The 72,089-nt window shown below is 41.7% G+C and overlaps 1 long non-coding RNA gene across 4 annotated transcripts; it reads right to left on the bottom strand.

Annotated features, from left to right (window-relative positions):
• Nucleotides 1-43,749: 43,749 nt before the first annotated feature.
• Nucleotides 43,750-64,558, bottom strand: LOC139311319 (uncharacterized). 4 transcript variants are annotated; one of them, XR_011599934.1, is made up of 5 exons: nucleotides 64,476-64,558; nucleotides 63,612-63,651; nucleotides 62,284-62,338; nucleotides 52,538-52,609; nucleotides 43,750-44,258 (listed from the first exon to the last, which is right to left on the bottom strand). It is a non-coding gene; the product is annotated as an uncharacterized lncRNA (long non-coding RNA). The 4 variants fall into 4 exon arrangements; XR_011599936.1 differs by lacking the exon at nucleotides 64,476-64,558 and adding an exon at nucleotides 64,214-64,250; XR_011599935.1 differs by lacking the exon at nucleotides 64,476-64,558 and adding an exon at nucleotides 64,103-64,181.
• Between the last annotated feature and the right edge of the window lie 7,531 nt (nucleotides 64,559-72,089).

Genomic DNA, 72,089 nt, shown 5'->3' with positions numbered 1-72,089 from the left:
AATCACCTCCTCACCAATCCATCATGATACTAAGAACTGGTAGCACCTTGAAAGTAATTTCTTTTCAATTCCCAATAAGATTTTATCTAACTCCTGTAGTGACCTATATATTCCCTCCTTTCTTTGGTCCCTTCTGACTCTCGATTGTATTTGGGCATACGCCCACCAGTCTACCTTTTTGCCCTGTTTTGTAAGCTCCTCTTGGGTCTTCAATTCCCCTTGAGGGTCAAGCAAATCCTGATAAGTCAATGGTATTTCCTTATTATATAGTGTTGCATGTGTTACTGCCTCTAATGGGGCAAACCAAATCGGAATCATTGAATAATGCCTGTTCCTAACTCTTTCCCAAGATTCTAATAATATTCTCCGAAGGTAGTGTCTCTTAAACTGTCCACATTTCTTGCCCCTCTCCCTCCATAGAAAATGGTGCCAACCTTGACACAAATCATAACCCTCCAATGTAAGAGTCCTCTTCCTATTTAAAAGCATCCAGTCTCTGATCCAAGTTAAATTAGCCGCTTGGTAGTAAAACTCCCATTTCGGAAGACCAAATCCCCCTCTACATGGAGCCTCTTGGAGCATTTTAAGTTTTATCCGGGGCTTCTTCTGCCACACAGATTTCTTCACATAACTATCTAGCAGTTTAAAAAAACCACTATCTAGTCTCGCGGGGGCAGTCTGAAATAAGTAGTTCCATTTCGGAAGTACGTGGGTTTTAATCGTAGCTATCCTACCAAGTAAGGAGAGTTGCAGGTGCTCCCACTTTTCTAGGTCTGTCTTTGTTTGGGCTAAATTATGGCTTATCTGCCATAATAGACGTATTTTTAGAAGACATCCAAATACCCAAGTATTTTATTATTTTAGTCACTTGAAGGCCCAATTCTCTCTCCAATTCATTCCAACGATTTCATGTCATATTCTTTATTATAATCTTCGTCTTGTCTTTGTTGATTCGGAGACCTGCAACTCTACCATACTTCTCTATCTCCTGAAGCAAGTTTTTACCTGATTCTAATGGATCCTCTACAATAAAAACCAAATCATCCGCGAATGCCTGAGTTTTATATTCTTCAGATCTCACCTTCAGCCCCTTTATTCCCTGATTCTTCCTAATTTCCCATAGCAGAGGTTCTAGTGTAAAGATAGGAATAATTTTAAAGTCCTGAATCTTATTCATAGGAAACCAGAACAACTGTGGTATAAAATCAAATAAGATGTTCATGATTAATGTGAAAAGACACTGCCAAAGATCAGCAAAAAAAGAAAGAAGGAAAGAAAGCTGTCAGAACAAACAGTAGAGATTGACAGAAAGAAATAAAATGCCAAAGCCAAGAAAGGCAAAGATCTCAGAAAGGAACTTTAAAAGTCTTGTTCAGAGATCTGTTGAAGAAACAAGAAGCCTTATTACAATGACATTTGTAAAGACATGGAAGATAGAAATAGATATGAAAAAAAGGAAACTTTTCCAAAAAGATCTTCAAATTCAGAAGAAGGTTCCATCCTCAAATTGGTATAACAGTAACAGAGTTGGAGGGGACCTTGGAGGTCATCTAGTCTAACCCCCTGTTCACACAGGAGACCTGTACTAGGGATTTGAACCACCAACCTTTCTGATCTACCAGCTCAGTGAGTGTCAAAGGACTGATAGCAACTGATTCCAGAAGATCAAACCAAGATCGAAGGAGTATATTGACAGTCTGTTCAACAGAGTTGCCAGCATCCAAGACACTTTAGAAAAGTTTCTCTACTTACAAGAATCTAGTATTCGAAGATGAATTAAGATCAGACTCAGGCATCACCAAGTTAGAGGGTTGCAGCAATTGATGGAATATTTGCAGATTTATGGCACCAATAGAAGAAGAATCTGTAAATGTTCTAAACAAACTCTTCCAGCAAATCTGGATAATGACACAATGGCAATAGTTTGGAAGAAATCAGTCTATATATTCATACCAAAAAAGGAGAGTTAACAGAGTGTATAAACATTTAGAGATATTACAGCACTGGGTGTTTTGATTATACTGTATTGCATCTCTTTCATCTGCATTAATAAGAGCTACTTACACAAACAAACACCTACTACTTGCCAAAGCAAGCCTTATTAATTTCTGGTCCTCACCCATAAATGCAATGAATTAAGAATCAGACTGACAGTTAAACACAATGTTGTTCTTTCTGTTTTGTGAATAATTTTGAGAGTGCTAATTTATACAGATGTATTTTGAAAAGCTTATTAAATGGCCGTTCACACAAAAATACTTATTTTTCCTCAAATTCTACTTTTTATTGGCTATCCTTCATCATTCTTGTTTCATAATTGCTTTAAAATTGTTTTTCCTAGTTTTCTCAAAATGCATTAGACTGGCTGAGGAAAATGGGGCTTCCAATCCAAGAGATCTGGAAGGCATTAGACTCAACAAAGCTGTTTTAAAATTTGTTGATAATATTGCTTATTTCTTTAGCCAAATTTGGTGAATTATTTAACATATACATTTGCATTTTGCAAATATTTTGAGATTTTCTCACATTTTTTTCTTCTTTGCCAAATGCTTTCATTACACTACAAGATCTGCTCACAAGATCTAAACAAATATTCTTTTGAGCAATTGGAGTTTATTGCAGTACTGCTACACCTAATTGCTGGAGAGTAAATTTTGTTGAAATCAGTTAGCTCTTCTAAGTAAATATATTTAGGGAATTATTTTATTTGTGTCTGTTGTTGAATACTCAGTAAACATGGAGTGAAGCCGAAGAAGTGAAGGCTTCACTCAAGTCCGCCGTCCAGGTGGGAAGAATAGTTTAAACTGATTGGTCGAGCCCAGTGGTGGGTTGCTCACGGTTCTGTCCGGTTCTTTAGAACTGGTAGTAAAAGCAGTGGGAGGCTCCACCCACCCACCCGGATATCATAATTGATGATCTGCGCATGCGCAGAAGCTTCTGTTGTGCTCCCGTTGCGAACTGATAGTAAAGGTAAGTAGAACCCACCCCTGGTCGAGCTGTCTGGCAGCCCCTATAAAAGGGCAAGCTTTGCTTGGATTTAACTTGTTCTAATAAAGAGCTGAAGTCACACATTGGTTTCTGCCTCTTCACTCCACCCACTACCCTGTTTCCCCAAAAATAAGACAATCCCTGATAATAAGCTCATTCGGGCTTTTGAGCACATGCGCTAAAATAAGCCTCCCCTGAAAATAAGCCCTCCCCAGAAATATTTAAACGCAGAGCTGGAAATAAGGTAAGATGGCAAGAGGAGCCCCATCTTGCTCCACATACCCCAAAATAATAAGAGCTCCCCAAAAATAAGGCCAAGCGCTTATTTCGGGGTTCAAAAAAATATAAGTCAGGGTCTTGTTTTTGGGGAAACACGGTACTTAACATCTATAATTTACCAAAGAACCTCAGAAAGTATTTAACTTATGGTATGGTACGTTTTCATTTGCAGGATGTGCTTTCCCTAAATCAACTCCATTTTAAATTACTCATTGTGCTCAACATTACTTAACAGTTTCTGTTCTGGGCAAAGTTTCAAATGTATTACTAAGCAGGAATTTCCTGTTCAGTTTCTTTTTCTCAGCACGTCTGACAGCAAGCAGTCATGAAGGATCCTTGGTGCTCTCTGAGCTTGCTTCTTTTATTGCAGACATTTCATTACCCAAATTAAGTAACATCGTCAATGCTAAACTGAGAGGACCCCTCATATCAACCCTGAGCTATAAATGTTCTCCTTTATTAGTAAGCGGTCAGCAGCACCTCCCTCAGTCTGGTGTCCTCCAAGTATGTTTGTCTATATGCCCAGCATGTTTGGAAACTGCAGAACAACTATTTGAAAAAGTACATTTTTATTTTTTTAATTAGTTAGAATTTGCAGCTTATTCATATATTGCTTAAACTGTGGTTCTTCATAAACTTTTTATGCAGTCATGTTTTTTGCACTATAATCATCAAATGGCTGAATTATTTTATCCTGTTCTTTTGTAAGGTTCAGCGATGCGCTTAAGCCAACAATGAGCCAAAAGAAGAACTTAAGCAGAAGCTTGAGAAAGAATCAGTGTTTAATTTGATCAAAGCAAAGAGCTGGGTAAACCGTTCCAAGCATATAAAAAAGAGACATGTAGAGAAGGTATGGTGTCCTTTTTATATTTTTGGAAACATCAGCTTGGTCCCCAATTCCAGCCTCCTGATTTAGGTTTTCATGTTCCTCATAGTCCTGCAAAAGATAGATGGCTCCACATCAACCTTATCTCATCCTTGGGTATTCCTTTGTTCTCTTCTTCCCATTTGCCACTAGGCCCCCTGGTCAGTGATGGGATTCAAATTTTTTTACTACTGGTTCTGTGGGCATGGGCGAGGCATGGGCGAGGCATGGCGTGGCTTGGTAGGTGTGGCAGGGGAAGGATACTGTAAAATCTCCATTCCCTCCCCACTCCAGGAGAAGGTTACTGCAAAATCCCCATTTCCTCCCGATCAGCTGGGACTCGGGAGGCAGAGAATAGATGGGGGCGGGGCCAGTCAGAGGTGGTATTTACCGGTTCTCTGAACTACTCAAAATTTCCGTTACCGGTTCTCCAGAATTGGTCAGAACCTGCTGGATACCACTTCTGTCCCTGGTGCTACAGGGAACAGAACTGGGTGCTAACAACACAGAAGCACCCAGGTGGGCGGAGCCTCCTGCTGCCGCCGCTACCAGTTCATCCGACCCAGGGTGAACTGGTAACAACCCACCACTGCCCCATATGTGTCCACTGCGTAAACCCTGATGATGATGTTTGCAGCTCCAACCCAAGATAGGTGCCAGGCTCCAGATGGTACGAGAAAACCAAGAATAAGATTGATGGGGGTTCAGACTGATGGCAGCAGCATATGTTTGACGGATAACAAATACTTTACAGAGGCCTAATGCAGCATATATGTGTTGCAGGAAACAAATGTTTAGCTGAAACAAATGTTTACAGAATAACAAGTTTCTACTTATTCTATTATTCCTGTATATTATATTCTACTATTAGTTATCATGTCCCTGTTATTATTTCCCTTCACTTCTAATGTTATTCATATGGGTCAAGGAAGCAAGTAGATAATTTGTCAGCTTTTGAAATCAGAAATTGTGCAAGGTTAAATAAATAAAATATATTACTTGCTCTTTAATTTTTTTTAACAACCCCATAACTACTTTATCTGCTCTTCTTAGATCAAACTATTATATTCTCAGTGAGGCCTTTAAGCAAATAAATAGAAAGTAATGCTTCTACAACCAGCAAAAATATCTATAACTCTATTGGAAGAATTTCTCACTATGGTTCATTCCTTGCTCAGATCAAAACACTGCCAAAATTCAGAATTTAAAAGAGATCTCTTGAAATAACAAAAAATAGTCCGAAGTCCACATGTAATCTTTGGACTGTAGATTGCCCAATTTGATGCAGTAAACAGATAATACCTACGTATTGCAGCATGGTGAGATCAGCATAAATAAGTAATATAAACATCACAGATCATTTTTATTGCTGTTTATCTATAAATTACTGGATGATAAACTCATTGATGATGAGATTGAAAATGATAATCCTTTTACTTCTGAATTTAGTACTGTACAATTTATTTCTGAATAACCCTAAACAGTTATTCAGTTATATATATATATGTGTGTGAATATTTTGACAGATTTGTTAGTGCAAAAAAAATGTATAGATTATGCAGTAAACAAGAGAAAGAAATGGACTTGGAAAAAGCTTAACTAGGTTAGCCAGGTAAACAATCTTCAGAACTATGATAGTTATAAACATCTGGGAGGGCAAAGGAACTGAACTCCTCTGATGTGGAAGCTTTTTACAAGTCCACACAATTTGGTCTGCTGCGAAGACCGGCTGTATCATTTGTTCAGTCTTCAAGGCCAATTTTAACACGTGGCAGAAATGTGAGATGCTGTTAAGCTACATATGCCCATAATAGCATAAGTCCTTAAAAAAGGAGCAAGAAGGGGAGTGTGTTCTGCAAGCCATCTTAGTGGGATTTCATATATTATTCTTATTATTATTATTATTATTATTATTATTATTATTATTATTATTATTATTATTAAATTTTTATACCGCCCTTCTCCCGAAGGACTCAGGGCGGTGAACAGTCAGAATAACATACATATAATGTGAAATAAAAACAATTTAAAATAATTAAACCAATTTGGCTCATCCTCAGCATAGAATTTAGACAATTTGAAAATTTATGCCAGCCCGGCTTGGTGAAACAGAAAGGTCTTCAGGGCACGACGGAAAGTACGGAGATCTGGGCTCATTCGTATCCCTGGGGGTATCCTGTTCCAAAGGGCAGGTGCCCCCACAGAGAAAGCTCTCCCCCAGGAACCACCAGTCAACATTGCTTTACTGACGGCACCCTGAGGAGGCCCACTCTTTGGGAGCATACTGGTTGATGGGAGGTTATCGGTTGCAGAAGGTGGTCTCATAGGTACCCAGGTCCTAAGCCATGGCGCACTTTAAAGGTAAGAACCAACACCTTGAAGCCTACTCGGAAGACCACCGGAAGCCAGTGCAGCTCGCGTACGAGAGGTGTTACATGTGAGCGCCATATCGCTCCCATAATCACCCGCGCGGCCACATTCTGGACCAGTTGGAGCCTCTGGGTCCACCTCAAGGGTAGCCCCATGTAGAGAGCATTACAGTAGTCCAGTCGGGAAGTGACGAGGGCATGAGTGACTGTGCATAAGGAGTCCCGATCCAGAAAGGAACGCAACTGGTGAATCAGGTGAACCTGATAGAAAGCTCCCCTGGCCACGGCCGTCATATGCTCTTCTAAAGACACCCAAGTTGTGAGCCTTCTCCGTGGGGGCCAATGACTCGCCCCCAATAGTCAACGATGGTATCAGCTGGCTATATCGGGACGCCGGCAGCCACAGCCACAAGGTCTTGGAAGGATTGAGTCGGAGCCTATTTCTCCCCATCCAGATCCTCACAGCCTCAAGGCACCGGGACATCACTGCAAGGGCATCATTGGGGTGGTCTGGGGTGGAGATATACAGCTGAGTATCATCAGCGTAAAGATGGCACTGCACCCCAAAACCACGGATGAGCTCACCCAGCGGCTTCACATAAATGTTGAACAGAAGAGGTGAAAGGACCGACCCTTGTGGCACCCCACAAATAAGGTGTCTTGAAGTCGACCTCTGCCCTCCTGCCAACACAGACTGCAACCGGTCGGAGAGATAGGAGGAGAACCACCATAGAACAGTGCCTCCCACTCCCAGCCCCTCCACTCGGTGCAGCAAGATACCATGGTCAATGGTGTCAAAAGCCACTGAGAGATCTAATAGGACCAGGATAGAGGAGCAACCCCTGTCCCGAGCTCTCCAGAGATCATCAACCAATGCGACCAATGCGGTTTCAGTGCTGTAACCAGGCCTGAAGCCAGACTGGAATGGATCTAGGTAAACAGTTTCATCCAGGTACTGCGGGAGTTGCTGTGCCACCACACTCTCAACAACCTTTGCTACAAAGTGAAGGTTGGAGACTGGACGGTAGTTTGCTAAAACAGCCGGGTCCAGAGAGGGCTTCTTGAGGAGGAGCCTCACCAGCGCCTCTTTCAAGATGGAAGGCAAGAAACCCTCACTCAAAGAAGCATTTATAATCCTCTGGAGCCAGCCTCGTGTAACCTCTCGGGAAGCCAGTACCAACCAGGAGGGGCACGGGTCCAATAAACATGTGGTCGCATTCAACTTCCCCAGTAACCTGTCCACATCTTTAGGGGTCACAGGGTCAAACCCATCCCAAATAACATCCTCAAGACCCGCCTCCATCACCCCATCCGAACCCATCCAGTCAGAGTCCAAGCTTTCCTGAATTTGAGCAATTTTATCGTGTAGATATTGTGCAAAATCCTCAACTCGACCTTGCAAGGGGTCTTCCCGTGCTATCAGGTGGAGGAGGGAGCGGGTCACCCTAAACAAGGCGGCTGGGTGATTTTCTGCCGATGCAATAAGAGCGGAAAAATAGTTATATTTTGCCGCTGCCATCGCCACTAAGTAGGTCTTAATATGAGACCTCACCAGTGTTCAGTTAGATTCGGAACGACTGGCTCTCCAACTACTCTCCAGGCGTCTTTTCCGGCGCTTCATTTCCCTCAGCTCCTCGGAAAACCAAGGAGCTGGGCGACTTCGATGCTGGGTCAGAGGCCGCAAAGGCACAACCCGATCCAAAGCGCCAGCGGCCATCCTATCCCAAGCTGCCACCAGGTCTTCAATCGAGTTGTGAGCTAGAGTCTCAGGAAATGGCCCAAGCTCCATCTGGAACCTATCAGGATCTATCAGGTGCCTCAGGCGGAACCTGAGAATCGGTTCTGCCTCCCTGCAGTGGGGTATAGCAGACAGAAAGTCAAGCCTAAGGAGAGAATGGTCTGACCATGACAAGGGTTCGATGACTATATCCCCTATATCTAGGCCATTCAACCACTGGTCAGATACAAAGACCAAGTCCAGAGTGTGTCCCCCCGTGTGAGTAGGGCCATGAACTAACTGGGTCAGGTCCATGGCCGTCATGGAAGCCATGAACTCCCAAGCTACCTCAGACATTTCACCGATGGACGGCAGATTGAAATCTCCCATGACCAGAAGCCTAGGAGTCTCAACCGCCAGCCCGGCTATTACATTGAGGAGCTCAGGCAGGGCTGCTGCCACATGGCAGGGAGCCAGGTACGTAATCAGCAGGCCCATCTGTAACCCATGACCCCTCTTCATGAGAAGGGACTCACATCCGGTTGTCCAAGGAACAGTGGCCGCCCTAGGATCAAGACCCTCCTTTATAATAACCGCCACCCCTCCACCCCTACCCTGTGCTCTTGGCTGATGGAATGCGCGGAAACCTGGTGGGCACATCTCTACGAGGGGACCCCCCCTTCATGGCCCAACCAGGTCTCTGTAATACCCGCCAGGTCCACTTTCCCCTCCTGAATTAGTTCACAAATGAGGGGGGGGTTTAACCATGGACCTGACGTTGCATAACATCAGCCTAAGGCTCGGGCCCTGAGATTCTGAGCAACCCAGGGAACGAGAAGAGCCTTGGGGGTCGGAGCGTGCCACCGCTTGAAGACAGCAGGTGCGTACCCCCCTAACATGATGTGGCCCCCTGCTCCCACCATATCTGCCCCTCCCAACCATGACCTTGATGGAACAGCCCCCTTCCATACAAGTATTAAGCCCCTCCATTCCCAGCTCCGCACCTCCTATGATGTAACTCTGTGCCGGATCTGGCCTCCCCTTTAAAAAGTCATCCTCTAACCCCTCCCTCTGTGGATTGCCCCCCCAAATCCACATGACCCACCCCGCTCCCACCTACCCCCCTTTTAGAAACCTTTAAAATTTTGGATAAGAAATTAGATAAAAAGACCCTCAACCCCCTCTTTGCAACATGCCACCTCTCAGGATTCCAAAATCCATCATCAAAGTAGGCCCTCAATAATGTGGAGGGCCAGGTCTGCGAGAGGGGGGAGTCTTGCAGAGCAAGAAGCTCAGCCGCTGAGTACATCCGGTGGCCAAAGGGTGATATTAGAATGGCCAAGAAGATGACATAAATTCTGAAGGTCCTGGAGAGAAAGAAGATGTAGATCTAGGTGTTGGTAGAGTAAGCTCCATAGTCCTCTCACAACAGTAGGAGGAGTCTTATGCCATTTATGAACACCAGGGAAATAATGTCCAAGGCCACCCTCTCACGGTGGCTGGCTAAAGTATAACTGGCCATGGAATCTGATCTGCTGATCTTTCTGGTGGTGAATAGGGCAATGTACCGACTCATGCAATATCCGCATCCTAGCTGTTAACTCTCCGCCCAACTGAAAGAGTTGATAGAGTATAGGGCCGGTCTATGGAATCCTGCTGGTGGTGATCTTATGAGAAGATGAGATGGATTAGCAATGGAATACAAGGAAGATGTTATTTGCTGTGGGATAATCAGTTAGATGGTCAGTGATCAATGTATGTTCTGGGACCAGACCCGGGAGGGGGGGTGTAACATGAGGCAGCCATTCCACAATCATCCACTCGCCTTTCCAAGCCCTCAGGGTTGTGTTTTTTTTTTTTATCCCCAACCTCAACTGGTCTTTATATGGATCACAGGTCGTTATGAGAACCGCCCCTTCAAGTAAGATTAAGTATCCCATAGCAGTCCAGGGGGTTCTGTGATGGTGAATTATAAAAGATATCCCTGCAGCATTTGTTATGGACTGCCAAGGCTGCTACTGGCTTTCATAATGTCGCCCAACGGTCAGCGCAGCACTCTTCCGCCACCACGGCCGCTGTCCTTAGTGCTGCAGTCTCGCCATGGAGGCTCCAAAAGTATCCGGAGACTCCCAGGGCCCCGACAAGGACCGACCCCGCCACCGACATATATTTCATGTAAATATATGATTTACACAGAGGGGATAGATTATTTAATTATTTGATTTTAGAATAGAATAGAACAGAATAGAATTTTATTGGCCAAGTATAATTGGACACACAAGGAATTTGTCTTGGTGCATATACTCTCAGTGTACATAAAAGAAAAGATACTTTCATCAAGAATCATAAGGTACAACACTTAATGATAGTCATAGGAAACAAATAAGCAATCAAATCATATTAGGAAACAGTCAATATAAATTGTAAGGATGCCAGCAACAAGGTTACAGTCATATAAGTGGGAGGAGATGGGTAATAGGAACGATGACAAGATTAATAGTAGGGCAGACTTAGTAAATAGTTTGAGAGTGTTGAGGGAATTATTTGTTTAGCAGAGTGATGGTGTTCGGGAAAAAACTGTTCTTGTGTCTAGTTGTTCTGGTGTGCAGTGCTCTATAGCGTCGTTTTGAGGGTAGGGGTTGAAATAGTTTATGTCCAGGATGCGAGGGGTCTGTAAATATTTTCACAGCCCTCTTTTTGACTCGTGCAGTATACAGGTCCTCAACGGAAGGCAGGTTGGTAGCAATTGTTTTTTCTGCAGTTCTAATTATCCTCTGAAGTCTGTGTCTGTCTTGTTGGGTTGCAGAACCAAACCAGACAGTTATAGAGGTGCAGATGACAGACTCAGTAATTCCTCTGTAGAACTGTATCAGCAGCTCCTTGGGCAGTTTGAGCTTTCTGAGTTGGCGCAGAAAGAACATTCTTTGTTGTGCTTTTTTTGATGCCGTTTTTGATGTTAGGTGTCCATTTTAGATCTTACAATATGGTAGAACCTAGAAATTTGAAGGTCTCTACTGTTGATACTATGTTGTCTACAGGGGTGGGTTCTAAAAAGTTTTACTACCAATTCTGTGGGCATGGCTTATTTTGTGGGCATGGCTTGATGGTCATGTGACAATTATTTAGGATTTAGCAGAGGTACTGGTCTACCAGGCTTTTAACTGCTTGCAGAGCTGTACCGATCTACCCATTTATTTTTGCAGGCACCGGTCTACTCATTTGTTTTCTTTTAACACTGATCAGCTGTAGGGCGACCCTTTGAAGCCCCACAGCAAGAGTTTAAACAGTTTTTTTCCCTCTAGCCATCAGCTGGGACTCAGGAGGCAGCAATACATTGGGGGTGGGGCCAAATAAAAGGTAAGAATAATGCGGGGGGTGGGGGACGGGGGGGGTGGGGGGGGGCAGAACCAGTTCGGTGACATCATATCGTCACCGCTACCAGCTCGGCAGAACCGGGCAAAACCGGGAGGAACCCACCACTGGTTGTCTAGTATTGTAAGAGGTGGAAGTATGGAAGGGTTTCTCCTAAAATCTACCATCTTTTTTTTATCCTACATTTACTGTAGTTTGGGATGTCAAACCCGCGTTGTCATGGAGTCATCACATGACATATCACGACTTTTTTCCCCTTCAGTAAACTGGATATGGGCATTTCCAGAGCGTGACTGGCTGGCCCGCAGGCTGCAAGTTTGACACCCCTCTTGTAATTTATAAATAATTCAGCTAATATTCCTTCCTCCACCAGTTTCCCCAAATAACCCTATGAGGTGAATTTGGCTGAGAGAAAGAGTGACTGGCCCAAAGTCAACCACTTGGTTTTTCATGCCTACAGCAGAACTAGGACTCACAGTCACCTGGTATTTATGCCTGATGCCTTAATCACTGGGCCAAACTGACTCTCTGGTTCTGCTTTGGGAGACACAAGATGCTAATGCAATGAATATAGGAATTTGTGTGTGAAAAGTATAGCATAACTTTTGGGGCTCAATAAGGAAGAGTATTTGGGATCTGCTTCCAGGCAGGAAATCAACCACAATAAGCAATGTGAGCCAGTGGGTCCAACAATAAATCCCTTGGCATCCCTTGGATTCTTTTACCATTTTGCTTTTAAAGGTTCCTTTACTTAAGAATATAAGTGAGAAGTCAGTGTTCTGCAACATCAGCTTTAAGAATATATTTTATTTCCAAGAAAGTTTTTGGACCTCCTGTAAATTCCAGAGGTCCTGTCAGAAATGAAAATAGAAAACAGCTGCAGTCTAGTTCTTTGTTTGAAAAAGTGCTGGAGGAGTGGAGGGAGTTAGGAAAGAGCATCCTAAGAGGCTTGAGGGGGTGGTGGGGAACAACCTCATTGGTCTTCCTTCGATAGATAGGTGTTTTGTCATTGGCTGTGGGAGCCTTTTTGAATATTTATTAAATGCTGTCAAAATTCCAAATATGACCATCAGTCAGAAAACATGGAAACTTCAGATACAGACTCTACATTTTAGGACTAAGCAAGCTTTGAAAATTATTCACAAGTGCTTCAGATCTTATAGGAGCACATGTCTCTTTGTTGTCATTAAATACATCTATTGTTTTACTTAAGTTAACATTTTAAATTATGTCTGAAAACAAAATAGCATCTTAAGCATAATAGTTTAATTATATCTGATAGCTGATTAATACAGAATGGAATAAAAATGTTCCATTCAGAATCTAATTTAGCCTGGTGTGATTTGATGGCTCATGTGACTCAGACAGGTAGCCATATAAGTTTCATAAAGAACAAACAATCCCCTATGACCTATGTCAACCAACTAAGTTTTGTAAAGGCAGATTATTAAAATAGTCTGATAAAACTTGTTTATACAGTACTGTAACAAGCATTAGCATTTCATGATTCAGCATCATAATACTGTATAAGCAGGCTGGTTAACATATTTCTTAAAGTTATATGGAAACTATAGCTGAAGCTTGTTATAAACCATTGGAGGTACATTTGAATTATAGCAGGATAGTTAATAAATAAGTGGGTCAAATAACAGATTTTCTTGTGTTTCAAAATACTTTTGGAAAAGAATTATATTAATAAATTATATAATAATTATTGTAAATTATTTTTACGGGCATTAAATGAAGACACTTTAGGATGAAAGTATTTCTTCCTGAATGACCTATCATTCAACTGTTTTCTTGTCCCCATGTCTTGTTTTGTTCTCCAAGTGGTAAACTCCTTAATTAAGACTCTTTCTGCTGCCTTTTTTCCTATGTCTGTTTCATGTTATTCTTTTTCACTGAATATTTTGTTACATTGTGCTGCCTGTGTTTGTGGGAGCTGTACAAAATGATGAGATACAATATTTTAAGGCAAAAAATATTAAAATTGAAATTTGAGGGGCACTCACAAAAGAGCATGCAATTATCATCAATTAAAGATCCTATTACTGTGAGTGCTACAGATAAACAGAATAATGCTTTTTATAGTTTCCCTCGTTCTGAATAAACAAATTCTCTTTTTACAGAATTTCCTATTCATGTGGATATCAGGGGAATATCCCTTATCAAAGATTAAGCATAGATGTAGCATATTACGTGCCTTCAAGTCAGTCTTGACTCCTGGTGACAGCCTAGACTAGATCATACAGTTTTCTTGGTAATATGTTTCTTTGCCTCCTTCCCAGCATTGAGAGAAAGCGACAGGCCCAAGGTCACCCAGCTGGGACAAGAATTCACAGACTCCCGGGTTCTGGCCTGGGAGTTCTTAATGACTACATTATCAAGATAGGGTCATTGATTATTTTTCCAAAAGGGGTGAGATATATTTTATTATGTGAAAATTGATTTAAGTTTAAGATGAATTGTATAGCTTCTACAGTAGAATAGCAAGAAACAGCAATTAATAAAATCTCACTGTTTAAAAGTAAGGTGAAAATAACTTGGAAAGCCTCTCTGGCTGTTTTTTCTAACTTAATAGAAAATGAAGACCTGGCAAGGAAAATAAAATCATCAAAGCAATTTTTTTTTAAATGGCTGGCTTTTTTCTAAAGTTGCAAAACTCTGATAGCAAAAAGCCCTTTATTCCGGAATTGGCAGAAGAAAGTAGCAAGTTTGAGAAAGGTTGTTTTCTCTACTCCTCCCATTTGGGATATGCAAGGAACTAAATGGTTGACCTGTTTATTTAGCAAAGACAGTGTGGTCAGAAAGCAAAGGAAAATGGTTAAAAGTGCATCAAAGCCTAATCTTAGCATTTAGTTTTACCTACTTTTGTGTCTTCCGATCCAATTGTTCTCTTTGTTTTAGAAAAGAAAAAGAAAAAAAGGCTGCAATATTTTCTTTTTACCAGTAGAGGGAGCAAGAACATCACATAAAAATTTCAGTAGCCTTCTGCCCTCTACCTACAAAAGAAAGGACTGCAGCAAATGTTTTGTGGGAGGATTTTTGCTGCTGTTTTTACTAAAGCGCCTACAAAAATAATAAAAATATTTTTCACAAGTGTTGCAAATAATAGATGCCATACTGATTAGACTTATTGAAGTGAATGGAGAAATGAAAGTGAGTGGAAATGATGAAGCCTAGAACTTCAGTAAAAGAGTTCTTGAATCAGTACTATGTAGAAACTGAATGTGAAGAGTGTTGTAGAAGTATGTGTGTGTGTGTGTGTGTGTATGCGCATGCACATGCACAAGCACATACATATACACATGCACATACACATACATATACATATGTAAAGGTGTTGTGGCTCCATTACCTGAGCCTGTGTCATCAGCAGGAGAGGACTCTGAGAGTGAAGGAGAGGAGTTGGCAAGGCCTCCCTCTCCAGGACCCTCCTCTCTGGCAATGCCTTCGGTGTCTGCCGAAGGGCAAGAGATAGGGCCGGGGCCAAGCACGTCCATGCAGCCACAGGTGGACAGTGACGAGGGTAATGAGTCTTGGCTGGATCCTCGGCAGTGTCGCAGAGATAAGCGCATGCAACAGAAGAAAAGGCGTGCCAGAGATTAGGCTGAGTCACTGGAACACACCCCACAGGGTATAAAAGGGGGTGAGGTGACCATTCAGACTCTGTGACGGACAAAACTAACTACTATCGAGTCACATTGCATCTTTGGAAACAACATTATCAGCCTTGGATTTATTTTACGAACTGGACAAACCTTGACTGTGTGTATTTTGTTTATTGAATAAAAGTTCTTGGCAAGCAGCTACTGGGTTGCTGCCAAGCGTCTTATCGGAAGAATTGGTTGTCTGCCAGTTTATTTAACCCCTGGCTGTCTGTTTGTGTGCGTGTGTGGGACGGGGACAGAACAAAAGGTAAAGGTTCCCCTCGCACATATGTGCCAGTCGTTCTCGACTCTAGTGGGTAGTGCTCATCTCCGTTTCAAAGCCAAAGAGCCAGCGCTGTCCAAAGACGTCTCCATGGTCATGTGGCCGGCATGACTAAATGCCAAAGGCTGTTACCTTCCCATCAAAAGTGGTCCCTATTTTTCTACTTGCATTTTTTACGTGCTTTCGAACTGCTGGGTTGGCAGAAGCTGGAACAAGTAATGAATTCAAATCCTGGTGCTACTGGTTCACTATTGGAGTGCCTGGCACTTCTGTGCATGCACAGAGCGTTTTTTATGACATCTGGGCGAGTGGGCAGACCAGCTGATAGAAGATGAAAATAATTTTCAACATACTTTGTGTTAAGAGATAAATATCATTTATCAGGTATACCCCAAAGGCAATATTTACAATTACAACAATGTTTGTTAATAACATAGTTTGGACTAGCAGCATTTCAGCTTCTGAGATACCTGAGATACTGAATTAACTTGTTAAATCCTTTAAAATTGAAAAAAAATGATTATTAATTTTTATATATATTTGTATATCTGTAAATCAATTTGATATGCACATCTTAAGAAATGGAATAAAGAATGAGAAGATTCTTTATTGTCTAATAAATTGGAGAGTGTCTTAATGTCTACAGCAAGTGTGTCAATAGACCTCAAATTACAATTTAGTCAACAAAAAATAATATTTAGAATGTATTGGACTCCCTTATGCTTGTATAGAAAAGGCCTATGAAAACCAGCAATTTTGTTGGAGATGTAATAAGACAATGCTTCTTTAAAACATGTTTTACAATGTCCTATACTTAACAAGTTTTTGAAGAAAATAGTGGATTATATAAATATGATGTGTAACAAAAGCTAAATTCTCAAGAGGATACTATACTATAGAACTACATGCTTAGAATTTGGAATTTGGCAACTGGACAACGTAAATGTGTTCTCCATGCTGTTACCCTGGCCAAAAGACTGATATTTTAGCATTGGAAAGAGAAGTGAATGGCCCTTTTCAATCAATGGACTGAAGACCCGATTGTACTTACTACCTATGAGCGGATTGTCTATAGACCTAGACTGCCTATGGACAAGTACAATAAAATATGGGACTCCTTAATATAGAATACAGAAATACATGAAAAAAGATAGTTTTATAAATGTACTATAAATAGATAAGCACTTGAATAATATTTGCTTTAGATAAGTACATATAGAATTATAATTGTTTATTGTTATAATAACATGATTTTTTTGGTCATACTTTTTGCTTTTTTATCAGAGCACTTGTTATGTGTCCTTTTCTTCTTCCTTTTGACAATGTATGCATCATTACTGCATTATTCTTTTTATGTTTTGCTCTTTATTTCATTTTGTTATGAATTAAAAAGCAATCAAATAAATAAATAAACTTCTGTTGGAAAGATGATATTGTTCTGCAGGACAGTATCTTTTCTGACCTTAACAAATAAGGTTAAATCTTTGGCTTCCTCGCATGTTAACAATGCCAAATTGGACAACTTCCTATATTACTTTTGCTTTTTGGAAAGTATTGAACTGTTTCTTGGAAAAATGGTCAGAGAGTAGATAGTGTTTATTCTAGGTTTTACAGTATTTCTTGTTACATAAGAAACAAATAAATAAATAGGTAATAGCCTTAAGGCCAAGTCAAACAAAACTGAAATAACAGAGATAATTTCACCATTATATGTAAGAAATGTTTTCTAAATAATATACGTACTTAAGAGATGTCCCATTATTTATTATTACATATGCTGTAAGGGCATAAGAGAACATAGGAACTACTTGAAAAGTTACTGGTTGGTTTTGGTTAAACTGTTAAGGGGTCAGGGTTAACTTTTCTCATTCTGTGACCATTCATGGAACAGGTTACATCTATTTTATAACATTCATATCAGTATTTCAAACAAGGACTAAGTATCTTCTATAGTACCTCAGCAACTGCTTACACCATCTGCTTACACAGTTACACTTAACTGTGTAAGCAGAAACATTAGCTTCCCAATCTGGAATGTGTTCATTTAATTTGGAAATTCTATGGATACTAGATTAATTACATTCAATCAAACAGCAGCTTTCAGAAACCTGGTGCAAAAGGAAAAGGTATTTTGACCATTTTCACACCTGGTTTCAGTTAAATCTGCCACTCATGCATGCATGCATTCATTCATTCATTCATTCATTCATTCATTCATTCATTCATTCATTCATTCTTTGTTTTCATGCAAGCTCTAATGAGTTGGAGAGTCAAATAAATAATTTTAATCTCTTAATTCTTTCCTTCCTTTCTGTATTGATGAAAAAGGATAAATGTTTTTCTTCTTTCATTTACATAAGGATATAAATCTGTTTTGATTTTGATTTTATATAGTATTTCACTGTTTCTTTTATTATTGTTTTAGTTACTTTGATCATTTGGGAGGATAAATGTGGAATAAAAATGAAACAATATAAATATATATAGATTGTATCTGTGTAACTTTTTTAAATAATTTGAATGGCTTTGGAAATATGTAATTTTCAATAATTATGGATTGTATAGAACCGAAAGCATCACTCTGCAGTCTTAGATTTTTTAACAATGCAATCTTTTGAGAGTTTTTTTTATGGGAAATTGACTAGACTAGGTTTAATAATCCTAGTATCAGCAGTGCACACGTAGGATTCTGGTTCAAATCACATTTATCAATCCAGATAGACTGAAAGAAATACATACTACTCAATCCAAATTCTTGGCTTTTCAAGTCCCAAACTGCCATCTTGAGACTAGAGACAAGTCTTGTGAAAGTAGACGCTAGAGTTTGGATGACCATACTTAACTACTGGCTCAAACTATTCCTTTTTTTCTTTGACCTTGCCCCACTAACTATGAGGGATGATTTTCAGTCCACATGGAAAAAGTGATAACTAAAATCTCATCCTTGGGCTTCTCTCCCGGTCTTCTATTCAGCCATGGTGGGCGTGACCAGAGGGTGTGACAGGCAGCATTCGGGCTCCTGCACTCTCCTGGGAGCAAAAACGGGGCACGGCGGGATGTGCCGTTCCCCCATTCCCCGTTTTGGGGCTAGTAGGCTTCCCTGCAGCCTCCTGGGAGTGAAAACAGGGTGCAGGATGGCTGCCCCGCACCCCCTGCACCCTGTTTTGGGCTTAGGAAGCCTCCCTGAAGCCTTCTGGGAGCGAAAATGGACCACGGGGGGGGGGCTGCTGCACTCCCCATGCTCCGTTTTGGGCCTAGTAGGCCTAGTAGGCCTCCCTGCCCTTTACCCCAACCAAAATGGGGTGCATGGGGACTCGGGGGAGGAGAGGGGCCAGCCAGAAATTTAACTAGTGGTTTGCCACAACCATCTGAATCCCACCACTGTAAACAGTGGGTTGTAGACACAGTGTGCCAGTTAGATCTAGCTAGGCCCCCAACCTTTATTGCCAGTGAATCCAGCCAGTACTCAACCTTTCTATGGCACACTTAACTAACTTTGAAGTATCTAACCATCGTAAAGCCTTTACTTTGCAGTCTCATGCCATCCCCTCAGCTGTCCTTGAAGGCCAAAACACGAAGATCCCTACCCAGAGAGACAATGCCTCTGTGACTCTGGACATGAAGAAACTAGAGAACACCTGTACTAGACTAGTCTAGTACTAGTAGATGAGAAGACCTCCAGGGTCCCTTCCAACTCTGTTATTCAGTTATACCTACTTCTCCAGTGCCTATACAAAGACATTCATACTAACCTCATCTCATTATGGCAGAAATAACCAGGACACAAAGGAAAATTTTATACCTCCCTACTGCTCCCTACCAACCCTGCTACATCATAGTGTTGCTTGGTTCTGAACAGCTGCACTTAAAATTCGTCAGAAGACCAATTTTAATGAGAACCTAGTTGTCATTATAGAGTCACTATATTATGAGTTAGTTTTCCATATTCCCCTATGTCCATTTATTTCTTATGCTGGTCTTTGACTATAATAAAGTTTTGATTTGATTTAGCACGATCATATTGAATTTATCTTGATAAAATTCAATTGATAATATTGAATTTATCTTAAAGAAAGGATTGAAGGAGAAATTATAATGTCTATATTTCCCATTTTGCCAACTAGAGTTGACATTTTCTCTAACTAGAAACCAACCTAGAAACCAATCTAATAATCTGTTCCTCACCAATAAATGCATGTATATCACCATTATGTGTGTATATATGTATGTTTGTAAATATATCTGCCAGAAGCCATACTGCAAAAGATGAAGATATAAAAGATAATGTATTATTATTACTATTAAACATTAATTGAATTATTGAGTAAAACTAATTGTCCATAAAATAAGAGGTTGTATTTAGAAACATTATAATTATGTATATATGCCACAGTTCTTTCATACACAAGCCACTCTCCAACAAGAGTGCACACATACATATATTTCCCTCCTTCCTTCCAGAAGAAAAGAAGGAAATGGGAAGGAAAGTAACCTTTTAAGGTAATCCAGACAAGAAATCAAAACCATGAGTACTTATGCTATCTTAATGCAGGGATACAGTTAAGAATCTTGCAAGTCTGAAAGCACCTGTGTCAGATCCACCCTCTTTGGCTTGGCACTTCGCTGGTATCCTACCATCAATGAACCAGGGAAGGGAGGGAGGAACAAATGGGAAATAAAAATATATACCTCTATGGTGGGTAATTGGGAGGGGGGAATGACAGTTGAGGAAGAACGGAGATTTTTGGAATCTGGTTCATGCCAGCATCTTCAAGACCATTTACCATGAGAGTGGAATTTCACCAGTCTAAACACCTCAGCACCTCCCAAAATATCTTGGTGGTGCCAGATTGGCTATACACAAATGGACAATGGTGTGGAGGGGAGAGAGAGACCTGAGGAAACCAAGGGGCTAGTTTTGTATTGAAGCACAGGAACTTCAGATTCCACCTGACTCTACTGCAATCAGCATCTCTTAGTAAAACTACCTTTCGCTTCAATCAAATGGAGTTGAAAGTTTTACTTCCCTGGGGCAATTCCTCTCCACTCCTTTTTCTTTTACTTTCTAAAAAATCTAGCATCCCTTCTGAGATGGTTTTTCCACCCCCAGTCCTTCTGTGGGCTGAGATATCTCTTTTCTGACTGCTGCAGCTCCTCCTCCAGTCTTCCGGGGTCATTCTCACATCCCATTACAGTATCTCAAAGGTACAGAAGGAAAAGAGAAACTATAGCACATGGGAAGAAATTCTATCCCACAATGTACAGATACTAAAGAGTTAAAGGAAAACTTAACATTGACCTATTTATTAAATGTAAGCTATCAATCTAAATAGCAGGCATAGACTCTCAGAGCCAAGCAGAAATAGGATGAGCTCCCTTTTTTGACTAAGGTTTTTTTAAAAAAAAAATAGGAGGGGGCAATTTGGTTTTGTCTTTATGGCACCTTTCTCACAGGACTGCAGCATCTCTTCCTGACTTTAAGCCAGGTAAGCAGAGCCCCAATGCCCCAGGGGTCTGGGTTGGGAGATCAGGAAATACAGAGGAAGTTAAGAACTAATTGAAGCTATAGTGGATGTCAGCTAATATTTTTTCGAATTTGTTGGGAGTTTTAGTATTTTTGTTATCCTTGATTCTTTTTTGTTTTGTCTGTGTTTTTAGTGTGCATGGGTGTGTGTGTATATTCAGTTCTTTGTCTAATTTATTTATTTGTGTAATTTATATAATTGGGGGGGTTGTCCCTTTTTCTTTTGCTTTCAGTTCATTTAGTTTCATAATCTTGATAACATAATGACTTTCTTTTTTTAAAAAAAAATGAATCAGTCTATTCATTCCAAAGGATTTCAAGTTTAGAGCTTGCATCTACCTGCTTGAATTATAATATAGAAAAAGAAGGAAGTGGAGACTGGAGGTTTTCTGCTCCTAAATGAACTCATGTAAAGATGGGGTTTCTCTGGAAGAAAGAGCATGGCAGCAGCATTTAGCGAGATGTTCTTGCTCAGGAATTGTGAGAAGAGGTAGGAAGATAGTGGTCAAAGTAGACCTTGACATCCGGGGGCCCTCTCAACCATATTCCTACAAGACAGTGTTTCTCCGTCTCAGCAACATAAAATGACTGGATTTCAACTCCCAGAATTCCCCAGCCAACATGTTTAGCAACATCCACAACTTTAAAGTTGTTGAGGTTGAGAAGCTTTGTTCAATGATTATATACAAACTTACCCTATTATCAAAGCCCTACAAAGCCCTACATTGCATACAAGTTTAAAATTCAGATGGTAAGTAGCAACTTTCAAGTGACACTACCATTCAGAGTCATCTCCCCCCTCCTTTTCAGCAGTCATGTCTGAAGTCATGTTTATCTCCTGCCCATTCAACCTCAGAACTTCTATATTTCTCAGGGAATGCAAGATGACTCACCACAAATTTATGCAGACAAATGTGGAGAGAAAAATTCTCATCTTCCCATTGGTTACATTATGTAATATGATGAATTACAAACATAATCCCTATCTATTAACTGAGTTTCACAGTTCATTCTTCTGGCTGAAATTCCAAATACAGTTATTGCAATAGTCCATAGTCGCAGCTGCACTCTACACATGAACTGGGTTGAAGATATTGTGCAGAATTTTATAGCTGCACTGTAGCTGCTATATGTTACTTGCACAGTCATTGTTTTATTTTTATTAAACATTTCCATCCAGATCATGATAGCTTACAACAACCACAAATTCAGGTTGTCCTCAACTTGGGAGCAGAATTTCTATCACTAAGTGAAGTGATTGTTAAGTGAGTTGTGCCTGATTTTATAACCTTTTTTGCTGTGTTTGTTAAGCCAATCCGGCTTCCCCTTTCTCAGAAGCCACCCGGTAAGGTCATCAATGCTGATCATGTGATCCCTGGATGCTGTAACCATTGTAAATACATACCAATTGCCAAGCACACAAATTTTGAACATGTGACTGTGGAAACACTGCAATGGTGGTAAATGTAGAGAACTGTCATAAATCACTTTTTCAGCATCACTGTAACTTCAAATGGATGCTAAATGGATGGTTGTAAATTGAGGAGTACCTGTATACAAATAGAAATAATGATCTAAAAATAGCTCCCAAATCAAAACAAATCCTGAAAAATAGATCCAAAAGGTTTCATAGATTCAAGATTCTTAATCATAGTATGTACTGGCAAGACTGCAGGATAATAGTCCTTTTATGCACCAGCTAAAGAAGTTAGTACAAAGTCAAAAAGCCCTGGAATATCAGGTTGGGGATTCTGGTCCTGGTTCTGTCCTGTTTGATACTGCCATAAATCTCTGGAACATCCAGATGCAAACAAACAAGGCAGGTGGCCAGACAGTTAAGCATACGCCTCAAGTCTGCTTGGGAAGGATAGTCTGTTCTTCCCCTGCCTCTTGAAAGATTTAGAAATTAACAAAATCAAAAGAAGAGGGTTTTTACGACATCATCTGTGAATGTATTTGAGCTGCCACAGTAATATATCAAACTTTGAGTAACTTAATACCAAAGAATTACAGCATCTGCAAAAAATAAAGATTGAAAATTGAATGCCTTGTTCTTCCATGTGCACGTATGACTTTGTCCTCAAAAGAGTTATTTATTTGCATCCTGCCTTTATTATTTTTACAACTACAGATGCACAATGTATGAGGGATACTAGACCACTTAGCTAGAATTATTCTGTTGCTTCTTCCCATCTGATTTGAATAGAGCACAGGCTTGGACATACGCAGAAATAAATCATTTATTTATATCTCCTTTCTTCTCTACTCCCTACCCTCTTATTATTAAACAAATAGCTTGTCTTTTCTCTAGTAACTTTGGATGTATTTTTGCCCCCATTTTTCCTCAAAAATATCATGAGAGTTGTTATGTAAATAGGTTTGTTTGGCGGGAAGTTTGAATTAACTGACCCTCAGCTGATTGGCTGACCACCACAGCTGCAAGGTATATAAAGGGAGCTGGCTCCCCTGGTCAGTTGCTGGATTCTCACCATATAATAAAGAGCTGTTGTCACTAACTACTCTGGCTTGCTGCGTCCTCATTCACCCAACTTAACATTGGCGACGAAGGTGGGATTTTGAGGCCAGAAGCAGAGGAGAGCTGAAGCCACGTTCAGAGAAGGGACCAGAGACCGCAACCGAATCCAGCCAGGCGAGCGAGCGGAGCACAGGAGAATCCCCGAAACGATGTCTGCCTACACCCCGCCAGCGCCTTTCGACCCCAAGGAAGAGAAGTGGGGATCCTACATGTCTCGGTTCGAGTGCTTCATGGTGGCAAACGACATGCAAGGGCTACCGGACGTTCGGAAGAAAGCCCTGTTCCTGAGCCACTGCGGGCCAAGGGTCTTCGACACAGCCGAAGCATTGTCGGAGCCGAATTCGGTCCACAACATCTCCTGGTCGACGCTACAGACACTGCTGAAAGACCACTATGCACCAACGCCATCGAAGTACGTCCAACGCTATGAATTCCGGCAACGGCTACAGCAGGAGGGCGAATCGATCAGCGAGTACGTCGCTGCCCTGCGTAAGGCCGCAACCCAATGTGAGTACCGAGACCTCGATGAGATGCTCCTAGAGCAACTAATTTGCGGAGTGAGAGATGGCCGGCTCCAGAGAAGGCTGCTTGCGAGGTCAAACCTGACCCTACTCATCGCGCTAGACGAAGCCAGAGCGCAAGAGTCGTCAGTAAAGGCCGCCGAGAGATTAAAGAGCTCCCACCTAACCAAGGCAACGCAGAAAACGGCGCCAGTGCATCGGGAGGCCGTGAGCACCGCGAGCGAGGGGGAGTCTGAGGAAGAGGTCTACCGCACCGAGCAGTCCCGCACAGCCCGGAGGGAGCCCAGAGACGGATGCGCCAGCTGCGGAGGGTCCCACTCACGACAAAACTGTAAGTTCAGGGACGCCGTTTGCCGTGCCTGCGAAAAGAGGGGCCACATCGCGAGGGTCTGCAGATCGAAGGCACACCAGAGCTACAGACCACGTGGCCAACCTGCCCAATCCGAGACGGCGCCACACCGAAGGCCCAACAGGGATGGCGGAAACCGGAAGGGCGCGAAATTCGAAGACGCTGGGGCCTACACCATACGCATCGCACAGACCTGCACCTCGCCCGGAGAAAAGACCTACACCACGGTCGAGATCGAGGGACGGGAGTGCCAGATGGAGATAGACACGGGATCACCAATATCCATCATGTCTTGGGAGAACCTGAAGAAAGTCATCCCCAGCGTACACAAGCGACAGCTCCAGCCGCAGCGACGCAGACTGAAGGACTACCAAGGGAACCGCATACCCATCGAAGGCAGAGGCGAGTTCCAAGTCCAGTACGGGGAGTTTACCGAGAAACTGCCCCTCACCATCGTCAGCGACAACCTCCCCAGCCTCCTGGGCATGGACTGGTTCAGGGCCCTAGGCATGGGATTCACCGGAGTAAGGAACGTTCGAAGCACCCTGAAGGAAGACCTGATGCAGGAATTCCAGGACGTGTTCGACGAAAGGCTTGGCAAGTATGTGGGGACCCCGATTTCGTTTAATCTAGACCCCAATATTGCACCCATCCGTTTAAAGCCGAGGCGGGTACCATTTGCCCTGAAGCCCAAAATAGACATTGAACTGGACAAATTAATCAAACAAGGGGTGCTCGTTCCAGTCGACCACGCCAAATGGGAGACCCCAATTGTGACACCGGTCAAGCCGGACGGGTCAGTGCGCATATGCGCTGATTATAAATGCACGATTAATAAGGCCCTGCAACAGAGCGCCTATCCAGTGCCCGTCGTTCACCACCTATTGCATTCCCTGGGCCCCGGCAAGATTTTCGCGAAACTCGATCTTGCGCAGGCGTACCAGCAGCTGCCAGTAGATGGCGCTACCGCGGAAGCACAGACTATCGTAACCCACAGAGGGGCCTTCAAGTGCACCCGCCTGCAATTCGGAGTAAGCGTGGCCCCCGGACTGTTCCAAAGCACCATGGAGCGGCTGCTACAGGGGATCCCCGGGGTGGTGCCCTATTTTGATGACGTGCTCATTACAGCCGACAATGAGCATCAGTTAAGAGAAAGACTGAGGAAGGTATTAAGGAAATTCAGGGACGCAGGACTCAGAGTGAAACGCAACAAATGCATGATCGCAGTCCCCTCAGTCGAATTCCTAGGGTACAGGGTAGATGGCACCGGCATCCACCCCACAGAAAGCAAGATCAGGGCAATCCAAGAAGCACCCACCCCCAAAGACAAGGCAGAGCTACAGGCCTTCCTGGGACTATTAAACTTTTACGCCATTTTTCTAAAAGACAAGGCAACAGTGGCAGAACCCCTACATAGACTGTTAACCAAAAAAGCCACTTGGAAATGGGGGAAGGCTGAAGACAGGGCATTCGCCGGCATTAAAAAACTGCTGTCAGCCGAGAGTTTTCTGATCCAGTACAACGCAACGCTTCCCCTTGTTCTAGCATGTGACGCGTCCCCGTTCGGGGTGGGAGCCGTCCTGAGCCACAGACTCCCGAATGGACTAGAGGCGCCCATCGCATACTACTCCCGAACTCTATCAAGTGCCGAGCGAAATTATAGCCAGCTCGACAAAGAGGCCCTAGCCGCCGTTTCGGGAGTGAAGAAATTCCACGAGTACTTGTTCGGGAGAGACTTTGAGTTAATCACAGACCATCGCCCACTCCTGGGTCTCCTCGCGGGAGATCGACCAACTCCGGCAGCTCTTTCGCCCAGGATGACACGCTGGGCCATTTTCCTCGCTGCATACTCTTATCGCCTGGTACACCGACCAGGGGCGGACATGGGCAACGCGGACGCACTCAGCCGATGCCCACTACCCGACAGTTTAGAAGACCCCACACCCGGCATCCCCATCCTGCTGATAGACGTTTTGGACTCTGGGCCCATCACATCAGCCGAGGTTGCGAAAGCCTCAACCAAAGACCACGTGACCCGGACAGTCGCAAGTTGGGTTATGAGGGGGTGGCCGGAAAGGATTGGGAGCGGGGAATTTAAACCATTCGCGGGAAAACGGGACGAGTTGACAATGCAAGGGGGTTGTTTACTATGGGGCGATCGGGTTGTTATTCCTTCACGCTTAAAGGAAAAGGTTCTAACGTTGTTGCATGAGGGGCACCCCGGGATTGTAAGAATGAAGGGGCTAGCCAGGAGCTACGTCTGGTGGCCCAGCATGGATGCAGACATTACCGAGTGGGTGGGGAAATGCCAGCCCTGCCAAGAGTCCAGATCAGACCCGCCAACGGCACCCGTGAGAGAGTGGGAAAGACCCCAGGGACCCTGGTCCAGAATACATATTGATTTTGCAGGCCCCTTCCATGGACAGACCTTCATGGTCATCGTAGACGCGTTCTCCAAATGGTTGGAGATCAAGCTAATGAAGGCCACTACCACCGACGCAACCATTAGAGAGCTAAGACAATTATTCGCCACACATGGGTTACCGGACATCCTAGTGTCAGATAACGGGCCACAGTTCACCGCAACACAGTTCGAGGGCTACTTAGCGGGACTTGGGATCAGACACGTCCTTTCTGCCCCGTTTCATCCGGCTAGTAACGGACAGGCTGAGAGATTTGTTAGATCAGCAAAGGAGGCCCTTTCACGCTTAAGCCCCGGGGACTGGCAGGAAAGGGTAGACAAGTTCCTACTAGCCCAGCACTCCACACCCTGCACAGCCACAGGCCGAAGTCCGGCCGAACTATTAATGGGGCGGAAACTCCGGGGAATACTAGATAGACTCAACCCCAACTACTCCCCAGAGGTATTCAAGGGGGGGGAGAGGAAACAGAGAGAGTTCACCATAGGAACACCGGTACACGCCAGAAACTATGGACAGGGCCCACTCTGGGAGGCAGGAACAATCACAGAAATCACAGGCCCCAAGTCATACCGGGTAGACATGGGGGACGGGAGAGTTTGGCGCAGACACATTGACCAATTAAGAAAACGGATAACCACAAACACAGACGAGACATTAGACGACCCCATCTCCGACCACGACTACCAACCAGAGGCACAAACCACTAGCCCGAATAGAGCGGAGGACTTAGCTGAGGATTCTGGTATCCAGCGCCGCCCCATCGAGGTAGTCCCAGCAGCCGAAGAAGTCGCCGCCCACGAGGAGGTTCCGGAGGCCTCATTGGCGGAGCAGGGAGAAACAGAAAGTCCCTCCGACCTGCTCGACGCCGCCCCTCCGACTGAACTGCGCAGGTCAACTAGGGCTCGTACACGCCCTAGTCACCTGAGAGACTTTGTATGCAAATAACACCCCAAGTGACTTCTGGGAGGGGAGGAGTGTTATGTAAATAGGTTTGTTTGGCGGGAAGTTTGAATTAACTGACCCTCAGCTGATTGGCTGACCACCACAGCTGCAAGGTATATAAAGGGAGCTGGCTCCCCTGGTCAGTTGCTGGATTCTCACCATATAATAAAGAGCTGTTGTCACTAACTACTCTGGCTTGCTGCGTCCTCATTCACCCAACTTAACAAGAGTTAGTTTAATTTGGGTTAGGTACCAAAAAGACTGAGTCTTTTTGTGTGTGTGTGCTATCAGACTTCTTGCTTCACCTTATTTTATTTTATTATTTTTAAATAAGAAAAAAATTAAAAGCTAATGTATTTTGAAAAAAAAAAAAAGAAAGACTGGCCCTGTAGCATCAGTTTTGTTTTACAAGAATGAGTGGACATCAAAAGGGCTTAAAGGCATTCTCAGAAAGTAAGCAATAATGTGTGCTGTTATTCTTTTCCCTTCACTGTATTATGAGAGACTTTTCTGGCAATGTACTGTCTCTCTTTAAAAGAGTTCACAAGTTTAGATAGCCTTTCAAAAGACAGTAAAGCCTGGTTGATGTGACATAACATTGGGCAGGGGGAGGGCGGAGCTAGAGGCTTATGGAGATATTTCTATTGTGTAGATGTATGAACCATTTTGATTTCCTTGTAAAAAGATTCCTTCCAAACTGCTGGAGTCGCAATATTTTTAAGGGTCAACATAAATGACTCTTTACTTTGCTGACTAAAATCTCACATACTGGCGGGATTGCAGGGTGTGCAATAATTTCCTGCTGTGGTTAAATTAACATTCCAGAACCCAATGGAATTTTTTTTTTGCTGCCCCTGCAGTAACCTGCAGTTTAGGTAACTGCCTTTGACAAAGAAGAGCAATACTCAGACCGAGAGACTAACCATGCTCTGAAACTAACTGCCTTGAGACAACTTCTCTCAGTTATGTTTAAATATAAACAGTGGGATGTGTCTTAAGCCTTGGCTTAGTCATCTGTGATGCCCTTATTTATTTTACAAGTTAGCTCTAAAATGTTTAGAGGATCCAAGTGGTTTTGAATAGGGAAATTTAAGATTGTACAGGAAAGGCACTTGGCTCCTGCTACCAGCAGACTCCAACAGAGTAAGCAGACTTAACAAATGGAGCTAGTGAGTCACAGGCAAAAGGTCTGCCTTTAAGCAAACAGGAAGAGGGAAACTGAGAAGGAGCCAACATGACTCAGAGGGAAATGAAATTCGACTGAGTGAAATACTGCTGTGAGAACTTGCTAGCAGACTTTGCTACATAACACTTGATCTCTGGTTTTCAACAGGGACTGCATCCCAACTAACTTATACCAAAGGTTTATACTTAAGTCAGCTGCATGTTATGACTTTTGTGGCTCTAACTTGCTCTAACTAAACTGGGGCTCACACTTGTAGGAGGAATTCATTAATCTAAATGCCCAATAGTCATAAATCTCAGCAAGTAGATGGTTGGAAAAAAATGAAAGATACATCCACAAAATTGAGCAACATCCATGCAACTCCATTCCACATTGTTAACACCAGGATTCAAAGTATATCTTGGAGAAATACTGCATTTTTATGCACTCGGTGTTTTAAATTTCACTTAGATTTTCCATAATATTGAAATTAGGGGACCAGGACCAGGATGCCATTCAAAATCTTTAATTTCCTTTCTTATAATTATTCTGCAGTATTCTGCAGTATGTCCTGGAGATATTTTCAGATAAGTGGCTTGTTGAAAAATCCAACTCTTTCTTTGGATTTTTCTTTTGACAGTGATTTCTTTGACAGTGATTTCTAGACACTGCTGATATTCTTTCCCCATCTAGTTTCCTAAATTTTGAATGCCAGCCCCAAATCCTAATAGAACCACTCTTTCACGTGCTTCACACTTTTTATTCCAGATATTTATGTGTATAAACATCAAGCATACAGCAATGTATGGTTGTAACATTTTTTTCTCCCTAGTATTTTCCCACAAAAAATATGGTTTTAACTGAACAGTTCAATTTTAATTTAATCAGCCCATAGCACTTTGTTCCAGAATGTTTTAGGCACATTAAAATTTTATTTTGCATGCTTTAGATGAATGACTTTTGTGATGAGGTCAGAGTTGTCAAAGTCTTTCTTCAAACAGCCACTCCAGTGCCGGCTAAATTCTTCCATTGGTTGTTTGGAGTGGTTTGTGGGTTATGTTTGCATAGTCATAGCACTGACCAATTGAGAGCTAGTTCTAGCAGAATTTTCTGAGTCTTCCAGATTTTGCCTTGACTTCAATAGTTCCATGTAACTTCCATTTCCTAATAACATTTTTTTCAAAATTGAAATTGCATAGTGAAATAATTTCACCAAGGTTATTTTATAGCCTGCCCTTGGAAGACTGAAATTTCAGATGATTAGAAAGAGCCTACGGCAATCACAACCTGAGAAGCTGGAAAAGGAAGTATATGTGGAATTGTTTTAATCTCTTTGTAGGCCTAGTGAGTCAATCAGCTTTTGGGGTTTTAATGACAAATTTTCATTTTAAAAAATAGCAGTGAAACAACTGCAGCTGCCATTTTCACTATTTTCTAACTCATTTATATAAAGAACTGCTCATAAATAGTATGCATCAGAGGTTGGTTTCAGCAGGTTCTGATCAATTCTGAAGAACCGGTAGCAGAAATTTTGAGTAGTTCGAAGAGCCAGTAGTAAAAATTATGACTGGCCCCGCCCCCATCTATTCTCTGCCTCCCAAGTCCCAGCTGATCAGGAGGAAATGGGGATTTTGCAGTAACCTTCCCCTGGTTTGGGGAGGGAATGGAGATTTTACAGTATCCTTCCCCCTGGAGTGGGGTGGGAATGGAGATTTTACAGTATCCTTCCCCTGCCATGCCCACCAAGCCATGCCACGCCCACCAAGCCACGCCCACAGAACCAGTAGTAAAAAATTTTGAAACCCACCACTGATACGCATGTATTCAAAGTTGTAGAAATATATAATATTTTAACTTTATAACATATAAAGGCTATATCAGTTCCTGTTCACTTAGAGCAGTGTTTTTTAAACACGGCAGTGTTAAGATGTGTGGACTCTCAGAATTCTTCAACCGGCATGTTTAAAGTTCCCCAGCATGCTTACAAAGTCACAGGCAGCACACATCTTCAAGTTGCCATTTTAAAGTCTGAAAAACACTGACTTAGAGTTTCATTGAAACTTGAAAGGTGACCAGGGGATCCCTAAGCAGTGTCTATATGACAGTGTTCTTAGAAATTCGACATCCCTGTTATACAAAAGTGTTCTCTAGTCATATAAAATTTGCACTATTATTCAAAGAGAAATAACCATGTTTGCTATTGCCACTTTTTAAAACAATGAAATGTATTTGGAGATTAGAAATAAACACACTGAGAATAGTACATGGCTAGGATCCATATTCCTAGGTATTAGGGTTTTTCCCCAGCTTCTTTTGTAACCCCTTGCATATCTGAGACCTCTGGTTCAGCGCTTGATGTCGTCTAACAGCTTCTGGAATCCATCCATATACAGAAGCACTGCTGTATAAAATACATTTTATGAAAGATAAGTTTAGGAACAGCTTTTGAGACTGCAAATAATACATTTAACTAGTGAGCTGTCAAAGAAACATGGTATAATCACAAAAGTTTTATTCATTATATAGGATAATCTTATTTACTAGAGAATTATGATGCTGTTTGCTTGGTCTTGTTAGCAGGCTAGGCAACCTGGTACTTTCCAGATGTCTTAAATTATATTGTTATCAACACCAGCTAATCTTGCAAATATACAGAAATTTGGCAGCTATACTCTAAACATTATCAAGAGGGTATCAGGTTATCTATCTCTAACACAAAGCATATTCTTAATTCAGATTTTTTTCAAAGGAAGGTTTGTATCTCATACATATACGTGTGTGTGTGTATAAATATATAGACATACAGTATGTGCTTACATGGTAGACATTTATGCGCTATACAGCAAATGTTGACACTTTCTAGAGAGATCCTATGTCATGAGTTCAGTTGCTACATTATGCGATAAAAAATGGTATCCATTGTGGCATCAGTTAAAAAACAATACATTTGATTTAAAAAATCCTCTAAATTTATCCAGTTCCTCCATCATTTAACATAATTTTCATATACAGAAAATAAACTTTCTTAGTGAAGAAAGAAGTATCTGAGGTTCTCAGAGATAGAACTGCCCTTTCATACTCTCCCTTAACAACTGCTTCTTTAGCACCTTTCCTCTCGTCTTCTTAAAAGAGCAAGTTCATCTTTCAGGATAGTAGCACCTGAGAGAATGCAGCTATAGGTGTGTCCACTAGATGGACCTTAAGGTCCTGGATACTTGTTGACTGAGACAAAACATTTTGTTAATTGATTCAAGATTTGATTCTTCTTCTTTTTTCCTTGAAAGAGAGAGTCTCCTTTCTTAAATAATTTCTAGAGATAGTTTCCTGATTGGCTTTGGATTTTGGCTGAATAGACTGTACCCAATGCCAACTTGTGATTGTGGTCCAACGTAGCTATTACTTTAGATAGCAAAGAGAATACAGTCTTTTCTGAATTTTTGAGTTTGAGATCAGAAAGTGGCAAAGAATCAGACAAATTGTAGGTATCTGGGCTTCAGCCACAACTGTAATCTTGCCAATGATTTTTCACCATCTTTCTATCATTGAAAATCTGAGGGAGATTTTTGAACACTGAAAAAAAAAAAAGAAAAGGTAAAGAGGACATGCATAACATGTGCGGAACTCCTGAAAGCCTCCCCAAAAGGATAAAGAAAATGGGGGGGGGGGCTTTCTCACTGTTAGATCAGGCGCAGGAACAGAAGACGTGACCAGCTCGATACATTTAATAACTTTATTGGTTACAAAAGTAGCAAGACAAGACTGCTGGCGCGCTGCCGGAGCTCTCCTTATATTCGCTCCCGGCAGACGCACCGCCCCTTGACAGGGATTCAAATCTCCCGCCCGATTGCTAGCAGCCAATCAGGGCGGATGTCCTTATAAGGACATAACACTCCTCCCCCCTTAGTCCGAGCTGTCAATCTCATCCACAAAAGTCACGTAATCACGCAGGTACGTAGGACGCCTCGGCACCCTAGCTGACCTGCGCAGTCTCACTTGTTCTCTGTCTCCGGCCTGGATGGACGGGGCTCTGTCGTCTCCTGGTTCCCTCTCCGGAACCGGGCTTGGTTCGGCTGTCGAGTGAGCGGGGTCACCCCCAGCGCCTCCGGCCGGACCGCAGACCTTGGATGGCTGGTTCTGATGGTCTTCCTCCTGGCCTGTGGATCTATCGCCTTGTCTCGGTGGCTCGGTTCCGACCCGGGAAGAGCGTCTGAGCCTCGGTAAGTCCATCGGTTGCTCCTCCCTGGTCTCCCGGGCGCTGCGGTTCGGTTGCGGTTCGGCCTGGCGTTGGGTGAGGGGTGGTTCTGTTCGGTGCCCTCTGGACCGGCCCGCCGGCTGCTGGTGGTGCTGGCTTGTGTTGTGTTGTTCGACCTCGCAGGGGTGGTGTTGGTCTGCTAGGTCGGGCTGGCGTTTGTCTACCCTGTCAGGTTGGTGGTGGTCGACCTGGCCGGGTTGTCGTTGCGGCACTACCTCTGCGGGGCGGCGGAGGTCTCCCCTGCCGGGGTGGTGCAGGTCTCCCTGGCCGGGTTGTTGTCGGCTTTCCCTTCCCCCTAGTCCCTGGTCTACCGTCTGGTGGTGCCTGGGGCCATCCGGGTCGGGTTGTTGTTTTCTGGCTGCCTCTTGTGATGGGCGGGGGTCCCTCTCGCCGGGGAGTCGTGTGCCACCCTTGCCCATGGGTCGGGGGGTGCCCGTCTTGGATGGGTCCCGGTCTACTCGCCTGGAACTGCAGTCCCCTTGGCTGGGCTGGCGTAGGCTGCCGTCACTGGTGGGGTGCGCCGCTCCTCCTCTGGGCAGGTCCCGGTCTACCTGCGGGCTGGGTTGGTGGTCCCTGGCCTTGCCGTGCCCGGTGCCCACCTGGCTGGGTTGGTGTTGCCATCCCCCGTGCGGTTGGCCCCGGTCTACCTCGCTGGGCCGCCGATGTGACAGCATTTGGTAGTGGGCTGGGCCAACCTTGTCGGGGTGGTGCTGCTCTGCCTCGCAGGGGTGTGGTAGGCCTACCTCGTCAGGGTGTTGTAGGCCTACCTCGTCGGGGTGTTGTAGGCCTACCTCGCCGGGGTGTTGGAGGCCTACTTCGTCGGGGTGTTGTAGGCCTCCCTCGTCAGGCTGGTTTTCATGTGCCCCCCCCCACCTTTTTCGGAGTTGGTCGATGTGGCGTCTCGTGAACTGTCCATCTTCCAACTCAACGATGTAGGATTTGGGCCCGGTTGTGCTGGCAATTTTCCCCTTCAGCCACTTAGGAGAGCCGCTGAAATTCAGCGCGAAGATTGAATCTCCTTTGCTGAAGGCGCGAAGCGGGCAGCTGGCGGTTGCGGTCACTTCCGGGCTGTATTGGGGGTGCAGCCGGTCCAAGGGTGACCTCAACCTTCTGCCCATCAACAGTTCGGCCGGGCTCTTGTGGGTGGTGGCGTGTGGCGTGATGTGCTGGGTGAGGAGGAAGTTGTCTATGCGCTCTTGCCAGTCCCCCGGGCCCATCTTGGTGAGGGCCTCTTTGGTCAGTCGGACCATGCGTTCGGCTTGACCGTTTCCGGCCGGCCGGTAGGGGGCGGACAGGGCGTGGCGGATGCCCAGTCCTGCCAGGAAGGACTCCATGGCCAGGGATGTGAGCTGGGGGCCGTTGTCCGAAACTAGCACGTCCGGAAGTCCATGTGTGGCAAACAGACGGCGTAGGGCTCGGATCGTCGCTTCTGTTGTGGTAGATGCCATGGATATCACCTCGAGCCACTTGGAGAAGGCATCTACCACGATGAGGAGGTGTCGCCCCTGCATCGGACCCGCGAAGTCGATATGGATCCTCGACCAGGGGTTGCTGGGGGTCTCCCACTTCGCGACTTCGGATTGCGGCGGCGCTGGGCGAACTTCTTGGCACGGGTCACATCTGGAGACCCATTGTTCAATGTCTCTGTCCATGGAGGGCCACCAGACGTAACTCCGTGCCAGGGCCTTCATACGGACGATGCCCGGATGCCCTTTATGCAGAGTCTCTAGCGTCCGCCGTTGCAGAGCGCTTGGGATCAGCACTCTGTCTCCCCATAGTAGACAGCCCTTTATGGTGGACAGCTCCTTCTGCTTCCTGGCGAAGGGGCTGAACTTCTCCTCTGGCTTTTCCGATGGCCACCCTCTGAGGATCCAGGACTTCACTTGGCGGAGTGTGGGGTCCTTCTGTGTGTGAACGGCCACATCTGCGGATGACACCGGGCAGCTGGCGTCGTCATCAATATGGAATAGGTGGAGCGTGGGGGCTGGGTCTTCTACTGGATTTCTCGATGGGCATCTGCTGAGCGCGTCGGCGTTTCCTATGGCTGTGCCTGGCTGGTGCACGAGCCGGTAGGAGTAGCCGGCTAGGAAGATGGCCCATCTCGTCATCCGTGGCGACATGAAGGTCGGGGTGGGTTGGTCGCCTGCGAGGAGTCCCAGGAGCGGCTTGTGGTCGGTGACTATGGTGAAGCGTCTTCCGTAGAGGTATTCGTGGAAGCGCTTCACTCCAGCCACGATGGCCAGGGCTTCTTTGTCCAGCTGACTGTAGTTCCGTTCTGCGCCGGACATGGTCTTTGAGAAGTAGGCGATGGGGGCTTCCGTGCCGTTGGGCAGTTCGTGGCTGAGGACTGCCCCCACCCCATATGGCGACGCATCACAGGTCAGCTTGATGGGCAGCGTCTCACTGTATTGAATGAGGACGCTTTTGGACGTCAATAGTCCCTTGATGGCCCGGAACGCTGCTTCCTCTTCCTGGCCCCACTTCCAGGACGCCGATTTCCCCCAGCAGGCGGTGGAGTGGCTCAGCAACTGTGGCTTTCTGCTTTAAGAAAATGGCGTAAAAGTTGAGCAACCCAAGGAAAGCCTGAAGCTCCGTTTTGTTTTTTGGGCTTGGAGCTTCATGGATTGCTTCCACTTTTGATTTGGTGGGGTGGATGCCTGTGCTATCAATGAGGTAGCCCAGGAACTCGACTTCCTGTACTCCTATGATGCACTTATCACGCCTGACCCTCAAGCCCTTGGCCTTGAACCGCTGCAGGACAAGCCTGAGCCTTTCAAGGAGTTGAGCTCTTGAGTCACCGGAGATGAGCACATCGTCGAAGTAAGGCACCACCCCTGGAACGCCTTGGAGAAGGCGTTCCATCATAGATTGGAAGATGCCGGGGGCAGCGCTGACTCCAAATTGGAGGCGGTTACATTTGAATGCCCCCCTGTGCGTGACAATTGTTTGTGCCTCCGCCGTTTTTTCATCCACTGGCAGTTGCTGGTAAGCCTGGGCCAGGTCCAGTTTCGCGAAAATTGATCCAGATCCCAGGGAATGCAGCAGGTGTTGCACCACTGGGACTGGGTATGCGCTCTGTGCCAACGCCTTGTTGATGGTACAACGGTAGTCGGCGCAGATGCGCACAGACCCATCATGCTTCAGTGGGGTCACAATGGGAGTTTCCCATGAAGCATGATCGATCGGTTCCAAGACGCCCTGGGCGATCAGCTTATCCAGCTGTTCATCTACTTTAGGCCGCAGGGCAAACGGAACTCGGCGGGGCTTAAGCCTAATTGGGGTGATTCCCTTGTCCAGATTAAAAGAAATTGGCCTCCCCACAAATTTCCCCAGCTTACCATCGAAGACTTCCTTGAACTCTTCGATGATGGTGTCGAGTTCGTCCCTGTGGATCTCGTGGATACCCTGAATTGAAAGTCCTAGCGGCTTAAACCACTCCACGCCTAACAGGTTCGGTCGGCTGTGCTCCACGATGGTGATGGGCAGCTTCCCGTTGAAGTCGTTGTACTTCACGTGGATGGTGGCTCTGCCCAGGATTTCGACGGGGTTTCCATTGAAGTCCACAAGCCTCGCCTTCGGGGTTTTCAGCTGGGTCTTTTTGTATGAGGGCTTCAGCTGCTGTAGGTGCTGCCAGTCCATGATGGAGTAGGCGGATCCGGAGTCTACCTCCATCTTGCACGGTGACCCCTCTGCCAGCAGCGTCACGTGGAACTTGGTGGTTCCCTCGTCGCTTGTGTGAGCGATGGTGGTCTGGTGCACCGTTCTGTTGCGGGAATATTCCTCCTCCCCGCGCCGGGACTGGTTCGAGGACCGTTTGGATGTCCTCTGGTTGTCCTTGCGATTTTCGCGGGAACGAGGTCTGGGCGGTTCCGGGGCTGGATCTGTAGCTCTGCAGGCCTCGGCGATGTGCCCCCTCTTCAGGCATCGACGGCAGGTCGCGTCCCTCCATTTGCAGGTTGCCCTGGGGTGGTCGCCTCTGCAGCTGCCGCATCGTTCTCCCCGGTCGCCATGCTGTGGGTTTTCCCGCCTGGGGGGCGGGAAACCTTGTAGACGGCCATTTCCTCATCAGACTCGGATTGCGTGGTTGCCTCGTCTGATGAGGTCAGGCCCGACTTGTGGATCTTATGGATCCCTCTGGCTTTCACCATTGCGGCGGCTGCCTTCTCGGATGTTTCAGCCGCTGTTGCTTCATCGAGGACGTCCTTGAGCGGGATCCTCTTTCGGCTGAGGAACTTTTTCTGCAGACCCACATCTCGCATCCCAAACACAACGCGGTCTCGGATAGCGTTGTCTACGTTATCAAATTCACAGTTGGCAGCGATTTGGCGAAGCGCTGCCACGAATTCTTTGATGGATTCACCTTCCCTCTGGTTTCTTTGCTGGAAGGTGAACCTATTTGCGATGGGGGTGCCTGTAGGTGCATAGTGCTCCTGTAGGACTTCCTGCAGGTCGTTCCAGGACATCTCCTCAATGTCCCTGGGTGCCACGAGGTCAATCGCCATCTCTAGGACGTCCGATCCGCAATGAGCCAGGAAGAGGGCTCTTTTCCTCTCGTCGTCGAGGTTCTGGTAGCCATTACCTCGCAGGAATTGCCGGAATCGGACCATGTATGACCTCCACTTCTCCCGGGATGGGTCGAATGGGTTCAGCGCGGTCATCGGGGCTTGCGGGGTAGCCATTCTGGAAGTCGCTGTGGTGTAGTGACTTCAGCTCTGTGGGCGATCGTGCCTTGAGTCTTTCTCAGGTTCTCTTCTCTAGTCCTTCGTCGCCAGTGTTAGATCAGGCGCAGGAACAGAAGACGTGACCAGCTCGATACATTTAATAACTTTATTGGTTACAAAAGTAGCAAGACAAGACTGCTGGCGCGCTGCCGGAGCTCTCCTTATATTCGCTCCCGGCAGACGCACCGCCCCTTGACAGGGATTCAAATCTCCCGCCCGATTGCTAGCAGCCAATCAGGGCGGATGTCCTTATAAGGACATAACACTCACCTCCTTCCTTTTTTCCCTCTTTTCCTTTCTGGGCTTGCCCTGAACCCCCACCTGAGCCTTGCTTGCAGAATGACTGACTTCAGCTCAGCTGCCTGGCCGTGATGAGGGCTGGTTGGGAGTCGCAGCTGCCATGTTTGGCTCAGCTCTTTGGCAGCGTAGCGGACCAGTAATTTAACAGTGGCAGCAGCAGCAGCAGCAAAAGTGCTCTGGAACCAACCCCAAGGCCTCATCCAAGCCCCGCTTGATGGGCAAGCAGGGGCAGTTTGGATTTTAGCTACTTAGTAGTGGTGGAGCAACTGAAACTGCCATGCTCAGCTGAGCTGCTCGGCACAAAGTTCCTTGGTGGTGGCAGTGGAAGCAGCAGCAGTGACAGCTTTGCAAGGTTTGGGGCCCTGGGTTTGGTTTGGGGCTCTTGTTTGTCCATGAGGACTGCGGTGGTGGTGATGACAGTGCCATAAGGAGTAAGATTGTGAAGATTGATTCAAAGCCAGAGTGTCAGGGACAGTGGAAACTATGCAAGAGGAGGACTAAGGGTCTTGAAGCATCTGAGAATCTGTTTCTGGGGTGAGAGACTAGGAGCAGCTAGTGTGTTCAAGTATCTGTTAGCCCATCACCCAGAGTGAGACTTGGGTGGAGGATCTTGGATGAATCTGCCCTCTCGCTGACTGGCCAGTAAGAGGGACCAGTTTAGGATGGAGGGCATTTTGTATGTTGGGGGGGAGCAGTGGTGGATTGCCCCTGGCTCAGACCGGTTCGCAAGAACCGGTAATAAACTGGCAAGAGGCTCCACCCACTGACCCAGACATCATTATAGGCTATCTGCACATCGAGTGAAGCAAGCGCACGAGCATAGGCATGATGTGAACCGGTAGTAAAAGTACGTAGAACCGACCCCTGGGGAGGAGGTCTGGAGGGGCAGAGCCCTTTGTGCTGAGAACTGGAGCTATAGCATCATGGGATGCTATATGGGATCTCTGTCACCCATCTCTCCAGAATGCCTGATAGAATGAGAGTGGCTGGAGGGGGATGAGGAAGGGGGTAGGAGGATGATAACCTTGTGGGATGTAGGGTGGGGCAATGCATTATGGTGATGATCAGGGGTGAAATGCTCCCGGTTTGGACCGGATCGCCCAATCCGGTAGCGATGGAGGTGGGTGGTTCGGAGAACTGGTAGCAAAAATCCCTGCCCCCCCCCCCATGCCCAGCTGAGCCGCACAATCATCAGAGGCTTTTTTATTTACTTTTAAAAGCATTTTTTCTACAACCTCTTTGGCCAAAAAATGCTTTTAAAAGTAAAAAAAAAAAAAGCCTCTGATGATTGTGCAGCTCAGCTGGGATTGTCAAAGGCTTTTGAAAGAAAAAAAACCTTTTTTTTCTTTTAAATGCCTCTGACGATCCCAGCTGAGTTGCCTGATCGGCAGAGTCTTTTTTAAAAAGCCTCTGACGATCAGACAACTCAGCTGGGATCATCAGAGCCTTTTGAAAGCATTTTTTTACAACCTCTTCGCCAAAGAGGTTGTAGAAAAAATGCTTTTAAAAGTAAAACAAAATTGGCCACCCCAATTCACATTACCCCCCCCCCCACCAAGCCACACCCACAGAACCAGTAGTAACAAATTTTAGATTTCACCACTGGTGGTGATGCACATGGGATGCTATGGGAGCCAGAGGGCAGACTGTTACAGGGGAAGACGCCTCTGATGTCTAATATCAGTGGTGTGTCCCAGCCCCCTGAGCTCATTCTCTGGGCAGTATGCCCTCAGAGACCCAGAGCTTTAGTTGCTGCTTGTGGATGCCAGGTTGGTTAGTAATAAGCCCCCCTTATTCAAGATCTCATTTAGTAGGAGTGAATCAACCTGGCATATATCACCAAGTTCTGACTTACCTGGAAGTTGGGAGGGGTGCTCGCAGAGATGTGTCCAGCCAGGGTTAGGGTTGGTACCAGCTAAGTTCCCAGGGCAGAGGAAGTGGGGTAGCAATGGTCATCGTAGAGTCTCTTTTGGCCTTTAGGGGTTTTTTGCTCCTCAATCTCTGGTTGTGAGATTCTCTTTCTGAAGCTGGGGGTCACAGGATCAGCTGGGATTGTTGCTAATGTAACCAGCCTTCCTACTACACAGCAACCTCCTTTCCTGGGCTGCTGGAGGCTGTCTTGGGGCTGACAGTGGAGTTCCCCAGACTTATCATTCTGGGAGATTCAACCTGTCATCCCTGGATTCAGCCTTGGAAGCGGCCATAGAGTTTGTGACTACCATGGCAGCCATGGACCTATCCTAGATCAGCACAGGTCTGACTCAGGACAGTGGTCACACATCAGATATGATCTTTTGTCAGAACAATGGCAATGTGATCTGGTAGGCGATTTAACATTATCTCCCTTGTTATGGTCAGATCATACACTGGTGTCCTTGAGACTCTTATCCTACCCATATCCACAGGAGGCTGGACTCATTCAAGCAGTCCATCCCCAGCGACTGAAGGACCTGAATGGGTTCCAGAGGGAACTGGGGGATATCCCAGGCATTCTGCTGCATGGCCTTTCCAAAGCCTTGGTAACAATATGGAATCAAAGGATGATTGATGCTTTGGATAGGACTGCACCCTCTTGACCCACTGCTCCCAATGCTTACAGAAGAGTTGCAGGTTCTGAAAAGGGTTAAGAGATGTCTAGGGTGCCGCTGGAGGAAAATGAAAAATGACTCCAACTGGACACAACTTAGAGCTACTAGTAAGGCCTATCTTGTGGCGGTAAGAGTGACAAAACAGCATTATTTCTCCACCCTAATTGTATCTGCAGAGTGTCACCTAGTGGCCCTGTTTCGGATCCCAAGGACCCTCTTGGGATAGGAAGGCTTGGGTGATCATCTTCAAGGCCGTGCAGAGAAATTTGTTCAACACCTGATGGACAAAGTGGCTTGGATTCATTCCTAATTGAAACCATGCATGGTGGAGATCTATATGAGATGCCTGGGGAAAGATCTTGTTCAGATATCTGGTATCAGTTCGATCCTGTTGGACCTGAGGAAGTGAAAATGGAAAGGATCCTCAAATGTTCAGTGTACAACAACTTATCATCTAGATCCTTGCCCCTCCTGGTTGGTGAAAACCTCCAGGACTGTGACTAGTAGGTGGGTCCAGACAGTGATAAATTCATTGCAGGAAGCTATGTTCCCAGGACGTTTTAATGAGGCCCTGGTTCACCTCCTCCTTAAAAAAAGTTACTTGATGCTACAGTACCTGCCTGGATAATTTTTGTCCAGTTTCCCATCTTTCCCTTTTGGTGATGACATAAAAGGTAATTGCTTGACAGCTTGAGGAGTTTGGATGAAATTGATTAGCTGGACCCTTTTCAGTCATGATTCAGGCCGAGTTATGGGACAGAAATAGTATTGGTCACACTTGTGGATGATCTTTTAGAGAGTGATCCTTGACCTCTCAGCAGCCTCCAATACTATTGATCATGGTAGCCTTTCAGGTTAGGTACAGGATCCGGGGCTGGACAGCACAGTCTTATGCTGGTTTGGCTCCGATCTCCAATGCTGGTCCCAATCGGTGTTAATAAGAAGTGAGAGATCCAGCCCATGGCTGCTCTTTTGTGGCATGCTATAGGGCTCAGTACTCTCTCCACTCCTTTTTAACATCCATAAGAAGCTGCTGGGTGAAATTATCTATCAACATGGGTTAAAATATCATCAGTATGCTGATAACACTCAACTTTATATCTCCATCCCTGGTGAATCAAGTGATGCTTTCACTGCCCTCATGGTGCCTGCAGGCTGTGGTGACCTTGATTTGGGGGACAACAGGCTTCAGCTGAACCTTGGCAAGACCAAATGGCTTTGAGTATATGGAGCTTTAAGATCTGGGACTTTTGATATCCTAAGTTCTGGATGGGGTGGCACTACCCCAGACAGACCCAGTCTGCAACCTGGGGATCCCTGGACTTGTATCTCCTGCTTGAAGAGCAGGTAGCAGTTGCAGCTATTATAGGCTTTGCACAACTTTGGATTGTGTGCTAGTTGTGGCCTTTCTTTTGTAGACCTTCTGATCAAATCTTCAGATACTCTTAGTACCAGAAATCAAAGCAGGAAATTAACAGTGATAATCCTGAGTTCTTGGAATAATTTCTTGTACCCATCCCTCTTTTACTTTTATTTTCACCTTCAAAAAGGGTTGCACAGTAAAAAAAAAAAGTTACTTTTGATTAGGCTCTCAGAGATTAGAAATTTCTGCCACATAATAAGTAAATTTTAAAATGCAATCTTACTATGTTTTTATTTTTGGTATTTATATTTGTAATGCATTTGAATTTAGTGGACAAAGAATACTAAAATATTTTAAACCAATAAATATAGATTAAGAAAAAAAAACTCCAAAATTTTGGTTACTCTTAGAGCTTGCATATTTATTGAACAAATCCTACTAAAAGAGCTAAAATACATTGAGTGTTAGTGCATTATTAAAGATCACACTGTTACAAAAGCCAACATTTTCAGCAGTACACAATTGCAATTATACATAAATGCCACAACTGCTGAATACTGTTTTTTGTTACATGTATATACAGCACAATTGACTTACCTAAACTACTAGAAAAAATGTGCACAAGAATAGGGTAGGAGGAAGAGGGAGAGAAAATTAAGAAGTGCAGTGCATGCATTGGCATTTAACAGTCAGAAGCTAAATGGTTCTGGACAAAATCTGTCCAGTAAAAGGAAGAGCCGAAAGACAGAAGTTATATAAAAAATCAAGGTGGGCTCCCAGACTGTGTCTAACACAACAACATTCCATGAATAGATGACACTGTTTTGTTTTGAAAATTGTTTCCTAATTTCCTGGGAGCAAGAACAAAATTGTAAAATCCACATACTGGAAATACTGTGGTAATATCTTAATTGTCATTTTAAGAATTCCCATTTCTGCATGTTTAAAAACAGTTAATTTAATCAGTTTTGATAATGATATTAAAAACATGCTAAACCCCCATTTAAAAAATATGCCTTTCTAATGTATTAAAAAAAAAGACAAGAGAAGACCCCTAAAGATCATAAAAAATTATTGCTGTTCTTCAACCAAATTACTAAGCAGAATGGCAGAAACAAAAATTGTAGTAAATTACAGTTTTGTGATTGCTCCCGCTATCAATGCAAGATTGTGAGCACATCCAGGTGGGAATCAGTTCCTTACTTGCTATATTAGGAATTACTCACCCTACAACACTGAATAAGAAAGCCACACTGAAGACACAAAGAAACAAGTCAGTCCAGTCTAAAGAACGAGAACAAAGTACCAACACCTTCTTAGAACATGGAAATTAAAAATAACTCCATCAGAGCTACCTTGCCAAGGAGCATGTTTAAAGTCCAAAATAGCACCATTCATCAGTGTCTCAAATCCCGTGGCAGCATCTCAGTCACTTACCACAAGGAAACCATGAGTTTCATACTACTTCTATACATCAAAAGAGTACATGGATAAAATATAGAGATATACAGACAATTGATGAAAATAAACTACTAGGCTTGTTACATCTAAAATGAAATAAAAGGGGGACTCTCAGCCTCTGCAAGAAGCAGTTAGGAATCATGGAAATGGAGAGGCAGCAGTTTACCAGTTGCATGTGGTCAGTTGATTTTGGCTAGTGGAAGACATTGCTGTGGTAGAACAAGGCCTGAAGGCCCACCTGTAGTGTTTGTAAACTTGGGTTCACAGTGTGAAATTCTGAGAGCTTTTACTTGAGTCAGAATGGTTAAAAACCGGTTTATGGTACATATATTCCACTGTAATTCTCTAAAGCAAGGCTCAGAGTCCCGTACTTTTCTTCTTATGATTTACAAAGAAACAATTCCCGATATATGACACCATGATGACCTCATCAACACCCATACACCATATTTAATACAAATGAGGAGTAATGATTAAAAAGAGAGGTAATAGATTTTGTTGAAATGGTGTCCAAAGCCATTCACTGGTGTCAGGAACAGAGCTGTCTCATTCTTTTTGCGGTTAACTTCCTTTGGGATGGGAAGATTGTCCTATATAAGAGGGGGAGGAAGAAGAAATTAGTTGCATTTCTACAAAGCCTCCTCAATATAAACTCATATCTCACAATCAACTGCAACATGTTCTCCCATCCAAACTTTAGTACCAACATTAAAATGAGCCATTTCAAGCATATCAGGAGAATCTCAGCTCTGAATGGTCCATTAAGAAGCCAGAAAAGATGTTCTTATAATTCCAATTAGAACATTTCAACTATGAAATAGTTTATACAGTTAACCAAAAGAATATGGAGACGTGATTTCATATTAATTTTTTAATGTGTTCTTTTAAGTTTTCAGATTTCTGGGTATAGATAATCATGGCTGATCTATAAATGATGAAGTACTTTCTTCTCATTCAGATTAAGCAAGTTCCTGTGTAGCATATATGTTTCTTTATTGTCAGAAGATATAGAAGCAGAGTTAAAACTTGGAAGAAGCACAGATAGACTAAAGATTTGGGCAGTATGACAAAATACTGTGTTATGCAGTTCCTATTCAGCTGTAAAAACAACTGCAATCCTGAAATTCTGCCATACAATCATGAGATAAAAATCCCATGTGACTATTCTAGGATCTGCAAATACAGTTCTGTTCCATATGGCCATTTATACATGCCTCCTCTGTGAAAAACAAAAAGGGCCTCTTTATCTAAGCTCTGGTTTTTAAAAATCCATTTATTCTTTTATTGTTCCTTCATAATATGTGGTGTTCATAAAACTGAATGACTTGAGCTGTTTTCAACAGACTTCTTTGGTCAATTAGTTTCTTTGTATAAAATTTGACCAAACACCATTGATGATAAAGTCCTATTTTACATACGTCTGTGGAGAGTTTAAACTGATGAAGTCTTTAATAAAATTATAATAATAAACTTGCTTGTACTTAATGAAGCATAGTGGTGTTTATTTTCAAACCAACCTACTAAAGTTTGCTTTATGTTAGTTGGTATGGAAAAAAGTTCAGATTTCAGGGGGGGAACAGGATCTGAAAGAGCTTGAGATACAGGTGGTGTTTTCTTCACTTCTTTTAGACACAGGACAGGGTCCAGAGGATAGAAATGAATGACTGATTATAGAGACAGTATTACTGGGAATAGTTTAGATAATTTCCAACTCCTGTATTCTATTATTTGTCTGATTCCAGTCTTGTTTCTGCGATTTCTGATATTGCATGCTATTCCAGTTATATTTTTTAAAGATGAAATCTTGCTGTGGTTGCCTTCTCAATTTAACCATTAATTAATAGGCAGTTTTAAGACATTTCAATTAGTGTAAAGAAAAGAGTTTGTGAATCTTATTACTATGTTTGGAATGAGTTCAGGTTGGATTCCATATAGCAGAAGGTAGAGGGGTAGGATCTACAGTTACACTTTAGAGAGGTTAGCTGTGTTTGTTCTTGGTAATTTGATTGTTTGGGATGTGTGCTGGAAGGAGGTGTGTTGATTGAAGGGGCCAGAATGATTGGCCCGGCCAAATTACTAACATCTGCTATGTACTGTTTGGGGAAGAGAATGGTATAATTGTAAGTCTGTAACCTATGTAAGGCTCTTGGACATTAAAACAGAAGGATAATCCAGTTGTGAATGAATCTGCAATGGTAAGGCAGGAAATACTGAATTACAGGATAATGGAGACCAGCAAATCAGTACCAATACACAGTTCCAGCTTATGTACACCTTATTGGCTTACTTGGCTTCAAACTGTTGTCTGTAAATGCTCCCAGGTACAGTAAGGGTTTTTTTTATTCACAATTTGGTGGTAAACAAATCTGCAGATTTGGCGTCTATTACTGAGAACTGATTGGGTACCCTCACCGAAATCTGTTCTCACAGGCTTTGATCCTTTATCAACATCAATGCCAGAGCCAATGTGTGTTTAGGTGTGTTCATCTTTAAAGACACTGTATTTGCAGCCAGGGAGTCTGCTCTTGAAGAAGTGGAGTGTGAATGTCTATCTTAGATTAGGTCACAGGGACAAGCTAGAAATGGTATTAATATATTGGCTATTCTACTGCCCAGAAGAATCCCTGAGCTACTTGACCAGGTCTTTGGGCTAGATCAGGCATCCTCAAACTACAGCCCGCGGGATGGATCCGGCCCACCAATGCAATCTATCCGGCCCTGCACAGTGGTGATTAAGCCCTGCCCCACCCTTCCCAGCCGTCACCCTTATCTTCCAGCCCATGGGGTCTGCTCACTGCTAAGGTAAGGCTGAAGGGCTGGTGGGTGGGCGCCGGCTGGCCTAGGGGCGATACCAGTGGCACAGCCACATGGTCCCTGGCTGCCCCCAGCAGCTGTGCTGTGGAGAGTCTGGGTGGAGATGCAGGCTGGGGTAGGGGTTGAACGCCGTCAGCCTCACCTTCCAGCCTGCAGGGCTTGCAAAGCTCACTGTGGCTGCCTGCAAATGACAGGGGAGGGAGACACTCCGCGCCCACTGCGTTCAGCTGGCCGGCTGGCAGGTGGGAGAGAATAGTGGAGGCGGATCTTGCAGGGTGGGGGCCATTCCCCAAGTCTGGCCTTCCTCCTCCTCCCCCTCTCTTCCTATGTTTGTATGTCTTCTCACTCGGAAAGCCGTGCGTGCTTTCCTTGGGGCTTTTTGCTACCCTGTTTTCTTTCTTCCTTTGGAAATCCGGGCTTGCTGAGGAATGAGCAGCAGAGGCTTCTCTCCTCCTCCCACTCCTCTCATGCGCACTCTCCTGGCCCTAAGGGGGTCGCGAGAGGAGGAGGGGGAGGAGGGAAGCCTCTGCCGCTCATTCCTCAGCAAGCCCGGATTTCCAAAAGGAAGAAAGAAAACCAGGTAGCAAAAAGCTCCAAGGAAAGCATGCAGGTCTTCCCTAGAGAGTAAGAAGAGACAGAGAGCGAGAGAGAGCGAGAGACACACACACACACACACACAGACACACACAGACAGAGAGACACGGGGGGGGGAGAAAGAGAGAGAGAAAGAAAGAGAGAAAGAAAGAGAGAGAGAGAGAGAGAGAGAGAGAGAAAGAAAGAAAGATGAGGGAGAAGGGTGGACAGGGAGAGAGAAAGAGGGAGAGAGAAAGAGAGAAATGAGAGAGAGTGCTTAAGGTTGCAGACCCCTGAGTCAGGAGAAGGGACAATAAGAAGCAATGGAATCTTTCTCTTCAAGTCTTTAAAGAAGAAACAGATTTGCTTCATGTTTCAGAACCAGTGAGTTCATATTATGGAGAAGGGGTTTATATATGCTAATCACAAAGCCTTTCAGCTTTCAATAAAATAAAAGATGCTACTAAACTTCTGAAATAAGGTGATCCAGTCTATGTCTCACTAAAGATCAGGATTTTTATGTGCTTTGCTGTGAGACGTTTTCTCTCCACTCCCTTCCCAGGTATTTGAATATCTGCAATGATGCAATCTCGCCCAGGTTTTTATATGAATAGTCCAGTCCTGCAAATGCTTTTATAAAAGCTGATTTAGCTTTTGGGTCCTTCTGAATATTTTTGCGTTAGATCCTGATGAGAGCAGTTCACCAAAGGTGACTCTGGGGGGCACACAACAGTGAGATAAAACTATATAAAAACTATAGATGTAAAACATAAAAATCCATATCAAATAAATTGGCCATGCCCACCCAGTCACATGACCATCTAGCCACACCCAGCCAGCCAATCTGGCCCCAACAGTCTGAGGGACCATGAACTGGCCCCCTGCTTAAAAAGTTTGAAGACCCCTGGGCTAGATGCTGGATTAGGAAGCACTCAAGAGTTTATGGCCTCCATGAGAACCATAGACTTAGCCCAACTAATCTTGAGCATGAACCATGCAATTCCTATTAGCTCTTTAGTGTGGTCAGATCACTTTCTGATCCAGAAAAGGCTGGTGGTTGCCACTATGACTGACTTCCAGGGGTGATTGGACCAACTGCAGTGATCTTCCTGAGTCACCTTATTGTTTCTGGTAGGTACTTGGGGACTTTTCCAGTAAACAGTATAAGCAGTTTAGAACCTAATAATGGAAGGGAATCCAGGACCTTGGTGAGCTTGCTCTTAAGCAGTCTCTCTCCATATCCCAATCCCAGTTGACACATTGAGGGATTCTGGGAGATACAGCAAGAGAAGTGATGCCTGGAGTGTAATCTGAGGGAGACAAGAAATGAACAGACTGACCATTCATTTCTCATTCAGGCACAGTCCGTGGCTGTAAGAGAAATTAACTGCCATTACTTCTTTTATTTCATTGGCAGGCAGCATATATAAATAAAGTAATCTGTTATATAAATAAAATATTTGTTCATGTCCTTTCCAACCCTTACAATTTATGATTCTGATTCAAAGGCTGCATTTGGAGAAGGTTGCTTCTCCAGTTTCTCCAAGATTCAAAAGTCCTGTTTGTTGCCCTGTATACTAAAGGGGAAGCTGCAGCAGCTAACTGTCCTTGGCTGATTTTCAAAAAACTAAGCAGGGTCATACCAGATGAGTACTTGGAAGTGACCATTCAGAAACTATAGTACTTGAAACTGAAGTCAATATGGAAGAATACAATGAAAAAGCATTATGATACGTTGTCAAATAAACTATGTAGACCCCAGGAATAATGCTAAAGGGAGACTTTATCTTCTCTGGATGGCAGGTGATGCCTAGAAACTTTACTGTGTACTTGAGCTTATAGGTCAGCGATGGCAAACCTTTTCGGCACCGAGTGCCGAAATGGGAGCACACGTCCACGTGCCAGAAACCAGAAGAGCAGCCGCCCGGTGTGCATGTGCGTGCCGGGAAGATGATGTTCTGGTTTCCCACTCGGTTAATCCAGAAGCACGGGTGCAATGTGATTTTTAAATGAACCTCTTAGCCTCTTCAAAAATAGACACTTAAAGGAGTCCAATCCTGAATAAAATAATAAACTAAGGAATTAGCCTAATATAAATTGGGCAAGACAGATGGAAGGAATTAACTCTGAAGCGCCACACAGAGGAAATGTTGCCTCTTTCCTGCAACTATAACCAAAATCGTACATGACTCATTCATCTCCTGCTCTTTTAAACATATTCTATAAACTAAGGGCAAGAAAACAATGCACAATGCTCAGAATCCAGGAACCATGTTCTTCCTTTACATTCCTGATACATCATGCCAAGACATAACCTTGCCGTATTATGATGGGAAGGACCCAATAGAGTCATGGCTTTATCAATGGCCATTTTTGCAGCCAGCATGAAATCAGGCCCGTCAACATCCCCAAGAAAGTACATTCATTTTCTTATGTCCAATTATGTCTAATTTCCAACTTAAATGTAATGTAATCTGATGCTTTATAAACCATATTAAATACAGGTACTCCTTGAGTAATTACCATTCATTTGGCAACCATTCAAAGTTATGGAAGGACTGAATGAAGGGTATTTATGTCCTATCATCAAAGTTATAGCTGTTGTGGCACCCCAACAACCATATAATCAAAATTCAGGGGCTTGGAAGGCTGACCACATTTACAACCAAAGAGGCGCTTGTATGCTTTTGAATGGTTGCTGATAGCCAAAACTATCTGTATTTCACAGTTGGAATATACACAGATTCTAGGAGTATAAACAAGTTGCTTTTTAACCAGTTTGTTATGCTTGGTAGCAATTTCATTCCCAAAATATTAAGCCATTGGTAAATATTTATTAAATATGGACAAAGAATGGAATAATTATGTTCTTTTAAATAATAATTTTATTGAACACTACAATTAAACAGGTAAGAATAGAAACTAAAAAAAAAAAAGATTAAAAAAGTAGGAAGTGAAGAAAGAACAAAAAAGAAATATATAAAGAGTTTATATAGTCAAGGTTTTCTCTTTATATATGAACTTCTGGCAGAGAATATGTTTCTGTTTCTAACCATGGTGGAATGAGGAGCCAGTGAATGGACCAACTCTCCACAATTCCTCTCTGGACAAAGAGAGAACTGGGGTACCCACATTAATTCCAGTTTTTCCTTACAAGGAGACTACAAAGAAGAGTTCTCCTGCACATTAGAACTCTGGCAGATGAAGGATCAGTATTGCAATCAAAACCACAATTTGGTGCCTTCAAAAGGATACTGTGTCACAAACTTCCTTTCTTAATGATTTTTGGAAACTGCTTGTTAACTGTTTTTTCCATATTAGGAACCTTTATAATGACACGTTTCACCATACCAAATGAGTTTCCTTCAAAGAAGTTTTATATATATTTTAAGGAGTTTTTCTTTTTCTTTCTTTCCTAGTTTGTTTTAATACAAAAGGGTGATTAGAACATTGATTTTTAGAAAGTTACAAGCATACTAAAAAACCAAATGTCTTGAAATAAGATTTTGAAACCAACTGTAGGAATTCTTCCGATGAGAAAATATTGTTGTGTTTAATACTTAAAGGTTCAACACTAGAGTGTGGAGAGAACCAGAAGGAACTAAAGATTACAATTAAAGAAAAGCACTTGCCATTCGACTTACTAATACAAAATAGAGCAAAATATAGAAATAACATTGATTGCACTGAAGGATATTTGTGAACAAAGGACCAAGAAGTTAATTTGAAAAATGTCTGCCACTATAAAATAGACTGTGTTTGGATATAGAAAAATAACAACCTTTACTGAATAGGACTAAGACTGATTTGAAAGTGGGCTTAAAAATCATGAAATATGGAATAATGTGAAAAGAGATACTACACTGCACATACAGATGAAACCAGTTGATGTCTCACCAAATCAAAACAGTGACCTGGATAATTTTCTTATTTTGGATTTACAAAAGAGGATTCTTAAAAAGTTTTGAAGAATTTTGTGAGAAGAGACCAAGAAAAAAGAGAAGAAATCCACTTTTAGGACATTATTTATGGGGATTAATGATCAAGATTATTAAAAGTAAAGGAAATGAATATAAAGTTGTTTATGTGATGATTCAGGTTAAAATAGATAAATTGTTATCTCTGGTAACCCTGAATAGATTTTGGCTGAATAGAACTGAATGACTGATGCATTAAAGATTTGTTTATAGATACCTATATGTAAAAAAAATGAAACGTAAGTGCTTTTAAAAGAAAGTTTGAAAGATACAACAAAACAAAAAAAAAACAACCCATGTTAACAGTAAATATTTACAATTCTATATATGGTTATCTAATTTAATTATTTAAGCATCTCTATCTATCTATCTATCTATCTATCTATCTATCTATCTATCTATCTATCTACACACACGCACACTCTTATATAACCATCATGGCTCTTTTTAACCTACTGCAGTCCCATATTTCATTATATTTGTCCATACATGAGTCTACATCTATAATCTGCTCATAGGTGGTAAGGGCAATCAGCCCTCATCCACTAAGTAACAGGGGCCATATATTTATCTTTCCAAAATGCAAAATTTTGGCATAAGGGCACGCAGAATTCATTTACATTGTCCAATTGTCAAATCCGAGGTACTTGTTATGTAGTTCGCAAAAAATTGTATCTTTTGTTGCTTATGTTTATATAATCTCAAAATCACTCAAAATTTAGTAAGTGTAAGACATTGAATGAATGTATATTTTAAAGAAACACCATTCTTTTACATCTCAAACAAAATGCTGGTTTTCATAGTCCCTTTTCTATACCAATGTAATGTAGTCCAACAAATGCTAAATATTATTTTTTGTTGTATAAGTCATGATCTGAGATTTATTGACACTTTTTCTATAGAAGTTAAAATACTCTCCCTTTTTCTAGGCAATACAGGAACCACTAATTCTTTATTCTACTTATTTTAGGATCTGTATATCAAATTGATTTATTGATAACAAATATCAATAGAAACTAATAGTGCTTTTTTTTTTTAGTTTTAATGGATTTAACAAGTTGTTCTATTATTTCAATGTCGCAGGAGCTGAAAATGCTGCTGGTTCAAACAATGTTGTTCTATCTGTAAATATTGCCACTGGGTGACATCTGGTAGATGATACTTGTCTCTTAACACAATACATTTAAATTTACCCAGAAGACTATTTACTATTCATCTATAATACAACCAGAAATCTATGTTTTAGTATTACTAAGATTTAAATTGGTTATAGATAAATTACTTGAGACCAAGAATATTAATGGTAACATACAAATATGCAAAGTTTTCAAAAATGTTTTTGCATTTTGTTATACATGTAATTGTTCGTGCACATGTATACACTTACATGCACACACACTTTCAGCATTCATTCTCTAGAAATCATAAAATAATCCCAACTAATACTACACTTTAAAGCCTTTTTAGTTAATGAAAGATTTTAAGTAATATATAAACAAACATACCTTAATAAATCCTCCATGTCCATGGCTCATTGGAATATGTTTCTGGCTGACTGTGAGCCTTGGATGATAAACCTATAGATAATAATGACATAAAAGAAGCAGTTGTCATGATTTGTCTTTGGATAATTGATCATTAAAAACACAAAGATAACATCTGTAAGGACCTAGCCCTAAAAGATATGTCTTAAGTGTTTGACTCACACTTCCCATGCAAATACCAATGCTTTTTTTTGCTTAACTTGGTCCTGTTTTTCTCTAATTTTTCACTAATCTATAAACAGACTAAGGCTTTGAATCAGTGATAAAACTAATGCTTTGTATCCCAGGTTCAAAGAAGACATTCGCAAAGTAGAGCTGAGATAGACTGACTTAAATCCTGGACAGCTGTTGCCAGTTAAAGTAGATAATAATACATGAATCTACAAACCCCACACATCTTGGATATAAACTGTTTTAACTCCTCCCCTCGGGACGCCGCAATAGGGCATTGCATCCAAAACAACTAGATGTTTTCCCTCATGCCATCACTGCTGAACACCTAATTCCGACAGCACTATGTTATATTTAAGAATATTTACCCAAGTAATAGGGCTGTATTACTTATCCTTCTCATCTTTCCTATTACCTTCTACTATTGATATCTTATAATACTTTGTGTACATTTGTTTGTATGTACACAGTGTACAACAGTTTGTATGTACACTGAGAGCTTATGCACCGGAGACAAATTCCTTGTGTGTCCAATTACACTGGCCAATAAAGAATATTGTATACTGTATAATTAAAAATTACTGTCTTAACCAACATGCTTTGTATAACCCAACAAACATTTAAAGCCAGAGTTGTGTTTCTTATCCATTCTTTGTTTTGGTAACATTGAATATTAATTTATTTAAACTAATGACTTTTAGAAAGACAGCTTGGTGTATGATTAAGGCAACAGGCTAACAGGCTGCCACACCACATAAACATAAGGAAGCAGGACAGACTTTTAACTTTCCCTGTTGGCTTCCCCACTGATTATGCTTGAATAGGGCAGGAAAAGCAGACCTGTTTTTATATCAAAAAGCCATAAGGAGAAAATTAGCATAGTAAAAGGTTATAGAGAAATGTAGTGGAAAAATGGAATTGTCCTTCCAATGTTTACAGGATGGAGATTTCAAATGAATCCCAAAGTCCTTTAGTCCATTATAATTGTTTAATATTCTGGGGTAAGCTACAACATATCCTGTAGCTATATGTGCTACAAACATCTTTAAGCTACCCAAGAATTAGTTCACAATACTACCATAATGGATTGATCTTCTAGTCATATTCATCTATAACTGGTGTAATAACTTAAATCCCTCTGTATGGTATGCTCCCGAATCTTCATTTTTTGTTTTGTTTAATGAAATATATTTCATGCTCTAGTTTAATGTTGTTTTCAAATGCAACTAGGAAATTCATTTGACATACAAACAGATATGGCCATGTAACAGAAATGTTCCAGTTAATCTTGCAGTTCTATGACTTATGTCAACTACTAGAGTGACCTAATTCTATTTCTATAGTCATTCAGAAGAATCCAGAGCTAGAACTTCATTGATTTTCTTCACTGACAGCCAGCTAAATAATAAAGATGAGCTTCGCCAGTTTGGGGAAAGTAATTACAAAGAGTAATAATAATATCGTTAATAAAAGAACTTTACTTATAGATGTAGGCTGCCATGACAGCATCCTATGCTGCCTTCACTTGATGATTGCTCTTTTGTTCTAGTTCTTCCCTCTACCTCCTCTCTAGAGCTTCCGAATGAGAATCTCAGGGAGACATGGAACTACTAGTCTTATCTTTCGAGTGCTAGTTTGGCGTCCATGGATGTGTTCTGGTAGTCTTCTGCCCGTCTATCCTATATAATGGTTGTAACAGACCTTACCCCTATGTTGTAGATCACTCCTGTTTTTTCTTCTTGGGCTAGTGGGACTTTCGGGTTAAAGATTCTGGAGGGTTTAGTTGGCTTGTTTTGAATTATGATGCCATGTGGTTGTAATAGTCTATTGTTGGTTTCTGAAGTGTTTTTGATGTATAGCAATGTTATCTTTTTCATTGCTTGTGTCTTGTCATAGTGCTTAGGAAGAATATGCAGTATAGGCAGTTCCTGGATTAAGAATGAAATCCATTTGCTGTCTGCCCTTAGATCACATTTTAAGTCAGAATTCATACTTACAAATGGGCTGTCTATTACTGAAAGTAGTGAACAGCTTTCTCCTCCCTCAAGCTGATGAACCCCTAAAGCTGTGCAATGTTTTCATGAACCGCTGAAAATAGGTTGTATATTGAAAACATGTAGCTTGTCCATAAATCAGATGTTCTTAACCTGGCAACTGCCTGTAGTTCAACTGGAACAAGGAGCTAGTACAGTAGATAATTATCAGTTGATTTCAGTTTGGATCTGGAGACCAACAACCCACAACTGAGTACAATCTACTGTATGTTCTTGACCTATTGCTACAAGGTAGTCCTCAACTGATGACCACACAGTTGGGAATTTCTATCATCAAGTTGAGTCATCACATGACTAGTCCCTGGTTTTATGATGATTTTTATGATGGTCGTAAGTTGAGTCATGCGGTCATAAATTCAAATCCAGCTTAACTAATGGCATTTTGGGGGAAACTGGCAAAAAATGTTGCAAATCACAGTTGTGTGACTGCAGGACACTGCAATTAGTTAATGCAAACTGGCTACCAAGAGCCCAAATTATGATCATGTGAATGCCAGAGTCATTAAGCAAACCCATTGTTTACTGTGGGGCAGTTTTTGCTGGAAATTGGAAGTAAGCACCAGTTTCCAACAAAAATGGCATAAACATCAGTCACATGACCATGGGGCATTGCAAATGGCCATAAATGTGGGCTGTTGCAAAGCAGCCAAAATGCAGTGACCTGTTTGGGGGGCAAGGTAACACCAGAACTTTAAAGCTGGGTTCTAAGTCCCTTTTCCGGGGTCCATCGTAAATTCCAATGATTGCTAAGTGATTAGTCCCATGTCAAGGACTACTTTAGGCAATTGCCTAAAACAATAGCTCCAAAATATTAATCTAATATAAATACCTGTGACCTTTAAAGGACAAGGGCTTTTTTTGCAACAGGAAACTTTATTTTTTCTTTATTATTTTTTTAAATCCAGCAAAAATTTAGTGGTAAAGTTGTTATTTTTGCTCCTTTTAGAGCAAAATAACAACAGTTTGAGATGCAAAGAGAGATGCAACACTATAAAGATGTCTAAAAAACAATTACAAAACAATCAGAGCAACTCATTCTGGAGGGCATACGTAGGCAACCAAGATCATAATTAACGGAACATAGATTTTAACTTTCTTATAAAGGCCACTTAAAAGCCACTCTCTTTTTGAGAGAGCCATGTACCCCATGTAGAACATTTTATAAAGTGGGAATCTCAGCAGGAAATTCTCCTGTATTTTGAAACTGATAAAGAGATCTCCTCCAATACTAATCTATATCTTTTCCCCATCCTCAATAACCTGACTATATCTGAATTACTACTAATCAATATTGAAAGGTTTGTTTTCTTTTTATTTATTTTACAGGGCATATAGTCTGTTTCAATCAGATCTGATTCTAAGGCTCAGATTTAATCAACTGAAGAAATAAATTGGACAAGGCAAACAAAATTATCTACAACTTCAGCGTGTCTGTATTTACCTTTGAGCTGATGGCAAACTTTTAAGGACAAGTATGCTTTCTGATAGTAGCTTTCCTCAGTAGAATTAGGCCAGTGTACTTTTTGGCTCAATTCTGTCTACTCTGTAGTAGCAATCAATGCTCAGCAGCAAGTGGCTTATGATTTTTGGACTAAGAGAGTGAATGCCATTGCAAAATGACTCCATGATGAATGCTTGTTTGGTTTCCATTGGTTCCTCTTCTCTGGCTCTGCATATTTCACTTACTTTCTTCTACTATATGGTTTTTCTTGGTTCTTTGCATCCAATATTTGAAGCCACTAAATATCCATATTATCAGACTGGAAAAATCCTAAGTAACTAAAACCAGTATACATTTTCCGCTCAATCTCAAAAGCATCCTTCATACTTTTTGCATTTTTGTTTTGTAAAACAAACTACCAAGTTCACATTCTGATCATTTTTAACATATAACCATGGGAGAAGTTTTCAGGAAGATCAATATGCAGATAATACGAACAAGTATCTGATGACTTCGGGAAATTTCTTGCAGATGTGAACTTAGTGAGCGAAAAGCAGTCTTGTTTACACATAACTTCATTTACATTGAATTTGAAGGGCTGAGTTAGAGCTCACTGATAAAATGCAGACTATGCATATAGGAAGAGTCTGCATCAGTTCCTGGAATCTTCTGGAAAGACGATCCCATTTGGTAAATTGGGAAGGAACTCTGAATGCGCAGAAAGACTGCACATGAAGGAGCGAACATACAGTTTTCAGATAGGTTGAATGTGAATTTCTCCAAATACTGCGTGTTAATGTGGTCTTGTGTGATGGACAATTTCCAATGGATCAGGCCTATGGAGAGCCAAGACTGATCAGGTTTTATTAAAACCAGTCACTAGACCTAGGAGTATATGTAGCCTTACTGGCAATCAGTGTTTGGATATAAAAATGTAATCAAGGAATATCAGACAAAAAAATAAATAAAACCAACAGCAAAGAATAATAGCCAGGGATGAAAGACAAACCACAGGCAATGCACAGCTGCGTAATTGGAAAAAAGGGTCAAAACTGCAGACTAAGAACTGGAACACAGCACAAACTCAGAAGGTAAGTCATAAGTTAAAGCCTAGGACACAGAGTTACATAAATGTAACTCATATAAATCTACAGTTTGTATGAGATTGGAGGGCATAGTATTTTAAAGCATAATCTTTAATTTCTGGGAAGAAAAAAAAATACTTAAACCTGAAAGCAAAACATTATTGCTATTAGTACTTAATGAAGATTGTTTAAGAAATGTATTTTATATATCAAAATTTCCCATTAGTACTTGTGTTTCTGTCCAAGAGCACAAGATGAAATGCATGAATTGTGTACTACTGTGCTTTGGATGCTTGCTGAAATTGTTATGTATCTTTCAGATAAATGCAAAATAAAACCATGTCAAAAAAATCAAAGTACACTTTTGCATTAATATCTCTTATCAGACAGAACCAAAAAGGGCAAGGAAACAGTGAATGTATGCCAACACTTGGGAGGCACCGTGGCTCAGCAGGTAAGACACCGGGTTTGTCGGCTTGAAAAGCCAAAAGCCGGGGTTCGACAGCCGATTGCTGCATGGTGGGTGAGCTTCTGTTCTCACCCCAGTTCCTGCCAACCTAGCAATTCAAAAGCATGCAAGTGCGAGTAGATAAATAGGTACCACTTCAGTGGGAAGATAACAGCGCTCCATGACATCATGACTGTGGAAATGTCTTCAGAAAGCGCTAGCTCAACAGCCTTGATAGAGAGATGAGTACAACCTCCTAGAGTCAGCAATGACTAACAAAATAAAATCTGCAGGGACTCCTTTACCTTTTTTTTTATACCAACACTTCCACCTGCATATCAGAACTTCCCATATTTTTTTTTAATTGAACTATACAATACACTGGTCTAGAAACCGAGACACTATGAGTTCTATCTCTCCATTAGGAATGAAAGCTGAATAGGTGAATTTGGGCCAATCGCTCTGTCAAATCCACCTTATATGATTGTTGCTGTGTATAAAATAGGAGGCAGCAATATCAGATATGTTCGCTGCCTTGCGTTATGTATAAAATAACTTCTGTTTTTTAAACATAAAAATGTCTAAGCCCCGTTACCTGGGGGGAGTTTGGACCATTTGATCCAGGGGTGGAAAGGCACCTCATGACTGTGTGCTCAGCTACTGGTGTTCTGGATCCATGCCCATTCTGGTTAGTTAAGGCCTCCTAGGAGGTGGTAGATGGCTTGGTCTGCTTTGTTTTTAATGCCTCTTTTTGGGAGGGAATGGTACTGCCTGCCTTGAAGAAGGCAGTAGTGTACCTCCTTCACAAGATGTCATCCTTGGATCCAATGGTGTTAGAAAATTTTCATCTAATCTCCAACCTTTTCTTTATAGGGAAGGTTGTGGACATTTGTAGTTGGTGCTCAGCTACAAAGGGACCTGGATGAAACCGATTAACTGCACCCTTTTCGGCCTGGATTCAGGCCAGATCCCAGCACTGAAACATTGGACATGCTTGTAGATGACCTTCTGAGCTCAGGAAGAATGTGATGCAACTATTCTGGCCTTCTTGGACTTTTCAGTGGTTGTCAATACCATTTGCAATGTTATCCTTCAGGATCAATTTCAGGGATTGGAAGCGAAAGGCACTTTTTGCAAGGGTTTCAGAGCTTGAATCTTTTGCCTTTCCTTTTTAACTTCTACATGAAATTTTGGGGCAGCTCAGTATGCTGATGATAGCCAGCTATATATCACTCCTTACCAGGTAGGTGATACTGTTGGAGTGCTGGACAAGTGCCTGGAGACTGGACAGAATAGGCAGAAACTGGCTTCAACTCAACAGCAGCAAGACAAAGTAGCTCTGAATCTTTGGCTTCCCACGCCTAGGTAGTATGTTAACTTTTGACTATGAACTGGGTGGCACTACCCTGGACTAAGCTGGTGTCAATTTGTGGATCCACCTAGGCTCATGACTCCTAAGCAGGTGGCAGATGTAGCTAGGCAGGTCTTTGTACAGAGTAACTTGTGCTCCAACTGTGCCCTTTACTGGACTGGGATTTCTTGTTTATAGTAACTCAAACCCTGATCATGTCCTATCTAGATTGCTGCAATATGTCCTATATGGGGCTGGCTTTAAAGATCACTCTAAAGTAACAACTAGTCCAAAATATTGCAGCATGAAGTGATGGGTGTCTCTAGGTTCATCCACCTTACACTCCTGTTGCGCAAGCTGTCCTGTCTCCCAGTTTCCTTCTGGGTGCAGTTCAAAGTGCTGGGTATTAAAAGCTTATTATGGCACAGGACCAGTTACTTTGTGGAGCTGCCTTCCCTAAGGACTTAGGGTAGGCACACACCTAGTCCTCTTTCTTAAAACTTTTTGGTCACAGGAAGTATGCCTTGCCCGTGGCAGCCTCCCCACACTTTTAACCTTTTGAAAAGCATTCAAGCCTGGTTTTATCTCCCAAGCACTGGGATAGGGTGAGATTGCGGAGATAAATCTGTGGGCTGCATGGGAAAGTTTAGCTGTGGTGCCAAGCCTTTTGGTTTTAATATTTTTATTGCAAATACATGCTATTTCATTTTTTGGTTGTGAGTTGCCCAACGTTCGGTACAAAACGGGTGGCTATATGTTATAAATAAATAAATAAATAAATGAATGAATAAATAAATAAATAAATGAACGAACAAACAAACAAACAAACAAACAAACAAATAAATAAATAAATAAGGATTTAAAAATAAGTACAATATGGCTCTTACAGTGTCTTCGAGATGTTTCTGAATTTATCCAGATTTTAGAAAATGTCTATTAGGTGAAATATGGATTAACATACGAAAAGATCCTCATGAATTCTAGTGTTCCTCGGTCCTTTGGAGGCAAATAAACATTTGCATGAAGTTTTTCTACAGATAGAGAATAAATTTGCTAATTGATGACCAAAATAATAAGAAACTTGAACTTGATATAGAATTTAAAAATTGTGAATAAGATGTCAGGTTTAATGAACTGGGCAATTTTATAAAAGCAATTTTTTAATGATGTAGAATTAAATTGGAACCCTGCGATTCCATGTTATAATCTATAAACCAATGAATTCAACAGAACTTACTTCTATGAAGAAGAGTATTGCACTATAGCATTATCTTGCCTACAAATAATTGTAATGCAATAGGTAAGTTCTAGTTCTAAATAACTTTTTAGGATATGAACTTTTCTTTTAAAGAAAAAACTGCTGTACAAAAGTAAATTCTAGAAAATTGTATGGCATTAGCTAATATGCAGCTATGTCAGGACAGATACATAGCTGTGGTTAGTTTTATTACAAGCATGTTCAACTGACATTTATTAACTCCTGCTGGGTAGTTGAGATTTCATCCCAATTTTAATTCTCAGTAGCCATTTTGCTTTCACTAAACTAAGAATCTTGTCTAATGGGGTACCATAAATCCAAAAAAATTAAACTGAAGGAATCTTAAAATAACCATAAAATATATCTAATGTCACCCAGTGGAGTTCTGTTTCTGCAATGTAAGTTTTTCTTATACTGTTCTTCCTGCAGCTTCATTACCTCCAACAAATAAAAAAGTGGATTTTTTTTTTAGGGAGTGGGAGGAGAAACATTGAAAGGCAGTGTGAATTAGAATTCCAGCTGCCAGAGGTGCTGACACCCATTGGCAGACATACTTAGAGATAACTTAATATTCACAGACAAGTTTGACTTTCAGTTTTCTATTGAAAAAATGTATTAAATGATAAGGAAAAAACCTTCCCAAAAGGAAAAGAGCATATACAAATTCTTGAAAAGTACTCTTCATTTTGTTTTCTGGAAAGTTGGACCTGGAAAAAAAACACCTACTATATTTTCTTAGTTTTATTACATTGTAGCACAAACCAGTCCAGTTCATATTTGTTAAGAAAACAAGTGTTTCAAATATGACAAAAGTGAAGTATGCATACAATTGCAATGTCATTCCTACTTTACATAAAAATATTTATAAAATCCCTTGCTTTTTGCCTCTATTTTGTATAAAGTTTTGTGACAATATAAATGCAATACAAGTCAGATTTAATCTATTGAGCTCATGGCAAATTAAGTTAATTCAAGGCTGATCTATACAATAGTGTCTTCTTCTGATGCTAATTATATTATCACTAAACAATTAGTATAGCAAAGAGATTGGCCTTAGAACTTCCAACTTTTTCCAAAATGGCTTACCAAATTTTATAATAGGTATTCCCTTACACTGCTATTTTTACAAGGAAAGTAGGAAAGTGAACTATCTATACCATTATATAACTTATATTACTGATATTTTCCCCAATTACACTGATTAGTACACATGATACTAATTCTTGGGCCATTTTGTTTTGATTTTATTATTATTATATAATAAGATATCCTGGCATCAGAGATTGCAATAAAAGTTCCTTATGGGTACCTATTTAATATGAAAAAATATAAAAAAGAAGAAATAATCTTAATAGTAATTGTATTACAGGACAGGAAAGCACATTATAAATGGTATATTTTCATACAAACATTAATACACCATGCAGATAATTTAGTCAACTTTAGAAATTAAATTTCTTTTTTTACAAAAGTATGTCAAATATTTCTTATCAAAAGATAAAACAATTCTTTTCAAAAAATAAAACAAATTGTTTTTAGCAAAATCATAATATATCAGATATTTCTGTTGTCAACTATGATTGTTTTAAAAATGTACTGTACAGGATATTCCCATGCAATTTAGTTTTTTTTTAAAAAAAAAAAAAACCTGTGGCATACTTTAATGCATATGATATATTGAAAAAAATCTTCTTCTCCAAAAACCCTTAGTTTTAGGAAGGTAGGCTGCAAGTTTCCATTCTTGAAAATGAAAAATCTATTCACAAGGACTTTTCAAGTGCATTATTCATTGCATGGCAAATCCCCAAAACCTCAATACATGCATTTTAAATATCATGTCTATTAAGATGTGTTGAAATAATATACCAATTTATTTTTTTTAAATTAAAACATTCTTACCATTCTTGCACTCTTTTAAGACTCAGAAATTCACTGTCAGCAAAATGAAAATTCTCTGCAAAAGATTGAAAGAAAGAAAAACTCAACTCATGCCACCAAATAGGAGGCAACTTGCCCAATGACTTAAGAAAACAAATAACCTAATAGTTAAGAAAAAAAACCCTTGTAAAATCCTTTGCTCACATAACCTTTCTCCATCCTGATCCCTTGGTCTGAACTGTATACTGGATATTCCACAGGTTTAAACATAGCACAAAGGAGTTCAGGCTATCTAGATCTGCAAAAATAACCCCTCCAACCCAAAATAAACGTGTTATAGTTAGCAAATTAGACCCACACTTCTTTGAAGTATAGCATGGATTTAGATTATATCTAATTGAAAAAAACAGAGAAGGCAAAAATAGTGCTTTCTGTGTCAGCTGCATAGCTTCTCCATTGTTCTCAGACATACTACCAGCTGTCTTCCCCCTCAATGAAGATTGCAGGATTACAGTCACACTTTCAAAACGTAATAGCCTAGAGAGGGGATATTTTTGGAAATGGCACTGCATTACATAACCTACCTCAAGCACTAAATACATGCTTACACCTTTTCTCTGAGAAGATTATGAACTTCAACAAAAATTTTGCCTCGGAATTCATTAAATTTGCTGCAAAATAAACAGCAGATTTACTGTTTGCAGAATACAGTTACATTGACCTCAAAGTGATTTTCCTTTAAAAAAGTAACATGCAGTCTGGAACTTCTATTTTATCATATCCAGCTTTTATTAAGCAAAAACCTAAACGGGTTTGAGCAAATGAACATAAGGTTGGTGGATTTTATTAGAAGAAAGGACAGAGGAAATTCTACACCAAATGTGTTTCCATTAAAAATCATATTTAATCTGATCATAATTCATGGAATCTGCACTAAAAATGCATAATTGAAAAAAAAAAGAAGTCATTCCAGATTTTACTGCTGCACATTCAAATGTGTAGAAAGCTGTTGCAGGAAGAATTGCCTGTTTCTAAAAATACACTCAAGGCAACCATTACTATCCAAGCTTCTAAATCCTCCCTTTGCATAGAAAGACAAAGAGTTAAATCTACATATGTTGTACTTTTCCCTTCTTTATGCAGCCTTCTATGGAACCACAAAGCAAGCGAAGAATAAAAAAGGGAAAATCCCAACGACTCCACTAGAGTCCCAATAAAGTAGAGGAGAAATGGTAGAAAGGATATTCCAGAAAGGAAAGGAAACCAGACAAAGAAAAGGGGAAAAAAAAAAAACAGGGAAGAAATCTTTTCAAAAGATTCTGCATTGGGGATAAAATGCATATACTTACGACAAATTCCCCTCCTCACTTTCTCTCCTTTCTACATGATCTGAAATACAAATGTGAGTTTAAAAGGGGCAGCATGCTATAGAAAAGAATTTATAGAAGGGGGAAGGCTGGGTAAGGGGTGTGGGAAGGAATGACTGCACCTTTTTCTGAGTGCAGCCTTGGAAAACGGGGGAGGGGAAAAACGGGGTGGGGGCAGCAGCAAGAGGGGAAAAACTCGCTCTCTTTCAGGCTTTGGTTGTCTATGCTGGTTATATTGAACAATGAGCTAATTCTGATGGTAGCTGGCCCAGCGCCAAGCTCTCCCCTGCTCTCTAGAACGCGCGAGCGCGCGCCCTTGTACCCACCCTCCCCCTTCCCTTCGCTGCTGCAGAGCCAGACTGCTTAGTCTGCAATAATCTATAGCAAGAAGAATACCCCCCCTCCTCCTCCTTTCCTTCTCCTCCTCCTGTCTAGCAGCCCTAGAGCCACCCGACCAATCGCTAGGCACGGACCAGGGAATGCTGGAAACCCAGCAGCAGGGCAAGGTTGGCAGAAAGGGGGAGATCTCGAGCTAGGTCGCCTCCCCTCCCTTTCTAATAATTGTGTCAGAGGCCCAAAACTACCTCTCTGCCCGAGTCCAAGGCTGGGTCAAAAGAGAGCACCCATTGGTGAACGTCGCTGTCGATCAGCCCCCTAGCTCCCCAAGCCCCTACCCCCTTCGCCGCCGCCGCTGCTTTCCAGACAAATAATAAAGAGCAGAGCTGGCCGGAGGGCTGCCAAGCATCAAGCCCGGCCAAAGAGCTGCACAGCCACGGCTCGGAGCCAAACCTGAGCTGGAGGGGTGCGGGGAGAAGGGGAAAGAGGCGGAGGAGCGCGGCCACATACTGTAATAATAAAGCGGCGGCGGCGGCAGAGGGCATCTGAGGAGACCGGGAGAGAGACCGCATGTGTTGCCGCCTTGCCTGTTTCTCTGCCTGATATAAAGGGGGAAAAAATGGTGCCCAAGACGGCTGGCCGGGGGCGGGGAGAGCAGGCGGAGCGGAGGAGATTCGGCGCACTGACCCAGAAACGCACCAGATCGTGAAAGGGAGAAGAGCGGAGAGGGAAGGGGGCGCACAGACCCTCGTTGGGGGGCGGGGGGGGCGGCGGCAGGGAACCCACATGAACGAATTTCACGGGAGATTGCATGCAGACTAGATTCGAGCGAGTTTTGGGGGAGGGGGATTACTGATTTAACTTCAGTTCGTTGAACAAGCTACAGTGGCTTGGGTTCCCACATGAAAGCCATAAACCAGGTTTGGCAAAGGCTTTGTTCACATAACACCCTCCGGTAAAGCAAAATAACTTTTTTTTGTAATTGTCCAGTGAGAGGTATGAACCACAGCTGTGGATTTGGTTAGACTGACATATATCCAGTTGCCTTCACCAAAGTGATCAAGAATCATGGCCATAGTTTTCCAGGAGGTGAAGGAAGCAGCAAACACCATGCAACAGTTTGGGTCGGAACGTTTTGCTATTTCAAGAGTTGGCAGTTTTGCCACAATTTGTGCATATGCAAGTGCACTTTTCTTGTTCTGTTGGCATTGCCGGATAAATTTAGTTTTGATGATGCCCTAATAGACAGCACTGGCTCTTTGGCTTTGAAACGGAGATGAGCACCGTCCCCTAGAGTTGGGAACGACTAGCACATATGTGCTAGGGGAACCTTCATCTTTTAATGGGATTTACATGTCAAGAGCAACTATCAGATTAAAAAACAACAATAGTTTATTAAATTTATATGCTACTTGTCCAAACTGACTGGGTGGCTTACAATACAAAAAAAGCACAAATATAAAAATCATTAAAATCGTTAAAATTAACAGGAATTAGATAAAACTAGTACAGGAGAGATAAAAGTGAGATTTCTCTTATTTCACCAGTCATCTCTAGCATAAAGCGCCCTATTGCTTTATATGCAGGTAATTAAAGGATACTATCTTTAAAGTTTGTCTTTTATTGTGCAGTTGCCTTGCCGTGTTTATGGAATTTCACAGGTGGTGTGCAAGGATGTTTTTGAATTTTAAACTTCTGGGTGAATTCCCACTTTTTTTTTTCCTGCAGAAGCTATTAAAAAGGAACAAGAAACATAACAACTTGTAGGTTGTTTTTAATCTGAAAGATTATTAGCGGAAGGGGTAACTAGTATCCTTTGGAAGAAAGCAGTAAAGTAGAGGAGAAATGGTAAAAATATGTTTTATATAATACACGTATCAAGAGAATGCAATTCTCCAGAAAAAGATAGAAACTGAAATTATTAAGTTAATTGAGATATGCTACCAAATTCTACCTGAAAGCTGTTATGGTCAACTTGATACAGATGAATATTGAGAGAGAGAGAGGGAGAAAGAATTCTTTGTTGGCCAAGTGTGATTGGACACACAAAGAATTTGTCTTTGGTGCATATGCTCTCAGTGTACATAAAAAGAAAAGATAAGATTCTCAAGAATCATAAGGTACAACACTTAATGATAGTTAATAAGCAATTGAATCATACTAGGAAACAATATAAATTGTAAGGATACAGCAACAAGTTACAGTCATACAGTCATGAGTGGGAGGAGATGGGTGATAGGAACGATGAGATATTGAACATACTTGGGCTGCAGTATATTCACTGATACTTTCAAAATAAGGTTATTTATAGTTTAAGAGTTTATGACAGAATACATTTCATATACCTGAAGATTCTCAACTAATAAAAGTCACATACAAGTCCTCAATTTATGACCACAATTGAGCCCAAAATATCCATTGCAGTTAAGTGAGTTTTGCCCCATTTTATGACCTTTATTCGTACGGTTGTGAAGCAAATCACTGCAGTTGTTAAGTAAATTTAGCTGCTCCCATTGACTATGTTGATGGGAAGCCAGCTGAGAAGATTACAAATGGGGCTCACCTGACCTCAGGACAGTGCAGCTGTCATAAATAATGCCCGAATTTTTATCACATTACCATGCACATGCTTCCATTCTTGTAAATGTGAAAACCATTCATAAGTCACTTTTTCTAGTGCTGTTGTAACTCTAACCAAACAAAAGGTTGTAAATCAAGCACTACCAGTATACACAGAGATATAAAATACGCATTTCAATAATGAGTCAAAACGGCATGCAGTCAAAAAGTGATGCCTAAGAGAGAATCTGTGATCCTTCTGTCCATGATTGATTGACCAAGTGCCATAAAATTATTGTTGAGTTTTAGGAACCATATAGTTATATTTTCTCCATAATGATCAGTCCCTAATCTTTTAGATTCCCAGTGGTGCAGGCATTGCTGCTATTACTGAATCTATCCATTTTGCTGCTGGTTGTCTTTTTCTTGTCTTTCCTTCCACCTTTCCCAGCATTAGAGCCTTCTCCAGAGAGTTAGGTCTTCACCGGGGTGAAATTCAGCCGGATCTATCCAGATTGCGCGATCTGGTAGCGCCGGCAGCAGGAGGCTCCAGCCACCCACCTGGACGTCATCACGTCCCATTTTTTACCCTCTGCGCATACGCAGAAGTCTCTGCACATGTGTGGAGGAGGCAGTAGGGAAAGGTAAATGAATCTGTCTGAAGTAGGATAATTTGGGGGCCTGGTCATTTGTGCCTCCAGTGAAAACTCTAGGTTGAATCTTCTCTATCACCATCAGATTCTACAAAGCTCAAACCCACACAAGATAAGCATTCGTAAGTACAGGTAGTCCTCAATTTATGATCACAACTGAGCCCAAAATTTCTTTTCCGGAGACATTTGTTAAGTGAGTTTTCTCACATTTTATTATCTTTCTTACCACAGTTGTTAAAAGAATAGCTGCACTTGTTAAATTAGTAACCCGGTTGTTAAGTGAATCTGGTTTCCCCATTGACTTTGCTTCCCAGAAGGATGCAAAAGGTGATCACATGATCCTTAGAAGTTGTAACTTTGAACGATCACTAAACAAACTGTTGTAAGTCAAGGATTACCTGTATACAAACTGAAAACAATCTCTCTAGAATTTTATGCAGTTCACAACAATAATAGTTAAAACATTGTTCTAAATAATCTGCAACACAATATAATGTCCAAACTATTATAAATTTATAATAGAAGGGTCAGAACCAAGCAACATGAAGATTTTGAAAAGTACAGTAAAGTAGCAAAAGAAGATATGGAATATTTTACACTGAACCACAATTATTCCAGAAATATTTTATACCAAAAGCCACTGAAGTTCACCACAGGGGACACAAGTATAGCATGAGGGCACGTGATCTATAGGTAAAGGTAAAGGTTCCCCTCGCACATACGTGCTAGTTGTTCCTGACTCTAGGGGGCGGTGCTCATCCCTGTTTCAAAGCTGAAGAGCCAGCATTGTCTGAAGACGGCTGGTCACGTGGCCGGCATGACTAAACACCAAAGGCACACGGAACGCTGTTATCTTCCCACCAAAGGTGGTCCCTATTTTTCTACCTGCATTTTTTACGTGCTTTCGAACTGCTAGGTTGGCAGAAGCTGGGACAAGTAACAGGAGCTCACCCTATTATGCGGCACTAGAGAATTGAACCGCTGAACTGCTGATCTTTTGATCAACAAGCTCAGCGTCTTAGCCACTTGAGCCACTGCATCCCCTATAGCTAACTTTAAAAGATGGAATATCATACAGATAGAAGCCACCACCAACATAGGCTTTTAATTTTCATAAATCCCCTTCTTTAAATCTCTTTATATTACTGGCCAGGACAGTTCAGAATCTCACAGCTGGACTCAAAGATAAGAGAAAACAATTGGAAGTGGTCTGAACAATTGAAAGGCACAGTTGAGGCAATTTCTTCCAAGCTATTCTTTTACACCACTAGTAAAATGTCCCATTTACTGGCTGTTTGAAGATATTAGAAATATACCAGTGTGAGCTCAATTTTTGTTCTTTTCTTTTTTTTTAAAAAAAAGGGTATTTTTTCCTTAGAAATAAATTGTAATTGCTGCCATCATTTTAACAGCTAAATTGTAGTAGCATTTATCCAGATCACACAAGGGCTCTTCTGTGATTTTTTAAGCCTACATCTATATGCTTTTATCATTTGATTTCAGTCAAATACCAGAGCATTACGGCACCTGGAATGAATATGTATCTATTTAAAATACATTTCCAGATTATTACTTAAGATATTGTGCAACAACAATATAGCTGTGGCTCATTCTTTTCATAAAATTAAACCAGAGATTTCAAAGCAAAAAAATCCATTTTAAGATGTCCGTGTAATTTGTTAGTATTCATTTGTTAGATTTATATCCTGTCTTTGTTTAGGAAATTCAAGGAGACATACATAGTGCATCCTTCTCCTATGTTTTTCTATATACTGTAACAACTATGTAAAACAAATTGGGCCAAGAGGTAGTGACTGATCCAACATTATCTACTGAGCTTTCATGGCTGAAAGTGGATAACATAGGGGTCTTTCTAATGTCAGTCCAACACTTTAACTATGGTATGTCACTGGCTTGGAAACTGAATTTCACAGTTATTATCTTGTGAAATAATACTTCTTTTTCTAGCTAAAGATATCTTTGTGATTTAGAGTGCTTTCTGGAGTGGGACTAAGTATCATAGGCAATGTGTAGTGTTGTGTACCATCACTGAGGCTGAACAATACAACCCACCCACTCACTTCCCAACCTGAAGCCAAAGAATGGCTCTATAAGAAGAGAGAATAAATGTATGAGTGGTATGGAAAGTGAACTGATCAGTCTTAGGGTAAAGGTGAGAGAATTGCTTACTATATACAGGCAGTGCACATGCAGATTATATATACAGGTAGTCCTTGATTTACGACCACAATTGAGCCCAGAATTTCTATTGATAAGTAAGAGAATTGTTAAGTGAATTTTGTAACTTTGAACAGTCACTAAATGAACTGTTGTAAGTTGAAAACTACCTGTATAAGAGCTATAAATTAGATGAGTGGTTCTTAAACTGTTTGACCAAATTATTCATTTTCCTGAGCTGAAAAAAATGGCATTTCTTCCACAGAAAAAGTAGGCTGCTGTTTTCACAAGAACTTCAGCAGTGGCAGGAGGAGGAGGAGAAGAGGAAGAGGAAGAAGAAACAACTTCATAAGAACAAGTTTGATAGTGGACAAAAGTAATTGCCTTCCTCTCCCTGGATTTGTTCAAATGGAGGCTAAATGACTCCTCAGGATATGCTTTAATATGGTTCCTTGCATTGAACAGAAAGTTGGATTAGATACCCTGAGATGATCCTTCTGACTGATTCCATATTTATTTATGGAATTTATTCAATTTATTCAAATAGCATGGGTACCAAGAGAGAGTGACTTGCAAATTATAATTGGAAAGCAGAATTGATAGGGATAGGCACTGTTTGAAACTGATTCATAATAAATGACTGAAAACAACTTTTGGGCACTTCAAGGTGCCCAAATTCACATTGTGAACTTACTCCTGAAAACAACACTATCTTGTGTGTTTGTCTATGTGTGTATGTGCGCATGTGTGTGTAAGTCTGAAAAAGAATGAGCTGCTGTAATAAATAGAAATGCTAAATCCACAGAATAATAACAGAATAACAGAGTTGGAAGGGATCTTGGAGGTGTTCTAGTCCAACCTCAGGCAGGAAACCCTATACCATTTCAGACAATCTCTTCTTAAAAACCGTAACAAGGACCATAACACTTACTCTGAATTTTTGTGACGTCTGTTCAGTGACAAAATGCATCGTATTCCTTCTGAAATGCCTCAAGGCAAGACTGATTTTCCTATGATGGGCTGATTTTGGGTCAGTCCTCTCATTTGGTGGTTATGTCCTAGCAAATCCCAATTGACCTCCCACTCCCAGCTTCTGCAAAAGCAGTTAAGGAGAAATATGCAGTTGGAAACTCCTGTTTCAAAACTAATGCATAGTTTGACTCAAATTTCATATTTTTTCTAGTGCTGTGCAGTAATAACACTTAATTACCACAATTCCTTCAACTGTTATTATTTGAAGTCAAGCTTTAAAACAGAGAAAGGATATTAATAATTGTAAGTTACCAAGAGCCACATAACCAAGCAATGAGCACTTATTTTGGCTTTGGAAAAACACTCCATGAAGTTTATAAGTGTTTTTAATTGTACAGAATAGTTGCCAGACACATTCCAGGAAACTTTTCATGCCAAGAAATTAAGATCTGCTCAATTCAGTCAGAAGAGATTATGTGCATTCTGTTCTATAAGGACCAGTACTGGAACAGAGTTCTATTGCTTCATTGTACAAACAAAGACCATATAAGTGACTGAAAACAACTTTTGGGCATTTCAAAAGTTCCATTATGAACTTATTACAATTAAAAGGAGAAAAATTAATACAAAGTAAAAAAGTGCAGAAATGAAAAGATGAAAATGAAAAATAGAAAAGAAGAATAAGAATCTAGTAAAGAAAAAAGAAATATATAAAGAAATATTTCCCCCTTCATAACAAGAAGTATAAACAATTTTAGTAACATCACTTTTTCTTAAAATACAACAATCTCTTCTTATATTCTATTCTTTATCTATAAATAAATCCTTCAAGCCTTGTTGTTCAGTAATCCTCATCAGCAAAAGTCCATTAAGTGTTACCAGCGATAACAACATATCTATTTTAACCTTGATCAAATAAGCCAACTTTATATTCCCTCCTTTTACTTCTAACAATTTTAAACTTTAGTCCCTTCAATAATGTCTTAGCGCTTGATTTTTTTTCCTTGTTTCTTTGTCCCTTCTCACAAAATTATTCAAAGCTTTAATATCTCTTTTGTAAATGCAACATAGGGAAAATGACTATCAATCATTTTCTTGGCTTATTTGTATATCTCTTTTAATTATTAAGACATCAGCCAATCTCTTCTTTGTGGCTAGTGAAGCATCCTTTTCATATCACCGTTTTTTTAATATAATTGAACCATATTTTATTACTTTTATAAAGCCTCTACATATTGATTTTTCTTTTATCACCAAAGATAAAATACAAAACAGAAAAACAACAAAAAAGAAAAAAATAGATTAACAAACATCCAACACCACAAAAGAAAAGATCTTGTGTACAAAAAAAGAAGAAAAAACCCAAAATATCAAATAGATTTAACATTAAACATAAAAGAATCCACCCTGGCTGAATGCTGAAAGATACATCAAAAAATAATATGTTCTCCTCCTGTTATGTAACAGGCCTACAAATAATTATAAACTTTCCCATCTGTTTAACACAAATGCTACATTAGATAAACAAATATCCCAGATGTGGAAATCAATTTGTCTAATAATCAAATCAACCCAATATCTGTTCATGATGTATATATAAAAAACCAGTCGTCCTAAATGTAAAACTAATCTTCAAATCCTTCTATTATTTGTATATTCCTTTTAATTATTATTATTTAATTATTATCAGCCAGTATTTTTTACGGCTAGTGAAGCATCTTTTTTCACATCAATCTTGAAGCCTGTTATTTTTAAATCCACT

This window comes from Pituophis catenifer, unplaced genomic scaffold, assembly GCF_029215685.1.
Source record: "Pituophis catenifer annectens isolate HBS135680 unplaced genomic scaffold, rPitCat1.0.hap2 SCAF_2, whole genome shotgun sequence".
Classification (NCBI taxonomy): domain Eukaryota; kingdom Metazoa; phylum Chordata; class Lepidosauria; order Squamata; family Colubridae; genus Pituophis; species Pituophis catenifer.
The sequence above is the reverse complement of the archived record's forward strand: the minus strand, read 5'-3'. Positions and strand labels throughout refer to the sequence as shown.